This window comes from Rosa chinensis, chromosome 6 (assembly GCF_002994745.2).
Source record: "Rosa chinensis cultivar Old Blush chromosome 6, RchiOBHm-V2, whole genome shotgun sequence".
In the NCBI taxonomy this organism is placed as follows: Eukaryota; Viridiplantae; Streptophyta; class Magnoliopsida; order Rosales; family Rosaceae; genus Rosa; species Rosa chinensis.
Genome location: NC_037093.1, coordinates 10,413,813 through 10,474,760, shown reverse-complemented (window position 1 = coordinate 10,474,760; position 60,948 = coordinate 10,413,813). Strand labels below are relative to the sequence as shown.

The window sequence follows — 60,948 nt, the reverse complement described above, 5'->3', positions numbered from 1 at the left end:
GAATTCGGGTTCGGGACGTCACACTGCTATTATAGTAGCAGGGGGCGACATCAATCAGAATGGAAGAGATTTAATTGTCCAAACAATTAGTGAAAGACTCTCGAATGTTAAAGACTCGGTCGGATATTACGACCCTATGCACGAGAACGGAAGACCTATGTCATGTTGGGATTATTATGCATATATGTTACAGGTTAGTACTTTTTTTTTCAACGTTAGTTCCTATTGCATAACATGAAAAAACATCATACTTAAACACATGCTAAAAACAAAAAAAAAAACAAAAAACTTGATTGTGCAGATGCGCCCAGGTGATGAAAATCCTCTACTTTGAGGCGGACGGCTCTTACAATAGTATATTGTAGATGATTACGTGAAAATTGAATCACAAAAACTTAGATGGCTTCGTAGCAATCAAGATACAATTCGGAAAGAATTTTATCAAGGTCTTCAAGACTCTTTAATTGCTGGGGAAAACAATGCCGGGAAGAATTAATATTTTACTTTCACCTACATTAGATATGTAAGTTTTTCAATTGTACAATTGCAGAAATATTTAATATAAATCCACACTTTCTTAGGTAACGTCAGTCATAGGACAATTCTGCCATCATCATTTGTTGGAAGCCCACGTGATATGTACCAACGGTATCAAGATGCAATGGCTTTGGTTCAAAAGTATGGCAGACCAGATTTGTTTATCACTATGACGTGTAACTCGAATTTGGAAGAAATTAAAAGTGAGCTACTCCCTGGACAAACATCACAAGATCGTCCAGACTTAGAGGTCAGGGTAGTTCAAAACTTGAGCAACTAAAAGAAGACATCATCACCAAAGGGGTATTGAGAAGAGTTATTGCTCATGCATTCGTTGTTGAATTTCAAAAATGGGGCCTGCCACCTGTACACATGCCGGTCATGTTGGATGAAAATGATAAGCTTAATTAAAGATTATGACTGCATTGTTGGAGCCGAAATACCAAATAAAGATGAAGAGCCTCAACTTTATGATTTGGTGTTGAAACATATGATTCATGGTCCATGTGGAACTATAAACCAACAGTCTTCATGTATGAAAAATGGGAGATGTAATAAAAGTTATCTAAAATCATTTGCAAATTTCACTGTGCAAGGGAACAATGCGTATCCTATATATCAAAGATGAGCAGGTCGCTTACCTGTCCCTCTTCGTAGATGTGGAGACACAATGGTGGATAATAGTTGGGTTGTTCCCTATAACCCGTGGTTGTTGCTACGGTATGATTGTCACATCAATGTTGAAATATGTGGAAGCATAAAGAGTGTCAAATACTTATATAAGTATGTCTACAAAGGTCTTGATAGAGTTGCAGTTGAAATGCAATCTAACCCGGAGTTCGTTGAAATAAGACAATTTGTTGATGCAAAGTGGGTTTGTGCACCAAAGGTTTTATGGAGGATATTTAAATTTTAATGAACAAAATATATCCAACGATCGACAGATTACAAATACATCTTCCGAACATGCAACAAGTAAGATTCAATATAGATGAAACTATAGAAGACATTCTAGCAGATGAGCATGCACAGAAGTCTATGCTTACTGAATATTTCACCATGAATCGTATGGATCCAGAAGCGAGAGGATATTTGTATCGAGAATTCCGTCAATACTATAGGTAGGATAGTAGGCACAAAGTTTGGGTAAGAAGAAGGAACAACTATAAGGTCATTGGGAGAATATACAGTGTTTCACCCTCCGAATGAGAGAAGTTTTACCTGTGTGTCCTTCTCAATCATATAAGAGGACAGACATCATTTCGTGATTTGCTTACTATTAATGGGGTTCTGCAACCAACTTTTAAGGAAGCAGCTGAGAAACGAGGTTTGCTAGAAGATGACAACAGCATTCGACAATGTTCGTTAGAGGCTCCTGCAATTAAAATGCCATCAATCATCTTTGAGGAGACTATTCGTCACAATTTTGGTGTATAGTGAACCAACTGGTGTTCAAAGATTGTGGAACAAATTTTATCCTTTCATGGTCGAAGATTATTCTTCTTCAAGTGATATTGTCGATAGGTCTGTCAGGAACAGGCTACTTCAAGATCTAAACAGAATGCTAGAATAATTTAATAAGAACACTAGGGAATTTGATCTGCCTGAAATGACAAGTGAGCCAGAAGATAGTCTACAAATGCCGAGATGTATTGAAGAAAAAATTTCTATACGTGTCCCACAAGAAGATATTGATGCAATTGACCACTTTAACAACGACCAAATGATCGCATTTAACACCATAATGGCCACAGTTGAGGGAAGAGAAAGTGCATTATTTTTTATTGATGGTCCTGGAGGAACTGGGAAGACGTACTTATACCGTGCATTACTGGTAAAGTTGAGAAGAATGAATCATATAGTCTTAGCCACAACATCATCTAGAATAGCTGCAAATATATTGCCTGGCGGGAGGACAGCTCACTCTAGATTCAAGATTTCACTCAATGTAGATGCGTCATCCATGTGTTCCATAAGTAAACAGTCTGCTCTTGCATGACTGATATAAGATTCTACTGCAATTATTTGGGATGAGGCACCTATGACACATCGACATGTCTTTAAAGCGCTTGATCGAACTTTTAGAGACATAATGGATGTCGAATTACCGTTTGGTGGAAAGATAATGATTTTTGGGGGAGAATTACGTCAAGTCCTCCCTATTATTCCTAAAGGAACGAAGTCTGAACTCATTCAAGCCTCCATTGTGAAAGCAACATTTTGGGTACAAACACAGATATTGAGATTGAGACAGAATATGAGATCCATAAATGACCACCAATTTGCAGAATTTCTACTTCGTGTTGGCGATGGAAGTGAACAAGTCGTCAATGACGAAATGATAAATTTACCATAATGCATGGTGGTTCCATGGGAAAGCGACAAATCTATCAATCTAATTATTGATAAAGTTTTCCCCAATTTGGGTGATCATGTAAATGATGCAAGATACATGGTGGACAGAGTATTGATTACTCCTATAAACGACGATGTGGACGTGTTGAATGAAAAGATAATCAATATGTTTCCTGGTGAAGAAATTACATTGTACTCATTTGACTCTGTTGAAGATGACATCAAAAATTTGTACCAACCAGAGTTTCTGAACTCAATGACCGCAGGTGGGCTGCCACCCCACAAGTTAACTTTGAAAGTAGGTGCTCTAATCATGCTTTTAAGGAATATTGACCCTAAATTGGGATTGTGTAACAATACTAGATTGTTGTGTCGTGGTTCGTATCAAAATCTGATTGATGCTGAGATACTAACAGGACAGTTTGCTGGGACTAGAGTTTTTCTACCTAGAATTCCTTTGAAAAGTGCAGAAAATGCTGGGCTACCATTTCAACTAACAAGAAAGCAATTTCCAGTCAAGCTGAGCTTCTGTTTTACCATAAACAAATCTCAAGGCCAGACTATCCCGCATGTAGGTGTTTACCTCCCAGATCATGTTTTTAGTCATGGACAATTATATGTGGCATTGTCGAGAGGAGTATTGGAGTCAATCACAAAAGTTCTGGTTAAAATAAGATCCATAGTTGGTGAAGATGGCGTATTTACAAAGAATGTCGTATTTAAAGAAGTTTTGCTTCATTCAAACACAAATGATAGATAGCCTTCATAGGTACTTCAACATTTTTATTGATTACAAATATACATGTCTGATTGAATTTTTTTTTAGTTTACAACGTGTAACTTTGTGTAATTCTTTCTATTTGTAGGAATAATATGAGATCGTTTCCCTCAACAAAAGATAAAATTTCAAAGAGATGAGGGCTTTAGGAGACATGTTTCCGTATTTTCATGTGGTTGGTGCATGGGAAAATCAGTAAAAATGAACACTGCTTATCTCCTTGAGCTTATTTTGAAATAATGGAACAGAAATAAGCATGCACAATATGTACTCTTAAGCTCTGCTTCTTTTCCTTTAAATATGTTTTTATTTGTGGTAGTTAACCAATTTCAATAAGTACTTTAGGGGAAATTATCATTTGCCCAATTTTGGGGTTAATTAACCCCACTTACCCAAACACTCCAAGAGATTGCCCACTTATTCAAACACTCTAAGAGATCATTTCCCTAATACCCAATCAAGTTTTTTTTTATTCCTTTTTATTTATTTTTGGGACATTTTTGCCCTCTCATTCTTTGTCACTTAGAGAGATAAGTCATCGGAGACCTTGCCGGACTCCGATGACCAGTGGCCGGCCGCGGACTCCGGTGACCGAAATCCAGCAACCCGTCACCGGAATCCTGAATCCGGCTACCAGACTGGTGACCAGATTCCGGCGTCTGATTTTATTACCCCACAATAATACCCAGTAATCATATTATTGCTCCCCAATAACAAGTTTATTGGGGATCAATAATTAGTGAAAAATGAAGATGTTCTTAATTTTGAAAGCTTTCGGAGGTTTATCCAAATAAATAATTTTATTATTGCCCCCCAATAATCTTATTATTGCCCCAATAAACATTTTATTTCCCCTACTAATCTTATTATTGCCTCTCAATAATCTTATTATTGCCTCCCAATAATCTTATTATTGCCAACCAAATCATCTAAAAAAAACAAGTTTGACCATGAGCCTGAGAGAACATTGAGCTTTTCCTCCCTGTTCGGCGGCGGCGAGCCTTTCACCGTCGTCAAATGGGACTTGTTGACTCTGTGTGAGTCTGGTGAGTGGTCGGACTCTTCGATCGTCGTTTTTGTTCATATCGGGGAGATTCCGGTGGTGGTGTGTGCGATGAGGAAGAGGGAGATCGCGGAGGTTGCCGGGTTTGAGTTTGTCCCTTATTGGTCTGGTCGGCGGAGGGGACTGGGGTTGTGCTGTCGGAGGCGGCTCGGGGGTGCCATGGTCATGGTGGCGCAGTCGGGCTCTGCTTGGACGAACCCGATTTGGGTTGGTTTTCTTGGATCCGATCTGGAGAAGGCGTTGTTTGGCTGGGGTGGTGATCCATGGCTTGACGATGGCGAAAGGATGATGAAGGCGGTCTGGCGAAACCGGAGGGGCGATGCAGTCGGCCAGAAGTGGGGAGAGAGAGAGAGAGATCGATGGGTTTCAATTTAATTAATAGGGGCAAAACTATCAATAGATGTTAGATTGGGTAAATGAGGTTAAAAAACTCTTAGTAGAGTAAGGAGATAATTTTTAAGCTGAAATTGGGTAAGTAGTCACGGCCCCTAGACTTAAAGGCGGGATGACCTATCCTCTTACTGAGTCCAACCATTAAAATTATATATATTTGTACATACCAGTGCATATTTTTGTACAGGGTTTTATGTTTTTTTTACTAATGGATTGCTAAATGCATATACAATATTTTATAATATCTGTATGGGGTAAAAAGTTAGGTAATATGCAACACAGAGAATATATTGCACTCATGAGTAACATTTCAAACATGCGTAGCAAGGAAGAAAGGACAACGCGCATGCAGGAAGGCTAGTCATATGTAGGTATGAATTATTAGAAGAAACTCGGTTACACTAAAACGCACTCATTTATTGGAAGTGCAGACAGTTTTAATACATGGACCTTAATACCTTATAAATAATACAAGTAACACCGGGAGATTTCAAACCAGGATTGGTTCACTGATCCTCCGTAAAAGAACAGAAAAAACAGAACAATAATTAACAAGAACTTTCAACAGCAAGAGGAAAGAAAATAAAAGAAAAACAAACAACCTTTTTGTTTTTGATTTTTTTGTTTTTGTTTTTAATGGCAACAACACAATCAACAAGAACACTTAGCGAGACCAAAAAAAAAAAAAGCAGCCAAACATGTTTCTGGAGCGCCGTCTCATCTACCTGCACAATATATGGATGCAAAAGTGATCAATTTGTTTATCCATCATGGACATGCTGTGACTAATCATGCTTAAATAAATTATACTATAATCTAAAGCCGAATGTCTTTAACTGTTCATCCATGTTCATTCAACTGTTCATAAGGATGCGAAATTACGGTATTGCCCTCAGTTTTCTCTGAATTACCATGCTACCATTTCCTCACAATCTATAAATAAGCAAAATCCCTCATTTTTGTCTTCGGGAAGACTCTATCAAGATCGACGTTCCCTGTTTCGCAGCCAGCAACATCAACAACAAAATCGATATTTCTTCTGTTCATCCCTGTTCATAAGTGAAGTGGTGGGTTTGCCCTTCGGAACGCTTTGTTGCTGATTGTTATTACTGAGAGCTTCTATTTTGGAGAGAGAGACTGTGAGAGGAATGAAGAAGTTATCGATCTTTGTTGCCGAAGAGAGAGAGAGAAGTGATTGATCTGGATTTGTTTCAGAAGAGGTATCTGCGTCTGAGTCTGTTTTGGGTCGCAATTTTTTTTAATTTTATTATTATTGTTTTTTTTTTTATCTCTCATCACTGTTGTTGGGTTGTGAATGATGATGGGCGATACGATCTTTGATTGATTGTACTTTTGGCTTTTCCTAATTGGGGCTTTTGGATTTTTTCTCCGATTCTTCTCAAACGGAAAATGAAGGGAGCCTTTTCGATAAAATTTGAGAAACCCAAAACCAAAACGTACGTGATTTGTTGATTTTGGAAATCGGGAATTGAATTTTGTTGCGTTTGGGTTGTGATTTTAGGGCCTTAATTTTGTTTGATTAGCTTTGAGGGTTAGGGTTATTGAATTGGGGGTTTCCTTGGGTGATTGAATTTCATTCTCCAATTTCATAATTTTGATTCCGAGTTTGTTGAAAGTTAAATTCAGTAACTCAGTTTGTTAAATTCAGTAACTCAGTTTGTTAAATTCAGTAACTCAGTTTGTTGTGTTTATGCTTAATTGAAGAGTTGGTTAATATGAATGATTGAAATGAAATTTCCAAATATACTCATGGATTTTTTCAAGGAAAAGGACTGTTGCTTTAGGAAATTGGATAACTGATTTGGGTTTTTGGAGCTAAGGTTCTTGACATAAGTAAACTGGTCTGCTTTTAAGACACAAGGAAGAAGAGTTCTGGAAAAGCAAATTGATTTGGTTTCTTTGCATTCATTGTGAAAGTGTGTTGTTTGATCGAATGTTTCCTCTTTTTCAATGCTTTAAGAAGTTAGAATTAGATTCTTTTAATTGTATTGGAGTTTCAGTCATGCTTGGTGAAAAAAATTTCTGAGTTTGTACAAGAGAAAACTGAGAATTGATTATTGGAGCACAAAATTTCATTCCTTCAATTATTTTGTTTTCATTCTTTTCTGGTATTGTTTTATTAATGTGCCTTTCTACTTGGGATTCTATTAGGAACTGTTTGAAATTGTTGTTTAGTTTGTATGAGTTGTTTAAAATTGTAGTTCTGTGTTTCTAAATTTGGTCTATTTTGTATATTAGCATGTAGGTCAAAGTAATTTGGGTTTGAGTTTGCGTTTGAATGAGTATGTATATATTTGTATGGATGTGTTATATGGAATGAGTGTCTATATATGTGTTATGTCGTGTATATATATCTATTTAGCAATCTGCAAGTAATGATTTGATTGTTTGCAGATTGTTCCTATTTGGTATAGGTTGTGGTATTGGTTTTTTTTTTTTCATTCTAATATTTAGATGATATAGCTTTTTGTGCCATGAGTTGATTTTGTAGTTTTAAAACAAAATTTGTGTTGTGATGTATACATGTACAAATTAAAGCACTGTATTAATTCAGCCTTTTCCCTTGCTCTTGTAGAGATAACTGAGATCTTTAGGTGGGTAACAAGACTTCACAGATTGGTTGGAGCTAATTTCAATTTAACATTGGTTGACTTAGTAACAAATCAATTTCAAGCACCACTTAATTATTCTTTTCCTCCCAATTGTTCATATCAATAGAGCTTTACATACAAAATTATTAACAACAACAAATCCCGCAGCATCGCGCGGGGACTTTTGCTAGTGTACAAAAGAGATGGACCAACATAATCAAAGATTATGAGAGAGAGAGCATGCTGTGACTAATCATGCTTAAATAAATGTACAAAAGAGATGGACTAACATAATCAAAGATTATGAGAGAGAGAGAGAGAGAGTCACACAAATAGCATGGAACTGCGATACTGGGGATCTAGAAAAAAGTGTTGCCAATTTGTAAAACTTCTTATAAAAGAAATAGAATAGAAAAGTCACTTACATTGGGATGTAGCACAAGTCGTCCAGAGAGTGATATACTCCAATTTTTCTATTTCCAAGCTACTTCAAGTTGAGAGCCCAAAACATAAGAGGATTGTCTACGAGAAAATAAAATTCTGTTATTCAGGAATTGTAGACAATAAACAGTGCTGCTTCAGGAACGGGTGATTTTTCATGTGACATAGTAATCCTCAACATAATACACGATCATATAAGGCAACCTAGATTCGCTACGGGAGCACTACTAAAAACAGGAGCACTTCAGGTTCGGACCATCTTTACAACCCAACAGAGTAGACTGATTAGACTCTTTGAGGATAAAATTATCAGAGGGCTGCTAATACCAGCCTTGGGTTTTAAGGAAGAAAAAAAGTTTGTGGTGTCTAACGAGCAAGTGGACAAATAAGTAATATAATCATTAACATATACGAAATCATAAAATTGTAGTACCTGTAATCAAACTCAGAACTGTTCTGCAGATGGGTGGACGGAGATACATTTATGCTCCATGCTAACATCATAGCCGTGGCAAACGTTCCGTTGGAATTTTGTGACCATTAATATGTACATCGAGAATAAATCTGACAGTTTCCCGCATGCTGCCTCCGTCCTCACATTGCCGTCTTGAGATGCCACTTTCTGAAATGTTCAAAGTCACAAGTGAGCTAGGTAGTCCTCTCTCTGGCAATGAGTTAAGCTTGGGGCAATCGAGGATCTCTAATGTTTTAAGCGAAGTTAGGTGACAAATTGAAGATAATTTCCTTAATTGTGGACAAGAACTAAGAACAAGCTTCTCGATCTGACGAGTGGGTGCGTTGGCAGACGGTGGGTTGTCAATCCAGTTTGACAATATTGAGCCACAATAGCCTTTCACTTCCAACTCTTTCAACCTATAATGAGGTTCAAGGCCGCTCATAACTCGTTGATGAAACAAGTTTTTTTCAAGTATTTGATCTCTTGTTTCATCCCATTGCAACTTCACCCTGTGCAGGTATTGCTTTTTACCTAACATAGCATCCTCAGCATTTTTGGCATCCAACACATTCTCGAGATTTTTAATCTCAATGGATCCACGAAGGCAGTTCATGTTCTGAAGCTCCTCAATTCCATATCCTTTTTCACTTTCAACTTCAACCGTTGTCAGGTTTTCGAGACTAGTTAATTTCCCGAAGTTTTTTGGCATGGAACACATTTGACACTGTCTATCAAAATGAAGGTGTCGCAGCTTAACCAACTTCTCAAAGTTCTTAGGCCACTCTTTAAGTTCAGTACATTTCTGGAGCCGAAGTGTTTCTAACGCAAGTAGATTTACTATCTCCTGCGGCAACTTTGCAATCTTAGTATCACTTAGATCGAGGTAGCGAAGGCGCTTCAATTTGCCGATGGGGCCAGACAACTTATGGATGCGACTACCAGTTAACTTCAAAACCCTTAACCATTTGAATATCTCAAAAAACTTTTGAAAGATATCTGACATAGAAAGATTGGTAGCGAGTTGGTTAACATGGGAAAAGAACATAAATGTTCTCAATTTCTGATACCTGTAAAGTTCTTTGAGCTTAGCTGTACACACATCTGATTCATCACTTTGACAAAGCAATGACAAATAGCGCACATTTTGAGACAAGAAGCTGGTAGATCTTGCAGACATGGTATCCTCCAAACGCAAGCATAAATTGGTAGAAACCGACGTTGCCAAGTCATGAATGAAGTCGTTCATTTTAATCTCACCTGACAAAATCTGTATGAAAGACCTCGAACACAATTCTTTCAAGTACTCCATTCCAATGTCTTCAATTCTTCTTGCTCCTTGGGCTCCCGTGAAGCCTTCCGCTGCCCAGATTTGGATCAAATCCTCCACTTTGACCTTTTGACTTTGAGGGATAATAGAAAAGTAAACAAAGCATCTTGTCAAGTAAGCTGGCAAGTGAACATAGCTCGGCTTCAGTACGCGATAGACTTGGTTCTCACCTTCTGGCAAGTGACGCCAGTCCCAAGGAGGACATTTCAACAGCGCATCCCACTCCACCTCTTCTGATTTGAGATGCAAGGCATCTCCAATCACTTTGGCCGCCAAAGGAAGACCTTTACACTTCTCTGCTAACTCCAAGCCAATAGCCTTCAAATCTTCACGATTATGAACTTCTGTTTTCAGGTTTTTCTTTATAATTTCCCAACAATCCTCCTTGGTCAAAGTAGTTAGCGGAAAACAACCAAGATCCCCATCAGTGGTAACAATGGATGAAACAGTCTTCCTTTGAGTGGTTACCAGAACCCTACTTCCAGGTGCCGCAGAGCTGAAAAGCAATTTCAACTCACGCCAATGACTTAGACTCTCATTCCACATATCGTCCAGCACGAGTAAAAACCTCCCCCTCTCCATCATCACCTTTTTCAGTTGCCTTATAATAGAGTCGAGATTTGACAGAGTGCAAACGCTGCTTGTGGCAGCCTCAAGGATTGATTTCGTGATCTGAATCAAATCATACTCCCAAGAAACACATACCCACCATATTCTCTCGTTAAACCACCCAATCACCTCTGGATCATTACAGACAAGTTGAACAAGTGTTGTTTTTCCGATGCCAGCCATACCCACTATTGAAATCACAGTAGTATTCTTGTCATCAGCAGCCAACAACAACTTAATGTTTTTCTTTTTTTCTTCCAATCCAATCACAGACGACGGATCGATGAAGGAGCTACTACCACGAGGGACTTGAGGAGGCCCCGGCTTGGTTACTTCTGAGATGAAGTAACCCTCTAATTCATTGAAGAAATCAGTCACATCTTTAACCGTCAGACCTACCTTATCCCTGGTAAGTATACCCAAGGATGATGGACCGTCTTTCGGCAATTGGTGACAAATCTCATTCAGAAAATCATCCGAATCAAGAAGAACACCCTTGAAATCTTCAATTAAAAGTCGACAAGCCTTTGAGGTAGAGTGCTTTCCTTCCAGCTGATCGATCAGAGATTGAATTTTCAACAGTGTTCTTTCCAATTTTCGGAGCTTGTCGCCGGTATCTTTTGTCCGTTCTATCCGGCTGAAAATATAATTTGCGAGTTTCTGAAAGGGAGGCTGCAAAGCCGACGAGATGAAACCTCCACCAGTTAATTCCAGTGCAGTAGTGACGACAGCGGGCAACGCCATTTTCAGAGGAAGAACGAGCAAACCTTTGGCTTTCTTGGTTTTCAATTCAGTCGAAACTGATCAAGTTTACTTAGACAGTATTTGGGGTAGGGGATTTGATTTCAAAGAATTTCAAGACAAAGGGTTATGACAGAGGGGCGGAGTTATTCAAGGCCTGAAGTGGCCCCGGCACCCCTTAGCTTTGTAGCTGCTATGTGATTTCTAACTATGAGTCTATTGACTTAGAGAAAACTAGAAAGGACCGGATACAGTTCATGCCTACCGCAACGTTGTACTGTTCTAAACTTCTAGTATCGCCCTGTGAAATCCGTGAATCACAATGAATGCCTGTATTTAATTGTTCACAGTCCAGTAACTCTCTTTGGGCCCCTAATGTCACACTCGGGCCCAGATGAAATGATGGCCGGGACATGACACCTGTCCTTATCATCCATCCATGTAGCTCCATCCACAGCCATGCACGGTCCATCTCTTTCTACATCATCATCATCATCATTATCATAATAATCGCTATTCACATCACAATCCAAACCCATTATTCTATTATTTACAAAAATCTTAAAGCACATTGTGGCGTGGCCTTGGCGGACAACGCATTGCCTCGTCAGTATCTCACTGTCCTGCGGGTCCCACTGCCTCTTGTCGCACTAGACTAGACTCGACGAGGTCGTCTATAGTGCTCCCAAGTACACACACATAAGAGCAAGTGCACCCGTAGTCAAGAAAAGGCAAAGTCGAGAAGTCAAAAATTCGACCAGTCAAGTTACTATTCACTGCCACTGGACATAGATTTGCACCCGTTTTTTTCTTGCCCGATCAACACTGTTCACTTTTTACTGTTCACACTTTTTACTGTTCACTTTTTTGTTTTTACTGTTTACTTTTCTGCTTTTTTACTGTTTACTTTCTGCTATTTTACTGTTTCATTTGACTCGTCTGACCCGACCCGCCTGTTTCTCCCTCCTCCGGCGTCCTCCGTCCACGGACCCGGCTCCCCCAAGGTCGCCTCACCTATTCCGGCCACTCCGTGGCGTCAGCCGGCCCGGACGCTGCCCCTAGGCCGAGATCGAAGCAACCCCAGGCCGAGATCGAAGCAACCCCAGGCCGAGATCGAAGCAACCCGAGGTCGCCTCACCTCATCCGGCCACTCCGTGGCGTCAGCCGGCCCAGACGCTGCCCCCAGGTCGAGATGGAAGCAACCCCAGGCCGAGATCGAAGCAATTCCATGGCGTCTGTTTCTCTTCTCTCTCCGCAGCCCCTGTGAGGTCAGCCACGTTCTGTGGTTGGTCGAGCTGGCAGCCGGATGACTTCGGGCAAGAGTTTAGTCATGGGCTTGCCCCTTTTTTTGACCTCAGTCATGGAAAGCCAAAGTTTGGCTGGTCAAGAGTTTGCCGGTGGAAGCTGGTTTCTCTCCATGCCCGGTCACCACATCATCATTCTCTCACTTTGCCCGGGCAAAGTCATACCGGTGGACTTGCTCTAAGGCTGTCAATTCTGTTAGCTAATTATGCTTGCTGGCACCCTGGCACCCCCAACAAATATTGGGTAAACTACTCATGAAGTGAGCAAAAAGCCAAAGGCTGCGTGGCACTAAAATAGCAGTTTGTTTGTATTCAATTCAAGTCTTGCTTTTTTTTAAATGAATGAAATAAAGCATAATAAATGGAAATGTTATTAGGTGGTTTATCTCCATTTTCATAACTAAATCTTATTAGTTTTATAAAAGTTTTATTTATTTAGCTTATCCAGGTATATGTTTTGGGAAAACTTATTTAATCTATATACTCGGCAATTGATCATTTTGTAGAGGATAAACACTCTATTATGTTTTTCAAAGCTCTTACAATGATAAAGATTGATTTTTTTTTTTTTTAGCAACAATGATATAGATTGATGAAAACTAAAGTGCAAGAACAATAAAACTTTTTTTTTGATGAAAATAGGTCAACTCATTATTATATTCAGCAAGCAGTACAAAAAAGAAACACCTGTATGGAGCGACAGAAATAATCGTTCTTTAGGGAACCCTAAACACCTATTCTATAACAAGAACAAGCCCCAGGCCACCCCGAATACACCCACTTTTTAAGGAAAATAACACACCTTTATTTCAAGAGAAAAAAATACAAACAGTACCCAAATTATGGGCCACTAATAACTTTCGTACCTCAACTTCAAAAACTATCATTTTGGTACCTGGACTTTTCACCCCGACCCAAGATTCATACCTGGAATCCACTTTGCCGTTAACGGTGTTAAATTTACAAGGATAAATATGTCATTTCACTGTTCATCTCTCTGACCATGGTACTGTTTTTTTTTTTTTTTTTCCTCTCTCTTCCTGAGGAGAGAAAAAAAATTTTAACATTTTTTTAAAAATGAACAGTACCATGGTAAGAGAGATGAACAGTGAAATGACAGATTTACCCTTGTAAATTTAACACCGTTAACGGCAAAGTGAACAGCATGTATGAATGTTAGGTCGTGTTAGATAATCTGGGTACCATTGTGATAGTTTTTGAAGTTGAGGTACGAAAGTTATTAGTGGCCCGTAATTCAGGTACTGCTTGTAACTTTTTCCCGTTCAAACAAAGATCAAACATCTTCCAAAGTAAATAGTAAAATGAATCCTCAGAGAATGTGATCTTTGCGACCTAACCAAATTTAAGCAATAATGAAAGTAAAGGGTGAGCCCTCACCCTACACCTCCAATTCTAGACCAGCCCAGGCCCTAGAAATTAGAATCCAGCCCACGATCCAAAGATAAACCCAGATGGCCCAAAAGCTGAAATCTGTTATGGGCACCCACTAGCCCTCTCGACAGGATTCCATACCACCACCATCACCAGGCCGCGCCGCTATCAATTGGCTTCTCAGGCCACTGACGGGGAAGCCACCGTGACCATCCCTTCCCACCGATTTGCAAGGGCCAGACAACTCCAGCCAAAGCACAGTGACCGGACTACCTTCAACGACCCCCGACACTCTTAGCTTCGTGACCGCGCAACCCAGACTGAATGGCGTCGTCAATAGCCTCCCTCCAAACTACCAAGACCACGATCATCACCAGCAAATCGATCCTCCCACGACATGACCAGCTTCGCCCATAGTTCCATGACTTCCTTGTGCAAACTCGGCCAGACCAACTCAGTAAAATACCGATCTGGCAGAAGCCAAACCAGATCTAAAGTCAACCATCCACCAGGAGAAATAGCAGGTGAAGCCCACTCTTCCCCAACAGCAAAACGAAGGGTCCCCGACCCATCATACAACACATCGCCTCCATCCCCAAGCGCGGTACTCACAGAGATTAGGACCAAGCCAGCAATAGCGAGATCCATAGGTTTTGAAAGTTTTGTCGAGAACGGAACATCAACGAGAAACCCTAGCAGAGCGGCTAGGTCAGAAGTCTAAGGAACAAGGCACAGAACAATAAAACTTTGGCTATAACAAAAAGAGAATAATAAAACTTCATTTTATAAATGATTCAATTTCTTTACTCAATATTTTTTCTTTTTTTTTTAAGAAAGGTTAAAAATGGAAGCTCAATCACAATCAGCTAATAACACTTGCTATAAAATGAGTGGGGGAGCAATGAAAAAAATAAGAGCAACGGTGATTATTTCCCAATAGGTAAACTATGATGTACATATTTATGTATACTTTCTTATTTCTAGATAACTACAAATTACACTATAGAGATGCAGAATAAAAGAGTTCCATAAATCCATAATAGCACATTTTAATTTGCATATTTATTGTCATTTTGAGTACTGCACATTGTAACAGGAAGCTTATAGAGTTCATTTCAGTCATAGTCATGACTAAACAAATCTAGCTACTACGCTTCTGTGGTAACTTGAGCTAATTAACAAATGATATTTGTTACCATTAGGTCATAATACAATTTAAAAGACCAATTCTTTTTGTTAGAGGTAACACAAAGAATTGGCATTTTGTTCGAGTGGATGTAAACAGTAAGGAATATTTGAATAATACCGTGTATTTGGCTTTATCTGTATGCTCTTAACAAATAATTTCAAGGGACATATGGTGAGGGATATAAGAAAGATGTCTATATAAGAAAATGGCAAAATGGCAAAATGTCATCTCCCCATGTAATCCCTTACTGTTCTTTCAAACAGAAAATCTTGAATTTTTTTTTTCTCTAGAATATTTTAATGGGTTGAGCGAAGGAGTCCTTGTTTTGAATCACGAGAGAGACTTGCGTGGGGCACCTGCACCACGTGGATATAGGGCTGACCAATCAACCCCTAGCATAGGGTCTTTTGGGTATTGCACTTTTAAAAAACAGGGGTAGTTTCGAAACAAAAAAAAAAATTCTGATGTCTGATTAGCTCACCCTATATACATGGGGAAGCCTATACTTAAGAATTTCTCTTGAATCACACAATTCTGAGCTGCAGTGAGTAATAGGTTTGATGTTTTTCGTAGTGGTTAAAAAATTGAAAACATATGAAGGAACATATAAAGTATTTTTATAAAATGGAGTGTCACCAGCTCTGAGATTTCAATGACGTTTTCAACTTTTTACTGATGACGTACGTTTCCACCACTTGTGCCGCGATTGAGGAAAATCTCAGAGCTTTATGTCTCATTACTGTGGGTTTGTGGAATATTTCACACGAGATATAGTGTTGAACTAAAATGTCCCTGGTAAGCATTTATCTTCTTTTTCATAGCTATGATGGCCCAAAACTCCAAATACAATTATTTGTGTACTAGAGGGGACAGCAATTTCATTATTGGAATCCGGCAAGCACTTTTCACCTCTCTCTCTCTCTCTCTCTCTCTCTCTCTCTCTCTCTCTCTCTCTCTCTCTCTCTCTCTCTCTCTCTCTCTCTCTCTCTCTCTCTCTCTCTCTCTCTCTCTCTCTCTCTCTCTCTCTCTCTCTCTCTCTCCATCTCTGTGTGTGAAAGGAGATCTAGTGTTGAACCAAAATGTCTGGCAATTTTCTTCTTTGTGTACTGGAGGGGACAGCAATTTCATTATTGGAATTAGTGTTCTAAAAAACAGCCGCCTAGGCGCTGGGCGGCAAGAGACCGAGGCGAGTAAGGGGTAATCGGCAGCCTTAGGCGGAGAGAATTTAGGCGGCCTGGGCGCTCGTCTGGGCGATCTGGGCGGTTCGGGCGGTTCGGGCGTCTAGGCGGTTTTCCCTAAACACCGAAAGCATTCGATCCCCGCAGCTTTCGCTCTGCTTCACTCCTCCACCGCAGCTCTTCTCCACGCTTCCACCGCAGCTCCCCCGAGCCACCGAAGCTCCATTGCGCCCTTCCTCAGACTTCCTTTACTCTCCCCACCGCTCCTCTGCTCCACGTTTCCACTGCAGCTTCCCCACAAGCCACCTCCAGCTTCCCCCAAAATGAAGATCTTGAAATCTAAGAAATATGAGAGATTGTGGAGGGTGGTGGCTATTGGTTTTGCGCAAGAGAGGAAGAAAAGATCATAATGAACACTGCTATTTGTTGAGAGAGAGAGAGAGAGAGAGACATAGCTGCTGTTTGTCGAGAGAGAGAGACGATGGAAGGGCAAGTGGCTGCATACGTTTAACTCTCTAAGCATAATTGAATATGTTAGGCGTGTAGTTCCAAAAATATATATATATATATAATTATATATATATATATATATGTTAGGTGTGTCATACACGCATACCCAAGGCTTCCATGTTTCCTATATTAATTATATAAACATAAAATATTCAATGAGCTGTTGGAGATTGGAGATAGAGAGGGAGAGGGGAGGAGAGCGGGGGAAGTGAGGAACATAGATAACTTTATTTTTTTTGTCTTTCACGTTTCCTCTTTTTTTTTGTCTTCCATTCTTCCCAATGTTTCCCTTTTAGTTCATTGGTTATAAGAAATTAAAAAAAATCCTATATAACTATATTTTATTTTTTATTAGTTATAATAAGTCTTCATATATTCATTTAAAGGGCTATATATACTCTTATATACATTTTTATATGATATAAAAATTAGTAAAAATTAAAAAATACAAAACCGCCTAGGCACCCGCCCAGCCGCCTGGGCGCTCCTCCCCAACCCACCGCCCTACTAACGCCTAGCGATTTTTCGAACCTTGATTGGAATCCTCTGACAGTCGGACTCAGCCTTCCACTATGGACGGTCCAAATACAATTGCTTGTGTACTAGTTTATGCTTTACACATCCCACGAGAACTTTAGCCAAAATGAAACTATAGAACTGACTAAATGCCCTAAGAGCAAGTCCAGCCGTAGTCAAGAAATATTAAGGTTGAAAAGTCAAGAAATCGACCAATCAAGTTAATGTTCACTGCCACTGGGTATGAGTTTCCACCGGTTCTGTTTCTTGACCAGTCAATACTGTTCATTTTTTCACTATTTCATTAATTTTTTACTGTTCATTTCTACTGTCCAGTGAACGTTACTATTCCTTTTGACTGTTCATTGATTTTTTCACTGTTTATTTTTTTTTTTTAAATATATTTGATGTAAATAGATGATAATAATGGAGATTTATGGATAATTAATGTCATAATTATGCTATTTACCATTTTTCTAATATTTTCAGTTGACAAATTATGAGCAACCTACAGCTACCGACAATTTATTTTGAAATGAGTGAAGGCACGAAAGACAATTTATTTTGAAATGAGTGAAGGCACCACCGATAATTTTTCTTGAAATGAGTGAAGGCACCACCGACATCTTTGAACGGACCAGATCATTTGCATAGTATTCAATCTAACGGTTATTGTTGATGTAATCTTATCTAAGATTTAGGATCAGATTACGTCGAATCAGGAGTGGGCACGTGTCCTTATCAGCTGATCACATTTTATGTGAAAATTGTAAATAAATAGAGCAAGAGGCAGCACATCATTCACACACAATCTGAAATTGGCAAATCTCCTTCTTTTTCATATATCTAGATTCAACACATTTTCTTTCCTTCCCTCATTTCAATGAAGAGATTGTGGGCTAAGTATCGACAATCTCGAGCTGAAGATCATGAAGAGATGTGTAGGACTAATGCTCTTGTGGTAGCAGCAGTCGCTGAAGGTGAAGCTTCCTCTCAAACATGACGAGGGGGTTCTCGACCGGGGCGTGCACCGAATGAGGAGCGATTTAGGGAATCAAGAGGGAAAAACATGATGCAAGATTACTTTGTGGAGCGTCCAGTTTTCAGTGAAGAGGAATTCCGGACAAGGTACATGATGAGTCACAAAGTTTTCAACCGCATCTCCACTGACCTTTGTGGCTATGACCGGTACTGGCTCCAGAAATCAGATGCTGCTAAGAAAGTCAGACAACTTCCCTAGCAGAAGCTGACATGTTCCTTAAGAATGCTTGCTTACGGTGCTGGGGCAGATCAATGCACGGAGTATTGTCGGATGCCGAAATCTACCGCCATCGAGGCTCTGAAACGATTCATGGATCGATACGATGTCATTAGAAATGCAAACAGTCACTCAAACCTTCAAGAAGATCTGATCGAGCATTTCTGGAACATGGACATCTAGATCTGGCAACATTAATTGTGCTAATGTCTATGTTTTTTATGTCAATATGATTTTAATTTGGTTTGTATTATGTGTGCTTTATGTGCTTTGATTTTGAATATAAGGTGTGTGCTTTAATAAGAGGCGATTTCAAATACAACTTTTATTTCATAAAATTTATGCTTACATAAATGAAAAACTAAGAATAAGTACAATACAATTACACAACATGCATGATGACCTAATTATTCAAATCATAATCCTCATCCTCTCTAGGAATCCAATTTGTGTTTGAAGGGTCTTCATTAGGGTTAGGATTGGTGGAATCACCCATAGAGAAAGGTGAAAATTGTGGTTGTATAGAATATCCCCCGGGGTAAGATGGTTGCGGATAGTATCCACCGGGGTAAGGGGGTTGTGGGAATCCCCCGGTGAAGGGAGGTTGTGGAAATCCATCAGGGTAAGGTGGTAGTGTATATGCACCGAGGTAAGGAGGTTGTGGGTAAGCACCACCAAAATTTGGTTGTGGCAATGCACCACCAAAATTTGGTTGTGGCAATCCACCCGTAGAAGGTGGCGTCTGCTGGCCAAGATTTTCTTTCTCCGCTATCTTCTTTTGCTTTCTTGACCAATAACGCTTTTTAGTTGGCGTCATATGACTTGAATCAATCTCCATAATACGCTTTTCCCTCTCTTTAATTCGCTTCTCCCTCTCTTGTAATAGGAATGCCTCTTTTTGCATATCCATTTGCAAACGGATACAAGCTCATTGATTTTCCTCTTGCAGACTTCGAGCAAATTCCTCATCGAGTTTTTTCTTGTCAGCGGTTGCCTCTTTTTGGTTGTTCGCTATACTCTCGACAGCGCTTGACAAAGGACTTTGATCTTTCGCTGCCTTCTTTCCTTTCCGAATTGCTTCTTTCGCAGCCTTCCTTCCTTGAGGCCTCACATTAAGATCTGCAGTTTCACCTGCAATTACCTCATCTATATCCATGTCTAAGTTGATGGGAGAATTTCCAGCAATTGGTTGTGTGAGCGTATGTTGATTTCCTTCATTTGATGTTCCTCCGGATGTATGGCTAGGGATGTCTTTAAATTGTGCAAAGCCCTCCACAACAATGTAACTATCAAAACTCTTAAAATTGTGTCTTTTGGTCTTCCCTCTTCTCTTCATCCCGACATGTCACAATTTATGTGCTTCATCTTGCTACGTAATTAAAAAAAAACAATAAAAAATGCAATTAGTACAAATATAAACGCTATTATGAAGGGTCATCTATTATAAAGGTCATAATTTTAATAAGAAATTATCTCACCGTTTTACAATAAAAATCAATAAGTACAAATATAAATGATTTTGTAATTACATCATTATTTATCAACTAATTATTTTAATTATAACAAAAAGAAATTACTACAATTAAAACAATATTATAATTACTACAATTAAAACAATATTATAATTACTACAATTATAACAATATTATTTTATTTTAATTATAACAAAAACCAATTACTACAATTGAAACAATATTATAATTACTACAATTATAACAATATTATAATTACTACAATTAAAACAATGTTATAATTACTACATTATTTATCAAGTAATATTTTACTATAATGTATCCACAAATTAAATGATTTATCAACAAATACATACCTCATCAACTGCATTCGAACCGCTCTTGTACCAATTTTTCGCTTGCCTTAATGCACAATGTCACTCAAAGAGTTCAACCTTCAAAATTTTCCACCTTCCCTGCAAAGAGGAAGATGATCGGCCGAATGGCCAATTTGCGACAAAGTGTCGCTTCATACGCTTCCATAGGTCGTTTCTTTTCTGATTTGTGCCCACAACAGGATCTTGGCTTACAACTTTCCAAGACTTGCACAATTGAACATCTTCCTCATCCGTCCATCTCCTTTTGTCTTGGGTATTATCATCTGAACTTTGATCTCCCTCTTGTTTGGCCACTGGACGTGTGTTTCTCCTTTGTTCGGCCATATTGGAAATATTTAAAATTTGGAATATAAGAGCATTAGGAAGAGGAGAAAGCACAAAATTGGGTTACTATGAAAAATAATTTTTTGGGTGTGAGATGTAAAATAAATGGTAGGTATTTATAGAGAAATGTTTAGAATTTTTTAATTTTTTTTTTGTTACTGTTTATTAACGTTACAAATATATATATACATGTTAATTGTATACCGTCAGATTGGCTATTTAATTGAAACGAAGGGCTGGGATTGATTGACCATTAGGCCCAGTTTTCAAATAGGACCTACGAATCTCTTCCACGTGGCTTGGCCGGCCCCCTTCACTGTCGCTACACGACAAGCGACTGGCTTTCAGCCGTTCTGCTTTGCGGCACCGCGCGTCGTCACAGTGTCGTCCACTTCCCTCCCTCGGCGCATCTTCGTCTGCTGCTGTAGTGCTCATGTCAGCCACGTTCCAGGCTGGGCCTTGCTAGCATGCGAGCTTGGTTGGTCATGGAAATAGTCATGGACTTGACTATTTTCTTAGCTGTAGTCAAGATGGGGTGGGTTTTGCCCGGTCATCAACCCACCTGTAGATACCTCTCGTAGCAAGCTAGTTTTGCTACTTCACCAAGCATAAGTAACTCTCTCTTACCGGGCCCACAAGCCATGGTGGGGCCCAACCGAGACATACACCTTGTAGCCCTATGTTCAAGCTACGCCACGGTATCCGGAAGTGGCAAATACGTCGCCGGGAAGCCACATTCCCGGCCTTGCCAAGTTGCCTCCATAATAGGCCTTTCTAAGACTAGAATAGTGGTTTTACACCCCACATCTAAGAAAATGGAAAGGAGATAGCTTCCTTCACCTATAAAAGGAATGCCTCCTCCCATAACTCAAACCACTCCATTACACACTTTGTAATCCCAAACACACATAGTACAATATTCAAGTGGACGTAGTCTCCCACTAAGGCGGGAGACGAACCACTATACTTCTCGTGTGTCTCTCTCTCTCTCTCTCTTTATTTATCGTTAATTAGATCCCCACGGATCCAAGCATTAACACCACCGTTGGAGGAGCTTTTCTCCCACCGTCGGTCACCACATCATCTTTGCCTTGTTGGTGCCCGGTCAAGACTCCACCGGTGGAGTTGCTCTAACAAACTTTCGGGTCTTCGCAAAGGAGGGTGTCGGCATGTCGCACGCTATCATATAAAGGTATGTCTAATGATTAAAATATTTATATTTGCATATCTATTTGAACTTTAAAAAATAGAGATATCAAAAATATCTAGAATATATGAGAAAATATATCATTTTTTAAAAAGTCAATTTAATAAAATTACATATAAATACATATGAATGTCAACCTCATCTACATCTAAAAAGAGACTCTAGATGGTTAAAAAGCCGCTCGCTAGTCTACAAAATTGCAATAATCAAATCAAGACATATGACCTATATAGTACAAATTGTTGTGATGAACATGATAGTTATAGATCTCTTTAGAGCTGCCGACCATTTCCCCTATAAGGGGATAATAAGGATGAATCTAACTGAATAACTGATCATATACTTCTCCGTATTAATTATATCTATAAGCGTTATAGCCAAATTAATTGTTGCTTTTGTAAGATTCATTTGAGGTCTCACTGCGCTCTATGCCTAAACTGATAGAGTCAAAATTTAAGGCAATTAAAGAAATTACCTTCACAGGTAAATTGGGTTCTAACCCCGTGATCTTCATCTTGGGCAGTATGATCAAAATTACCTTCACAGGTAAATTGGTTTATACTGTTCATTTAAATACTACACATTAGCTTCATTATTCCTCACTTCTTCAAGATACATAGTATGTACTCTGTTAACATCATGTCATCTATATATGGGTCCTTCTGCAAAGTAATTTGGCCTCATTTGAATAATTTATTTTCTTTCTATTATTCAACTACATAGTACATATTACACAGAGTCACAGAGTATACAGTACCAAATGATTCATATAATTGCACCACATTTTTTACACTCTTTAGTCTAAGACTTTAATATAATTGAGGCCAATCCTATATAACTGAGAAAGATGAAGTGAATGAGTTACTATTTGAAATTGTTTCATCATGAATTCTCATTGTCCAGATTCAACTTCAGGAAATTTATCATCACTTGGATTCCACTCTTCACTCGGATTTCCCTCGAAGGGAATACTCCTCACCCAAATTCATTTTGAAGAGATTTCTCCTCATCTATATTCGCTTTGAGGAGATCTCTCCTTACACAGATTTGCATTTAGAGAATTACTTCTCATACAAAATCACCTTGAGACACAGATTTGCATTTAGAGAATTACTTATCATATAGAATCACCTTGAGGGTATTTCTCCTCACCTGGATTGGCCTTGAGGGGATTTCTACTCACCCAGATTTCCCTTGAGGAGAATCTTTCTTCGCACAGATTTGCATTTAAAGAATTACTGAGTTTTTTCTTCTTCTTTTTTTCATCGGATTTTATAGATATTTTTTCACTTTATCGGGAATATCCAAAATACCTAATATATCAGGGATATTTAACGATGTATGAGAAATTTTGGGGAAAATAGTAGAAGATAAGATATTAACCCTTAAGATATATCGGTCCATCGAAAAAGGGAGATAATAGAAGATATATCAGAAATATCACGGATATTTCAATCCTTAGGTATGTCTATTCTGCAGCTGTGCAGAATGCACTGTAGCACATGTGATACTTTCATTATCCTGCAGCCGCAATAGGTGAAGAAGTAAAAAGCACACGTGTGAACCCAGCTCGAGAGTTTTGAGATTTATATGCAAACTCTCATTGACCTAGGAGACTTTGGCATCGAATGCCTGCAATCTCTAGTTTTGAAAATATAATTTTTATGAGAGTTATTAATAAGGATCTCATAATAAGAATTAAGTGAGGATCTTATAATAAGAATCAAATGAGAATTTTTGAATGAATGGTTAGATAAGGTGCATGTTGAAATTTTTAATTATTAATTAAAGCTTAAAGCACTCATCTAACTATTTATTCAAAACCCTTAACTTGGTTCTTATTATAATTTATAGGGATATTGACCATTTACACAATTTAAGCCTAAAAATTGCTCACTCACTCCACCAATAAATTTTTAATCTCATTTACCCAATTTAAAAATCAATGACAGTTTTACCCCCATTTTAATTAACAAACTACACTCCTCTCTCTCTCTCTCCCTCTCTCTCCCTCCCTCCCCATGTCTATAGATCTGGAATTCTGGATCGGATGCACACCTACAGTCCCTCCCTCCCTCCCTCCCCATGTCTATGAATCTGGAATTCTGGATCGGATGCACACCTACAGTCACGATGCAAACCTCTCTCGCTCTCTCTCTCCCCCCACCCCCGAGACGGATTTCGAACCTGACATCTCCAACCCCAACTCACTCCACGAAGGAGGCTCTGGTGAGCTCGCGACTGCGCTGCAGGTCGTCGTTCGTCTGGACTGAGCGAGGCGGAGCTCTGAAGCACCAACGATCTGATCTCGAAAGACGAACCAACGTTCGAACCCGACATCTCCGAACCCAGCTCACTGCACGACTGGGGCTCCGGTGAGCTCGCGACGACGCTACAGGTCATCGTTCATCTGGGCTGAGCTAGGCGGAGCTCCGAAGCACCGGTGATCTGATCTCTTTCAACAAACCAATGTTGACAGGAGGTTTGAAGGAGGAGAAGGATCTTCTCCGACAGGTGCCAGAGCCTTTTTTTTTTTTTTTTGGGTAAACTGTGGGCAGAAGAAGGAAAGTAAAAAAGAAAAAAAATGGAAAGTTGTGACTGGGCTTAGAAAAAAAAATATTGGAGTCGAGTCGCCGGAAGAATGGGTGCATTTTTATTGCCCCAATAATATGTTTATTGGAGGGCAATAATATTATTATTGGGGAGCAATAATATGACTATTGAGGGTAATAATATGATTACTGGGGGGCAATAATATGATTATTGGGGGCCATAATATGGTTATTAGGGGCAATAATATGGTTACTGGGTATTATTAGGGGGCAATAAATTCAGACGCCGGAATCCGATCATTAGTCCTGTCATCGGATTCGGGATTCCGATCACCGATAGCTGGATTTCAGTCACCGGAGTCCGGCAAGGTCTCCGATAACTTCTCTCTCTAAGTGAGAAAGAAGGAGAGGGCAAAAAAATCCCAAAAATAAATAAAAAAGAATTAATTAGGTATTAGAGAAATAATCTCTTAGAGTGTTTGGGTAAGTGGGCAATCTCTTAGAGTATTGGGGTAAGTGGGCAATTTTTATCCTAAAATTGTGTAAATTGTCATTATCCCTAATTTATAAAGTCTTCATTAAAAACTCACCCATAGAAATTATATTTTCAAAACACTCATCTAAGTTGCATACCGTTGAGGACCAATTCACATGTTTTCAATAATCGGGAAATACGAATGATGGGTTTCTAATGGTGAAGTTTAATTTCAAGAAGTCAGTCTCGTATCGGTGTATCTCCATTAATATTAGTTTCAACTGAAAGAGTATGTATGGTATTCCAAGTGGCAAAGTAGTGGGTGAGTTTAGTGTCGACACAAGTAAGTTGTCTAGTTTAGAGTTCTTACTTGCTGGACGAGAGGTGAGATGTTAAGGATTCACTGCTTCTGCGCTTTTGTCTGTCATACAGTTTTGTCTTTGCCTTTTGTTGTAGTGCAAGTTAAGTCTGTAGTTGAGTCAGGGCCTTGTTGGCTCCGTTAGTCAGTCATTTTGGAGTTCCAGTGTAAAGTCCAGTGGCCATTTCTGTGTATGAGATGATGCCAAAACTCATTGTATCCAGTTCATTATTAATGAAGTTTCTTCTTGATAAAAATATATATATATATATATATATATATATATATATATATATATAGTGGTATCAAAATCAAAGATGGGTTCCTTAATCAGTTGATCCAGTTAGTTTGATTCAATTGAGTAAGAAAGTTTTTGAAGTTGATTTTTTTTTTGTTCAATTATCCATCTACTTGCCGCACACATAAGAATTCTCAGCCACTTATTAAAAGGAAGAGATGAGAGGGCTGAGGGTTGTGCAGGTCATTAATTGTGCACCATTCATTCAATTACTTCTCCTATCGAGTGGTTCATGTTGCATGTCATCCATAATATTTCTATCACGTGTAATATACGTGACTTCCCACTCAACATGCCTAATTAATCTGACCATGTTGCAACAGGTCACCGACATCTATTTATATATTATTAGCTTAACTTGATAATTATGTTATGTTAGGGTATTATGGCCATTTCAAAATTTTGTGAAGCTCGTTGACACTAAAATAGTGCCTCCATTTATAATAACTAGCGTTATACTTGTGCGCGGCCTAAAGTAATACCATAGAAACTTGTTGCATTTTTGTCTCAAATTTCAGCAACTACAGATAGTAGAAGTTAAGAAACTGCTCGCAACAATTTTTGGATTGATTATGTTTTTGACCCACTTCTTTTTTCCTCTTTTCTAATTTTCTTTTATTTGATTTTAGTATTTTACCATAATGATATTTTGTATATTTTTTTAATACGTATAATGATATTTGTTGCATTTTTGTCTCAAATTTCAGCTACTAAAGATAATAGAAGTTAAGAAACTGCTCCATTTATAATATTTTACCATCTCTTGAGAGACTTGCGTCAAAAAAGGTGGTGTTGGAAACACAGGTGTGTGTTCTTTGCTCTTCTGCATTGGAGTCCACGTTACATTTATGTCGGGATTGCTCATTCACAAAACAACTGCTTCTAACCAATGGGGTATTATCTCAGGCGTGTTACAATCCTCATGCTGCTCACTTGGATATTCTTGGTTGGTTGAGTTTTTGTGTTGATGCATTGTCAGTTAAAGATTTGGGTGATTTGTGGAGAATTTGGAAGGAGAGGAACTGTCAGATTTGGGATAATAAGAGTGTCACAACTTCTTATGTCCATGACTAGGCTGCATGCCTTTAGATTTCATAATTCAAAACCTCATATTGGAGGTACTGTGAGGATGTCACGTTGGTCTTCTCCTCCTCTGGGATGGTACAAGATTAATGTGGATGGATCCTATAATTATACTACAAAATATGGAGGAGTGGGTTTTGTAGTCAGGGATAGCTTGGGCAACTTTCTTGCTGGGGGAGGTAGGCCATTGCAGGGATTATTATGCCCGGAGCATGCTGAGGTGTTGGGTTGTAGATTGGCAACGAACTTTGCTGTGGAGCAGGGGTTTGTTCCTGCTTGATTGGAGCTCGATGCAAAGGTGGTACAGCGGCAATTGTTGCAGGGAAGTGACCCTAATACTTCGGTGTTGGGGCGAATTTATGATGATCTAAGGTTATTTCTTGAGAGTCATCTAAACTTGAGGTTTATATACGCGAATAGGAGTGCAAACAAAGTGGCTCATCTTATGGCAGCACAAGCTAGTTCTGAAGCTCAGGAACATTATTACTTTTCTTCCCCTCCTTCCTTTTTGATTTTTGCATTAGCAGCAGATGCTACTTCTATGTAATTTTTCCAAAGTTCAATAAAATTTCTGACCTCCTTTCTCTCAAAAAAAAAACTGCTCGCAACAATTTTTGGATTGATTGTGTTTTTGACCCACTTCTTTTTTCCTCTTTTATAATTTTTTTTATTTGATTTTAGTGTTTTACCATAATGATATTTTATATATTTTTTATACGTATTACATCTATACTATTTTTTTTTTTAAAAGGACATCTATACTATTATTAAGAGAAGAGGGTTTGTTAGCCAAAATCCAAAATTGTCACGCCCCAATTTTTAAACCAACTAAAAATCAATATAATCTCATAATTATATATGCAGGAATGGTTCAGCCATCAATCCGAAATACCAGGAAAACTTTTTCCTTTTAAACCAAGTACATACTGATGCCTTGAAGCCACAATGTCAATACAGACTCGCTTTGTAGAGTCATATATTACATAAGTTTATGAATTAAATTGCCACAACAAAATAATAAGTAAATGCTCCTCAGAGCTTACTACAAAACAGAAGTCTTAACAACGGTAAAGTCACAAATTGACTTCCTACCGTAAAGCTGCAACTATCGGATCTCAGCTTCAGCCACAATTATCCTAACCTGTAGAATAAACCCGTACACTATGGAATGGTGCACCGGATTGCAACAGACAAACCCGGTAAGCTTATGAAAGCTTGTATGAGCAAACTCAACACAACAATCGAAACAACTCACACCAATCATAAGAAAACCCACCCGTTCCATTTAAGGAAACAACTTACACAAATCATGGGAAAACTCATCCTTTCCATTTAAGGAAACACGTGTCACATCGTGACAAAATCATATTAATTGAAACCCCCACAATTAAATATGGAAAACCCTGTCCATCATGGACAATAAAAGAAAGAATACTCTCGAGTCTCCCTTTCAAATCTGTACTTATGAGTCCCAAGTAACTTCAACTATTACCCCCATAAGATACAACAAAACCTGTACTTATGATTCTCAAGTAATCTCAACTATTACCCCCATAAGATACAATTAAAACCCGTACTTATGAGTCCCATGTAATCTCAACTATTACCCCCATAAGATACAATTAAAATCTCGGCAGACAGACTAGAGCTTTAACTGATCGTAACCACTAACCCAGCCAAGGTGTGGTTCCCGATAACATGTCATGGTCACATTCGTGACCCTCGGTCCTCAACCCTCAGGTATTTGGATCCCCGGTATAAATACCAAAACATTAAGCAAGTTGCAATGGACCCAAAATATAACCCGAATCTACAACAAAAGATTTCCCGTAATTGAACCCACCAATATCTCCCGGTACAAAGACCAAAACATTAAGCAAGTCAAAATGGACCCAAAATGTTACCCGAATCTAAAATAAAAGATTCCCCGTAATTGATCCTACATCAATTACTCCCGGTACAAAGACCTAACACTTAAATAAGTCACCCGTGACCTAAAAATGTTCACAATTCTCAACACTTTTCAAAACAATAGAAATCAACCATTTTCACAATATATTGTTTCCCGAAAAGTAAACCCGAAAACAATAAAATGAACCCTTTTCACAAATATTGCTTTCAACACAACAAAACCACCAACACATATATTTCACGTAAAAATATAAATACGTGGTCATTCACTCAGGAATGCCACTAATACCAACTACAGTTTGCAGTTAAATAAATAACTCACAAAACGATAAGGTAAACCCGTTCGTAAATGAACATTGTGAGATTACTCACCTCTGAATCCCACTGCGTCTTCATACACAAACCGAGAGAATCACTAATCGCCGCAATCCACTCAACACACTTTCCACGTACCTAATCACATCAATGTCACATCTTAATACCACTTGTGGTACGAAAGCATCTAATTTCAAAGCAAGCGATTAAAGTTCGAATTCCCAAATCGAACTACAACCCAAAAGTGACGCCAATCGAGGCGGAACTTCATCTAAAACCACCTAAAGTCTCCGGAATACTTCTATTATTGATATGTCAAACTTACAAGTTGATCAAACAGTCGGATCCTCACGGATCGAAAACTGAGCAAATCGAAATCACTAAAAACCCTAACAAATTCATACGATCTCCAAAAATTGCGTATTATATATCGAAATGCTCGTATCGACGAGTAGATGATATATAAAACCAGAAACTGCCACTGACATAGCCGGAACGCCGCCAAGTGCCGTCGACAGTGGCGGCGCACCGCCGCAAGATCAACTTCAAAATCTCAACAATCAAACTATCCAACATGTTCATATTGAAGAGAGGACCAACTTTCATACCTGGAGCTAAGTCCGGATCGGCCTAGATCAGAAAATATCACGACCACAAGCCGGAGAATCTCCACCATTGAGCTTCAATCCTTGATCTTTTCCTCCACACATTGAATTGTCCTTCAAGGCTAGTATGGGTGTGATCTGGAGGAAAAGACGATTCCAGAACCGGGAGGATCAGCCGAGATGACGCCGAAATTAGAATTTTCGGTCGGGTCCGACGGTCTCAACTTTGGATGCTCATATCGCCAGTTTCCGGTCGTTGTTGTCGACGACGAGCACCAGAGGGAGGACAGCGACATTAGTCTAAGTTCAACGCCGGACGTGGCGGGGCCGTTGGTGGTCGGAGGTGGAAGATCTAGTTGGGTCGGAACGCCAGATACGGGTGGGGTAACACGGTTTGGAGGAGATAGAACTGAGCGAATCCGAGGAGGAGAAAATGGAAAAAAGGAAAATTTGGGGTTTTATGAAAAAATCCCAGATTTTAACCTATTTATTGAAATTTCCCAAATTTCCAAACACCCATAACTTTCTCATACAAACTCCGATTTATCCACAAACTCGTATCGACGCGCTCTACGACTTTTGTGAAGGAAGCTCTCAGAGAAACCCAACATATAAAAAGCCAAACTTCGTGACCCCCCTAAAACTTTGTGTTTCGAATATCATTCGTCCAAAAATAATTCCACTCCATTCCCGAACCACGAAATCGTCACAACAATCACTGAATAAATTCTGGAAAAATCCTCAGAAAATAATAACAAATTTCTGGGGTATTACAAAAATTTTGACGGAAATGTAATAAACTTTGATAATTAATTAAATCACAAGGAAAATCATGACATTTATAAAATATATTTTTATTTAAAAAAAAAAACAAAAAAAAGAAGCGACAACTCACTTTTCTCTCCCATTATCTTTTCTCTACAGTAACTGTTTTCTTTTTTATTTTTCAAAAAAAAAAAACAAAAGCCTTGCACATGCAGAGAGCATGTGTGGAGAATGGCTAGTTTATTTTATTCAAAAGGCATATGGGAAAATCTAAAATTGGTGAAACTTTTGACACCAAATTTTGGCTTCTCTTTATAATAGTAGAGATAGAGATTACTTTATAAATAAATTATAAACACATAAGAAAATAAATGAACAAAAACATATCGCAGTTGACTTGACTTGCAAATTATGTAGTTATATTACATTTGTTTTAATTTTTTGAGTTGAAAAAGTCATCCATTATGCAATTCAGCAAGCAGTATAATAATGACTTGTCCAGAGGGCTGTCAGAAATAGCCATTACATAGAGCACACTATACTAGCACACCTCTCACACAGGCATACTTCTCAGCACACCCACAGTTTTTGGTTAAGTGCAAAAACAAGAAACATAGCCACCCCAAGAAACAATCAAATTAACCTATAAGAACAAAGTTTTCCGATCAGAAAAGAAAAATTGATTGAATTTGGGAATCTATCTTTCTTAAATTCTCCTCCTGTTATTCAGTGTTTACACCTATCTACCAAATTTCTCTTGCTCTTGTATAACTACTTTGTCAATTCCCTAGCATTTCATTGATCCAAACGATGAACCCACCAACCCCACCGCTAGCAATGTCTGGAGGCCAGGATCCATCCCCTTCCCTTCTCAAACTCGGATTTGTGAAATCCGGACCAAAGAGCTTCAAAATTGATGTTTTTCCGATGCCAGTCATACCCACTATTGAAATCACATTAGTATTCTTGTCATCAGCAACCAGCAACAACTTAATATTTTTCTTTTTTTCTTCCAATCCAATCACAGACGACGGATCGACGAAGGAGCTACTACCATGAGGGACTTGAGGAGACCCTGGCTTGGTTACTTATGAGATGAAGTAACCCTCTAATTCATTGAAGAAATTAGTCACATCTTCAACCGTCAGACCTACCTTCTCCCTAGTAAGTATACCCAAGGACGATGGCGTCACACCCCGAATTTCGAATAAAGATATTCGAATCCTAAACGCGACAACATAATCAACTTCTCTAAATTACATAGAAGCTTTTTCAATTTAATCTAAGCAATAACAATAATCCAGAAGCATATTTACAAGAGTGACTCAATCATTTGAGCCGAACGTTATCAACAAGTGTTTACAAAACTCGAGATAACTAATATGCTAATGTACACGCTCGCTAGGAGCATACCAAAAACAGCAATAATCTAACAAAAATAGGTTGTGAAACTAACATTGCTGCACTCCTTGCCTCGATCTCAGCCCTAGTGGTCTTGACCTGTAGGAAGAACTGCTACACCATGGAATAGTACACCGGGATTGCAAACAACAACCCGGTAAGCTTGTGAAGCTCATATGAGTAAACTCAATTAAAATGACACAACCCCACATGCTTGACAATTTCACAACCCAAGAGTAATTAAAACAATCCAAAACCAATTCCATATCAATAAGAAACCCAAGTCCCTCAAATGGACAATAAAAGAGAAAACCCACAAGAACTCTCTTTAAAAACATGTATTCAAAGGCCTCATGTAACCCCCGTGTTACTCCCATTAAATACAATTTAAAACGTGTATTCAAAGGCCTCATGTAACCCACGTGTTACTCCCCTGAAATACAATGGCAGACAGACTAGAGCTCTAACTGGATCGTAGCCTGTCACCTCGGCCAAGGTTCAAACCTACTATAATAATTGCCTCTGTTACCTAAGTACAATACGATCTTAACTTAGTCCACGAATCGAAAATGATTATATTTCGAACTCTCATTTGCCCTAAAATTCCGAAAGTAATCCCGATTGAGACGAAACTTCATCCGAGACCACTCGAGGTCTCCGGAATACTTATACGATCAACATATCAAAACTACAAGTCAATCGGACGGCTGAATCCACACGGATCAAAAATCGATTGAACCGAAAACTCTAAAACTTTGAAAATTCATAACTTGCACAAACGATTTCCAAAAATTAAGTATTGCACATCGATGCATTCGTATCGATATTTATGTTAAAAAGATGAATAGAAATTGTTCCTGCTGTGGCCGAAAGTGGCTGAAAATGGCCAGAAATGGCCGCCACAGACGGCGGCAAAGCCACTGTCAACCACCACTAATGGTTGTGCAACCAGGTTGCACCCCTTTGTTTCATCGAGTTGAACAACTTTCACAATTAGCTCGAAGTTAGAAAATGAACGGAAGTGATCTAAAAGTACCTTGGAAGCTTAGGGTTTGCCGTAATTTTCCTAGTTTCCGACGAGCTTGAGCTTTCCTGTCAAAGCTTCACTTCAAGTCCGATCCTTCTTAGAGTTTGTTCAACATCTTGAGGCTAGTTCAAGGAGCTAAGGATCTCGAGCTTTGGTGGCCGGAGTTGGAAGAAAATGGCGTTGACTAGAAATGGAGCTCGGATCGGGTTTTACTTGGTTCTCCGTGTAGCGGCAGAGATAGGCCGCAAGGCCACCACGAGTAGCTGTGCAGGGAAGAGGCAAAGCTAACCCAAAGTTCTCACGTCCAACGGCGATCAGAGGAGAGAGATACGGCCAAAAGAAGAAAGAAGGCAGTTTTCCGTCGAAAGAGATGAGAGAGAATGGAGGATTTCAAATTTCCCAAAATAGAAATTTAGGGTTTTTTTATTTTTTTTTTCCGGATATTTTGCTATTTAACAAAAATGGAAACTTTTCCCAATGGCAACAACTTCTTCATACAAACTCCGATTTTTGTGTTCCACATGTTCACGAACTCGTATCGACGTGCTCTACAACTTTCTTGAAGGAAGTTTTCACAAAATCTTAACGTATAAAAAGTCAAACTTCATAACCCCCCTAAAAACATGTATTTTGAATAATTAATCGTCTGAAACTATTTCGCTCTATCTCAAACCACGAAATCATACTAACGAACACTTCATTAATTCTAGGAAATTCTGAGAAATTAATACCAAATTTTTGGGGTATTGTAGATGGACCATCTTTCGACGATTGGTGACGAATCTCATTCAGAAAATCATCCGAATCAAGAAGAACACCCTTGAAATCTTCAATTGAAAGTCGACAAGCCTTTGAGGTAGAGTGCTTTCCTTCCAGCTGATCGATCAGAGATTGAATTTTCAATAGTGTTCTTTCCAATTCTCGAAGCTTGCGCCGGTATCTTTTGTCCGTTCTATCCTGCTGAAAATATAATTTGCGAGTTTCTAAAAGGGAGGCTGCAAAGCCGACGAGATGACACCTCCACCAGTTAATTCCAGTGCAGTAGTGATGACAGCGGGCAACGCCATTTTTAGTGGAAGAACGAGAAAAGCTTTGGCTTTCTTGGTTTTCAATTCAATCGAAACTGATCAAGTTTACTTGGGCAGTGTTTGGGGTAGGGGATTTGATTTCAAAGAATTTCAAGACAAAGGGTTATGATAGAGGGGCGGAGCTATTCAAGGGCCTGAAGTGGCCCTGGCACCCCTTAGCTTTGTAGCTGCTATGTGATTTCTAACAATGAGTCTATTGATTTAGAGAAAACTTCTAGCTAATTATACTTGCTGCACCCCAACAAATATTGGGTAAACTACTCATGAAGTGAGCAAAGAGCCAAAGGCTGCGTGGCACTAAAATAGCAGTTTGTTTGTATTCAATTCAAGTCTTGCTTTTTTTTAAATGAATGAAATAAAGCATAATAAATGGAAATGTTATTAGGTGGTTTATCTCCATTTTCATAACTAAATTTTATTAGTTTTATAAAAGTTTTATTTATTTACCTTATCTAGGTATATGATTTAGGAAAACTTCTCTAATTTATATACTCAACAATTGATCATTTTGTAGAGGATAAACACCCTATTATGTTTTTCAAAGCTCTTACAGTGATAAACTGTCACTCCCCTGATTTTTAACACAATTTAAAAATCGATATACAATCTCATAATTATATATACGTGATCGTCCAGCCATCAATACCAAATCCCTGGAAAACTTTTTCCCTTATACAACATACATATTGATGCCCTGAACCCACTATGTCAATATTGACCCGCCCACAGAGTCATATATTACATAAGCTTACGAATTAAATTGTCAAACAAAATAAAACGTAAATGCTCCTCAGAGCTTACTACAACTGAAGTCCAAATAACGGTAAAGTCACAAAATTGGTTTCCTACCGTTAAGCTGCAAGTATGCTATCCCAACTTCAGCCACGATTATCCTAACTTGCAGGATTAACCCCTACACCATTGAATAGTGCACCGGTTGTCACACAACAAACCCTGTTAGCTTGTGAAAGCTCGTATGAGTAACTCAAAACAATCAACATAACTCACACCAGAAATAAGGAAAACAACTCACGCTTTGATTCCTTAAAACATGAAATAAAGGAGAATAGCTCACACTTTAATTTCCTTTCAAATCGAAATAAAAGAAAGCAACATACACCTTGGTTCCTTTTAAAACGAAACATAGAAAACAACTCACACTTGAATTCTATCGATATAACATAGACAGCAACTCACTCCTTGATTTCTATCAATTGTACCATAATCGTACCATAGAAAACAACACATACTTTGAATTCTATCAATATAACATAGAAAGCAACTCACTCCTTGATTTCTATCAATTGTACCATAATCGTACCATAGAAAACAACACATACCTTGAATTCTATCAAATCGTTAATAAGGAAACAACTTGCACATTGTCCCCCTAAAAACTGTTAATAAGGGAGCAACTCACACTTGGTTCCCTAAAAACATGTAATGTCATGAGTTATCAATAACCAGTTCTCGTTACCCCATGAATCACCTATAAGGCAGACAGACTAGAGCTCTAACTGAATTTGTAACCACTCATCCGGCCAAGACGTGATTACCTGATATTCTGCCCAAGGTCATAGACCTTCGTTCCTCGAACTTTTCAGTCCCATGGAGCAAAACATTAAAGCAGTCGCACAGGACTCAAAAATGCTACACAAATCTCAACGCTTTCAAAACAATCAAAATCAACATTTCCATAATCTTTGTTTTCCGAAAAGTCATAACACAAAACAATAAAAAGCATCATTTCATGCATATTGTTCTCATCAATCCACAATCCACCAAAATATATATATATATATATATATATACACACACACACGTAGTCATCTGCTCAGGAATGCCTACTAATACCAACTATAGTTCACAATCGAAAACTCAGAAAATCATAGTTATACTTAAACTCATTTTCCTAGCTGTGAACCGCAGTCCTATGAACCGTAGTCGATCAAGTTCATATCATTTCAAACAAATATCCTTTTCAAAACATTTCACATGCGATTTATATATTAACTCTAAATAATAAATAAATCCGTTCATAAATGAACCTTGTGAGATTACTCACCTCGAAACTCCCGCTGCGTCTTCAATACAGAACAAAGTAGCCAAATCACAAATAGTCGTCCAAAGAATACTTCGTCAAGTACCTAAGGAAGTACAGCTCTGATTCAGTTAAAAATCACAATTAAATAAAATTCGAATCCCCAAATTGAACCAAAATCTCAAAGTAACGCCAAATTAAGGTGAAACCAATTCCAAACCATCGATGTGTCCAAACCATTAGTCGATCCGATGCTCAAATCCTCACGGATTGAATAAATCCACCGGTATGAAACGGAAAAAACCACAATAAATCCATACGAACTCCAAAATTTGCATATTATATATCGAAATGCTAGTATCAACGAGTAGAACATATATAATACTAGAAACAGTTCCCTACATGGCTGGAATGCCGCCACAAGCGGTGGCGCACCGCCGCCGGCTAAAACTCATTATTTCCCAAAACTCTCAACATCAAAGTTGTTCATCTAAGCATGCTTGACATTTTTCATAACTAGCTCGAAGTTAGAAAACAAGCATAAATGATCGAAAACTACCTCACAAGCTTTGAATTTTTGCTCAATCGGAGTTGAACCGATTTCCACGTAAATCGATCCAAACAAACACCATAAATCAATCTAGGAGGCTCCCACTAACCCAAAGAAGGAAACTTGAAGCTGTGTCGTCGCCGGAGCAAGGATTTCCGGCCTCGTCTGAAAACCTCAAACTTTGCCGACTTGCAGCGCCGCCGTGGAGGAGAATCGCTACTAGAGGACACCAGAGGGAGGAGTAGAAGGTTGAGGCGAGCTGATCTGAAAAATTTCACGGCCAGAGACCGCCGGAAACCGCCGGAAAAGCCAGGTAGGGTCGACCGGTTCCTGGTCTAGTCAGACGGAAAATCTCGATACTGAAGGAGTCGACCGAGAGAGAAGAGAGAGAGAAATGGCCTTCCGGTAATGGAAAGTGAAATAATGAAAATGATTTTCTAATTTTCCATATTTATACTAAAACGGAAACTTCTTCTGATAGCCATAACTTTCTCATACGAACTCTGATTGACGCATTTCGCATGTCTACGAACTCGTATCGACACGTTCTACAACTTTCTTGAAGGAAGTTCCGAGAATCCTAACATAAAAAAGACAAACTTCACACGACCCCCTAAACTGTGAAATTCGAATAATTATATGTACGAAAACCATTTCACTTCACATACAACCCACGAATAAAGTACAATAACAATTATTTGTACAACTAGTCCATTATTAATTACCAAAATTAAATAATGAAAATCCAGGTCATCACAGTCTACCCTCCTTAAAGGAATTTAGTCCTGAAATTCACAATCACTGATCAACAAACAACTATGGATATTTCGCTCTCATCTCTGACTCCAGCTCCCAAGAAGCATCACCCTCATCATGGTGACTCCACAATACCTTGACTAAGTCAACTTCCTTCCTTCGAAGTTGCTTTGTTGACCTATCCAGAATACGAGAATGTTCAACAACAAAGGTCGTATCCTCATGTACCTCAATCGTGCCATAATCGATTACATGTGACTCATCCTAGACATACTTCCTCAACATGGAACACATTATGCACACCAGACATACTAGGAGGTAAGGCAAGCTTATAAGCCAATTCTCCTACTCTTTCCAGCATTTCAAAAGGTCTGACAAACCTTGGTGATAACTTCCCTTTCTTGCCAAATCTCACCACACCTTTCATGGGTGAGACCTTCAAGAACACATGATCACCCTCTTTAAACTCGATCTGTCTCCTTTTTAGATTCGCATAACTCTTTTGTCTACTCTGTGCTGTCCCAATTCTGTCCCTGATAACTGAAATCTTGTCAGTAGTCTCCCGAACAATCTCAGGACCTAATAATATCTTATCTCCTACTTCTGCCCAGCAGATAGGAGACCTACATGGCCTACCATACAGGGCCTCATATGGTGCCATGCCAATACTGGAGTGATAACTATTGTTGTAGGAGAATTCAATCAACGGTAGATGATCCTCCCAACTTCCCTTGAAGTCCAACACACAGGCTCTCAACATATCCTCCATCACTTGGTTCACTCGCTCAGTCTGCCCATCAGTCTGAGGGTGAAATGTCGTACTCATATCCAAATCCGTTCCCATGGCCTTTTGGAAACCGCTCCAAAATTTTGAAGTAAACCGAGCATCACGATTAGAAACAATCGACACAGGCACTCCATGAAGTCTCACGATCACCTCGATGTAAAGCTCGCACAACCTGTCAACCGAATACATCATTGACACAGGAAGAAAGTGCGCCGACTTCGTCAAACGGTCCACGATCACCCACACTGCATCGTGATTCCGTTTGGACCTAGGCAGTCCAGTAATAAAATCCATTGAGATCTGCTCCGATTTCCACACTGGAATAGGTAATGGCTTCAACATACCTGCAGGTCTCTGATGCTCAGCCTTCACACGTTGGCAAGTAAGACACTTGGAAACATAGTCTGCCACATCCTTTTTCATTCCATTCCACCAGAATTACCTTCTCAAATCCTGATACATCTTAGTGCTTTCAGGATGCACAGTATATCGCGATCGATGTCCCTCACAAAGAATCTCTCCCTTGAGGTCAACACGATCTAGAACATAACAATCTATGGTTCATCCTCAAACCGCCATCCATTCCCACCGTCCACTCCGATGGAACATCAATGGGTAAATCCGCAGCTAACTCTACCAACTTCGCACTCGAGAACTCATCCTCTGTTTGACCCTGAATAATCCTAGAAATCAGGGTAGGCTATACCGTGATACTTCCAAGGAAACTCCCATTCTCAACTCCTGCTTGTACAAGGCCAAACTCATATGCAGTCTCCAACATAAGCTACTCCTGAACCATAACAGAAGCAACTATACCCCTGGGTTTCCTGCTCAAAGCATCCGCCACAACATTGGCCTTTCCGGGGTGATATTCCAAGGTGAAATCATAGTCCTTTATGAGCTTCATCCACCTTCTTTGTCTCATGTTCAACTCTTTCTAAGAGAACAAATACTTAAAAATCTTATGATCCGAAAAGAGTTCGAACTTTTCCCCATACAAGTAATGCCTCCAAATTTTCAAGGCAAAAACAACCGCAGCCAACTCCAAATCAGGAGTGGGGTAATTACGCTCATGCACCTTCAACTGTCTAGAGCCATAATCAAAAACGCTGCCATGCTGCATCAACACACATCCCAGTCCCTGATGAGACGCATCACTATAGATGACTAAACCTCCACCACTCATGGGAATAGTCAACATTAGGGCTGTGGTCAATCTTCTCTTCAACTCATTGAATGCCCGCTCGCATTCTTCCATCCATACAAACTGGACCTCCTTTCTAGTTAACTTGGTCAAAGCCGAAGCTATACTAGCAAACCCTTCGATGAATCTCCAATAGTAGCCTGCCAAACCCAGAAAACTACGTACCTCAATAACTGTAGTGGGTTGACCCCAGTTCACCACAGCTTGCACTTTAGAAGGATCCACAGAGACTCCATCCTTTGAAACTACATGACCAAGGAATTTAACCTCCTTTTGCCAAAATTCACACTTCTCGAATTTTGCAAACAACTTCTTTTCTCTCAAAATCTGTAGCACAATCTGCAGATGCTTATCATGATCTTCCAACGACTTGGAATAAACCAAAATATCATCCACGAACTTATCCAAGTACAGACTAAACATACGGTTCATTAAGTCCACAAATGCAGCAGGTGCATTAGTTAAGCCAAAAGGCATGACAACAAACTCAAAGTGTCCATACCTCGTCCTAAAAGTAGTTTTAGGAACATCATGTTCCTTCACCCTCAACTAGAGATATCCATATCTCAAATCGATCTTCGAGAATACAGTAGCTTCCTTAAGGGTACCTATTCTTGATCGTCACCTTGTTCAACTGCCGATAATCCACACACAACCTTAGTGAACCATCCTTCTTTCTCGCAAACACCACAGGTGCACCCCAAGGAGAAGTACTAGGTCTAATAAACCCTTGTTCAAGTAAACCATCAATTTGATCCTTCAACTCTTTAAGTTCAGTTGGTGCCATCCGAAAAGGTGTCATGGATACAGGTGCAGTACCTGGTATCACATCAATAGCAAACTCCACTACCCTCCTTATTAGTAACCCTAGTATCTCTTGGAATACATCACTATACTCGGAAACCACATCTATCTCTGCCATAGTCGCAGCACAACTCACCGATTCCACATGAGCTAAGAATCCTCCCCTCAAAGCAGTATCTGACCTAAGACACCGATAACGAAACACCGGCTGTCCAGGTATATGAAATGACACTACCATTTCAAACCAATCAATTACAGCATGATTTGGCCTCAGCCAATCAATACCCATAATAACATCATATGAATGATCTGCTAACACAATCAATGTAAATCACAAACACAGGACTAAAAAACACACGCCCAATCAGAACTAAATTGATAGGAAATTAATAGAAAAATTAGGTGGCGCGAGGGGGGAGGCGGAGGAGATCACAGCAGTCGGATTCATGGTGGTTGTTGTGGCGACGATTGTAAATTCGATTAGGCGGAGAGAGGGAGTCGAAGCCTAGATCGTTGTCGAACTGAACCGACAGGAGATGCAGGCAACGTTCTGGGCAGAGGGCGGCGACGTGGTGCTGTTGTAGATGCAGATGAAGCCGAGATCTTGGAGGTGGTGCTGTTGTTGACGGAGATGAAGGCAAGGTTCTGGGTCGAGGGCAGCGAGGCGATATATATATATATATATATATATATATATATATGTAATTACTATTAACGGTTTAGATCAAAAGATGCAAAGTATACGGTCCAGATCGCACCTCTTCAAAATTATTTTCTAATATTTGAGAATATAATACATAAATAACTTTTAAAATTCCAAAACTTCTAAAAATTGTAATAAATAGCTCTGGAGTGGGCAAAAATTCTCACAAACTCGGCGTGACGTGTACTTTAATAATGTGTCTCAAACTTTGTATTATTTAACGGTCTAGCCATTTGAAATGCGACTTAAAAAAAATAAGAAAAAACACTTAATCGGTTGACCGAGTAGAACAACAACATATCTATTAAGGAGTTTTATGAATTTTTAATCGGTTGACCTAGCCGATCGACATCCTATCGATGATGGATATTGCCGAATTATGGACAGGAATCCTAAAATATTATACTTGGGACATGTGAAGGAAGGATTCTCAAGTGGACGATTCGATGACGACCTTGCCCTTTGAATGTTGTATAGGGAAAAAATTGGGTTATTAACCCCTATTCGTTTGACCTAGCCCATCGACATCGTATCGATGATGGATTTTGTCAAATTTTTAACCTAAAGACTACAATAATGTACTTTCCACATCTGACGGAATGATTCTCAAGTGGACGATCCGATGACGACCTTACCCTTTGAATGTTGTATAGGGAAAAAAATTGGGTTATTAACCCCTAGTCTTTTGACCTAGCTCAACGATATCCTATCGATGATGGATATTGCCGAATTTTGGACAGGAATCCTAATATATTGTACTTGGGATATCTGACGAAAAGATTCTCAAGTGGACCATCCGATGACGACCTTGCCCTTTGAATGTTGTATAGGGAAAAAATTGGGTTATTAACCCCTAGTCGTTTGACCTAGCCCATCAACATCGTATCGATGATGGATTTTTTCAAATTTTTAACCTAAAGACTAAAATAATGTACTTTCCACATCTGACGGAACGATTCTCAAGTGGACGATCCGATGATGACCTTACCCTTTGAATGTTGTATAGGGAAAAAAATTGGGTTATTAACCCCTAGTCAGTTGACCTAGCCCATTGACATCCTTTCGATGATAGATTTTGCCGAATTTTTAACATTAAGCCTAATATAATGTCCATGCCACATCTGACGGAAGGATTCTCAAGTGGATTATCCTGTAATGACCTTGCGCTTTGAAGGTTGTACAGAGAAAAAATTGGGTTATTAACACCTAGTCTTTTAACCTAAACGATCAATATCCTATCGATGATGGATATTGCTTAATTTTGGACAAGAATCCTAAAATATGGTACTGGAACATCTGACGGAAGGATTCTCAAGTGGACGACTCGATGACGACCTTGCCCTTTGAATGTTGTATAGTGAAAAAATTGGGTTATTAACCCCTAGTAGTTTGACCTAGCCGATCAACATTCTATCGATGATGGATATTGCCGAATTTTGGACAGGAATCCTAAAATGTTGTACTTAGGACATCTAACAGAAGGATTCTCAAGTGGACAATCCGATGACGATCTTGCCTTTTGAATGTTGTATAGGGAAAAAAATTGGGTTATTAACGCCTAGTCGTTTGACCTATCCCATCGACATCCTATCGATGATAGATATTACTGAATTTTGGACTGGAATCCTATAATATTATACTTGAGATATCTGACAGAAAGATTCTCAAGTGGACGATCCGATGACAACCTTGCCCTTTGAATATTGTATAGGGAAAAAATTGGGTTATTAACCCCTAGTCGTTTGACCTAGCCCATCGACATCCTATCGATGATGGATTTTGCCAAATTTTTAACCTGAAGCGTAATATAATCTACTTACCACATCTGATGGAATAAATCTTAAGTGGATGATCCGAAGACGACCTTGCCCAATGAAGGTTATATAGGGAAAAAATTGGGTTATTAATCCCAAGTCGTTTTACCTAACCGATCAACATCCTATCGATGATGGATATTGCCGAATTTTGGATAAAAATCCTAAAATATAGTACTTGGGTTATCTGACGGTAGGATTCTGAAGTGGACGATTCGATGATGACCTTTCCCTTTAAATGTTGTATAGGGAAAAAATTGGTTTATTAAGCCCTAGTCGTTTGACCTAGCCGATCAACATCCTATCGATGATGGATATTGACGACTTTTGGACAGGAATCCTAAAATATTATACTTGGAGCATCTGACAGAATGATTCTCAAGTGGACGATCCGTTGAATACCTTGCCCTTCGAAGGTTTCATGGGGAAAAAATTAGGTTATTAACCCCTAGTGGTTTGACCTAGCCGATTGACATCCTATCGATGATGGACATTCCCGACTTTTGGATAGGAATCCTAAAATATTATACTTGGGACATCTGACGAAAGGATTCTCAAGTGGATGATCCGATGACGACCTTGCCCTTTGAAGGTTGTATAGGGAAAAAATTGGGTTATTAACCCCTAGTAGTTTGGCCTTCGCTATCGACATCCTATCGATGATGGATATTGCCGAAATTAGGACAGCAATCCTATAATATTATACTTGGGACATCTGACGAAAGGATTCTCAAACGGACGATCCGATGATGACCTTGCCCTTTGAATGTTGTATAGGGAAAAAATTGGGTTATTAACCCCTAGTCGTTTGACCAAGCCTATCGACATCCTATCGATGATGGATTATGCCAAATTTTGAATTTTCAGCCTAAAATAATGTACTTGCCACATCTGACCGAAGGATTCTCAAGTGGACGATCCGATGATGACCTTACCCTTTGAAGGTTGTATAGGGAAAAAATCTGGTTATTAAACCTAGTTGTTTGACGTAGCCGATCCACATCCTATCGTTGATGGATATTGCCGAATTTTGGATAGAAATCTTAAAATATTTTACTTGGGACATGTGAAGGAAGGATTCTCAAGTGGATGATTCGATGACGACCTTGTCCTTTGAATATTGTATAGGGAAAAAATTGGGTTATTAACCCCTACTCGTTTGACCGAGCACATCGACATCCTATCGATGATGGATATTGCCGAATTTTGAATAACAATCCTAAAATATTGTACTTGGGACATCTGACGAAAGGATTCTCAAGTGGACGATCCCTTGATGAACTTTACCTTTGAATGTTGTATTGGGAAAAAATTGGGTTATTAACCCCTAGTCGTTTGACCTAGGCTATCGACATCCTATCGATGATGGATATTTCCGACTTTTGGAAAGGAATCCTATAATATTAAACTTAGGACATTTGACGGAAGGATTCTCAAGTGGACGATTCGATGATGACATTGCCCTTTGAATGTTGTATAGGGAAAAAATTGGGTTATTAACCCCTAGTCGTTTGACCTAGCCTATCGACATCCTATCGATGATGGATTATACCAAATTTTGAATTTTAAGCCTAAAATAATGTACTTGCAGCATCTGACCGAAGGATTCTCAAGTGGAAGATCCGATGATGACCTTACCCTTTGAAGGTTGTATAGGGAAAAAATCTGGTTATTAACCCCTAGTTGTTTGACCTAGCCGATCGACATCCTATCGATGATGGATATTGCCAAATTTTGGACATGAATCCTAAAATATTATACTTGGGATATATGAAGGAAGGATTCTCAAGTGGACGATTCGATGACGACCTTGCCCTTTGAATGTTGTATATGGAAAAAATTGGGTTTTTAACCCCTAGTTGTTTGACCTAGCTCATCGATATCCTATCGATGATGGATATTGCCGAATTTTGGACAGGAATCCGAAAATATTGTACTTGGGACATCTGACAGAAAGATTCTCAAGTGGACCATCCGATGACGACCTTGCCCTTTGAATGTTGTATAGGGAAAAAATTGGGTTATTAACCCCTAGTCGTTTGACCTAGCCCATCGATATCCTATCGATGATGGATTTTGTCAAATTTTTAACCTAAAGCCTAAAATAATGTACTTGCCACATCTGACGGAACGATTCTCAAGTGGACGATCCGATGACGACCTTACCCTTTGAATGATTATAGAGAAAAAATTGGGTTATTAACCCCTAGTCGTTTAACCTAACCGATCAACATCCTATCGATGATGGATATTGCTGAATTTTGGATAAGAATCCTAAAATATTATACTTGGAGCATCTGACAGAAGGATTCTTAATTGGACAATCCGACGATGACGTTTCCCTTTGAAGGTTGTATAGGGAAAAAATTGGTTTATTAACCCCTAGTCGTTTGACCTAACCCATCGACATCCTATCGATGATAGATATTGCCGACTTTTGGACAGGAATCCTAAATTATTGCACTTGGGACATCAGACGGAAGGATTCTCAAGTACACGATCCGATGACGGCCTTGCCCTTGGAATGTTGTTTAGTGAAAGTGGAGTTATTAAGCCTTAGTCATTTGACTGAGCCGATCGACATCCTATGGAAGATGGATTTTTCTGAATTTTGAAATTTAAGTCTAAAATAATGTGCGCGCGACATCTGACGGAAGGATTCTCAAGTGTATGATCCAATGACACCCTTGCCCTTTGGAGCTTGTAGTGAAAAAAAAATGGTTATTAACGCCTAATCCTTTGACCAGGCTGATGGACATCCTATCAATGATGGATATTGTCGACATTGGGACAGAAATCCTAAAATATTATACTTGGGACATCTGACGGAAGGATTCTCAAGTGGACGATCTGATAACAACCTTACCCCTCGAATGTTATATAAGGAAAAAATTGGGTTATTAACCCTTAGTCATTTGACCTGGCCCATCGACATCCTATCGATGATGGATTTTACCGAATTTTTAACATTAAGCCTAAAATAATGTCCATTCCACATCTGACGGAGGGATTCTGAAGTGGACGATCCGATGATGAACTTGCCTGTTGAAGGTTGTATAGGGAAAAAATTGGGTTATTAACCCCTAGTGTTTTAACCTAACCGATCAACATCCTATCGATGATCGATATCGCTTAATTTTGGACAAGAATCCTAAAATATGGTACTTAGGACATCTGATGGAAGGATTCTCAAGTGGACGATTGCATGACGACCTTGCCCTTTGAAGGTTTCATAGGGAAAAAATTGGGTTATTAACCCCTACTCGTTTGACCTAGCCCATCGACATCCTATCGATGATGGATATTGCCGACTTTTGGACAAGAATCCTAAAATATTATATTAGGGACATCTGACGGAAGGATTCTCAAGTAGACAATCCGATGATGACCTTGACCTTTGAATGTTGTATAGGGAAAAAATTGGGTTATTAATCCCAAGTGGTTTGGCCTAGCCGATCAACATCCTATCGATGATGGATTTTGCCGACTTTTGGACAGGAATCCTAAAATATTATACTTAGGACATCTGATGGAATGATTCTCAAGTGGACGATCCGATAACGACCTTGCCCTTTGAAGGTTGTATAGGGAAAAAATTGGGTTATTAACCACTAGTCGTTTGACCTATCCGATCGACATCTTATCAATGATGGATATTGCCGAATTTTGGACAGGAATCCTAAAATATTATACTTGAGATATCTGACAGAAGGATTCTAAAGTGGAAGATCCGATGACGACCTAGCCCTTTGAAGGTTGTATAGGGAAAAAATTGGGTTATTAACCCCTACTAGATTGACCTAGCCCATCGACATCCTATCGATGATGGATATTACCGACTTTTGGAGAGGAATCCTAAAATATTATACTTGGAATATCTAGCTAAAGGATTCTCAAGTTGACGATCCGATAATGACCTTACCCTTTGAATGTTGTATAGGGAAAAATTGGGTTACTAACCCCTAGTCGTTTGACCTAGCCCATCGACATCTTATCGATGATGGATTTTGCCGAATTTTTAACAAAAAGCCTAAAATAATATCCATTCCACATCTGACGAAAAGATTCTCAAGTGGACGATCCGATGACGACCTTCCCCTTTGAAGGTTATATAGGGAAAAAATTGGGTTATTAACCCCTAGTCGTTTGACCAAGCCGAACGAGATCCTATCGATGATAGATATTGCCGAATTTTGGACAGGAATCCTAAATTATTATACTGGGGACATCTGACAGAATGATTCTCAAGTGGACGATCCGATGACGATCTTGCACTTTGAAGGTTGTATAGGGAAAAAATTGGGTTATTAACCCCTAGTGGTTTGTCCTAGCCGATCAACATCCTATCAATGATGGATATTGCTGACTTTTGGACAAGAATCCTAAAATATTATACTTAGGACATCTGATGGAAGGATTCTCAAGTGGACGATCCGATAACGACCTTGCCCTTTGAAGGTTTTATAGGGGAAAAATTGGGTTATTAACCCTAGTCGTTTGACCTATCCAATCGACATCCTATCAATGATGGATATTGCCGAATTTTGGATAGGAATCCTAAAATATTATACTTGAGATATCTGATAGAAGGATTCTCAAGTGGAAGATCCGATGAAGACCTAGCCCTTTGAAGATTGTATAGGGAAAAAATTGGGTTATTAACCCCTACTTGTTTGACCTAGTCGATCGACATCCTATCGATGATGGATATTGCCGAATTTTGGACAGGAATCCGAAAATATTATACTTGGGAAATCTGACGGAAGGATTCTCAAGTGAACGATCCGATGATGACCTTACCTTTTGAATGTTGTATAGGGTAAAAATTGGATTATTAACCCCTAGTCGTTTGACCTAGCCCATCGACATCCTATCGATGATGGATTTTGCCGAATTTTTAACAAGAAGCCTAAAATAATGTCCATGCCACATCTGATGGAAGGGTTTTCAAGTGGACGATCCGATGACGACGTTTCCCTTTGAAGGTTGTATAGGGAAAAAATTTTGTTATTAACCCCTAGTCGTTTGACCTTGCCGAACGACATCCTATCGATGATGGATATTGCCGAATTTTGGACAGGAATCCAAAAATATTGTACTTGGGACATCTGATAGAACGATTCTCAGGCGGACAATCTGAGGACGACCTTGCCCTTTGAATGTTGTATAGGGAAAAATTTGGGTTATTAACCCCTAGTCGTTTGTCCTAGCCGATCAACATCCTATCGATGATGGATATTATCGACTTTTAGATTGGAATCTAAAATTATTATACTTGGGACATCTGACGGAATGATTCTCAAGTGGATGATCCCATGACGACCTTGCCCTTTGAAGGTTGTATAGGGAAAAAAATGAGTTTTTAACCCCTAGTAGTTTGACCTAGCCCATCGACATCCTATCGATGATGGATATTACCCAATTTTGGAAAGGAATCCTAAAATATTATAATTGGGACATCTAACGGAAGGATTCTCAAATTGATGATCCGATGACGACTTTGCCATTTGAAGATTGTATAGGGAAAAAATTGGGTTATTAACCCCTAGTCGTTTGACCTAGCCGATCAACATTCTATCGATGATGGATATTGCCGACTTTTGGACAAATATCCTAAAATATTATACTTGGCACATCTGACGAAAGGGTTCTCAAGTGGATGATCTGATGACGACCTTGCCCTTTGAAGGTTGTATAGGGAAAAAATTTGGTTATTAGCCCCTAGTCGTTTAACCTAGCTCATCGACATTCTATCGATGATTGATTTTTCCGAATTTTTAACCTTAAAACTAAAATGATGTATTTGCCACATCTGACGGAAGGATTCTCAAGTATACGATCCGATGATGGCCTTGCCCTTGGAATGTTGTATAGAGAAAATAGAGTTATTATGCCTTAGTCGTTTGACTAAGCCGATCGACATCTTTCGGACTACGTATTTTTCTGAATTTTGAAATCGAAATCTAAAATAATGTGCGTGCCACATCTGACGGAAGGATTCTCAAGTGTATGATCCAATGACACCCTTGCCCTTTGGAGCTAGTAGTGAAAAAAAAAAGGGTTATTAATCCCTATTCCTTTGACTAAGCTGATTGACATGCTATTGATGAAGGATATTGCCGAATTTTTGACTTTAAACTTAAATGAATGTACTTACCACATCTGACGAATGGATTCTTAAGTGGACGGTTAGATTACGACCTTGCCCTTTAAAGGTTGTGTAGCAAAATTTAGGGTTATTAATCCCTAGTCGTTTGACTTAGCCGATGGACCAACTATCAATGACGGATTTTGCTGAATTTTTTACTGGAATCCTAAAATATTGTGCTTCGGACATCTGACAGAAGGATTCTCAAGTGGATGATCCAGTGATGACATTTCCCTTTGAAGGTTGAATAGAGAAAAAAGAGGGTTATTAAGCCTTAGTCGTTTGACCTAGCCAATCGACATCCTATCGATGATAGATTTTACCGAATTTTGTACTGGAATCATAAAATATTGTACTTGAGACATTTGACGGAAAGATTCTGAAGTGGACAATCTGGTGATGACCTTGCCCTTTGAAGGTTGTAAAGGGAAAAAATTGGGTTATTAACCCCTAGTCGTTTGACCTAGCCCATCGACATCCTATTGATGATGGATTTTACCGAATTTTGTACTGGAATCCTAAAATATTGTACTTGGGATATCTGACGGAAGGATTCTCAAGTGGACAATCCGGTGATGACCTTGCCCTTTGAAGGTTGTATAGATAAAAAATAGGGTCATTAAGTCTCAGACGTTTGACCTAGCCGATCAACATCCTATCGATGATGGATTTTGCCGAATTTTTGACTGGAATCCTAAAATATTGTGCTTGGGACGTCTGACGGAATGATTCTCAAGTGGAATATCCGATGACGACCTTGCCCTTCGGAGGCTGTATAGGGAAAAAATTGGGTTATTAACCCCTAGTCATTTGACCTATCCCATAGACATCCCATTGATGATGGATTTTGCTGAATTTTTGACTGGAATCCCAAAATATTGTACTTGAGACATCTAACCGAAAGATTCTCAAGTGGACGATCCGGGTGGAAAATTTTTTTTTTAAATTAATTGACTTGGTCCAAGTCATATTTGAACGAAAGTGAAATCGATCACGTACAACTTAAGATTGCCTGTGGTAAGATTGAAAATATTCCTATTTACAGCCAGGGGAGGTCCAGAGGATGTTCCGGGGGTGCTGTTGCACAAGGTTTTGGTTTTCAGAGGTCTTTGGGTTCTAAAGATTTTTATATCTTGTTAATGCATGTGCAAAAATGGTTGGTCTATTCAAACCTCCTAATTTGCTATTGGGATCTCCTCTAATTTTTGTAAAAATTTAATCTGATTTTACTTCTCTAATTGAAAATACAAATTTTTGTCCTCCATTTATCCAAAAACAAACAAAAAATATAAGTGCAATTCCAAATACCATATGTTTACACTTTTTATTTATAGATCCCATATGTCTTCTCCTTCCCCCCTCTCTCACTCACACTCTGTCAAACTTATGGAATTATAAATTAATTTATATTTAATTTAACCAACAACGACTATAACAAAGGCAATCCAATGAGGTATTTAGAAATAGATCTGATGAGCAACAGAGGCAGCGAAGATCAAGATTCTACAATCATTTATTAACTAAAGAAATATAATTAGTCTTTAAATTTCACTTTCTATTCTCATTATCCTTTGCTCTGCAACCAAACAATTAACTCAAACCAGTTTCTTTCTTTTCTATGCTCATATTTGTTTATGGGCCAATTGACATCAGAAACACTATGGCTACCGAAGCTCTACGGTGAACCTTGGTATCATCCAACCAACTCGAGCTCTGAAGATATATGGATGGAATGGGTGCTTCATAAAATGAAATTCTAATATGTAAAATAAAAATAAGGGTAAATTAAGAAATTTGATGGACAAAAATAAGAGAGTTGTGAAAAGTAAATTGGGAGATATGAATAAAATCACACGTATAGATTAAAAAAACTACTGCGTGTGAAAAGAATACCTCCAAAGAAATAATTTAGTAATTAACGGTTATTGATGACCGGCAACAATGAAAATTATTTTGCAAGCTAAGCTAGTGAGCTAGCTAATAAAGTAATAACTTAAACGAGTCTTCGCATATGTATCTTTATCTAGAATGAAAACATGAACAAATCTGTCCGTCACATCTTTTTACAAGTCAAGTCAATTGATCTTGATCGATCATATGTTGAAATTTCAAACCAAATTGTAAAGTCTTCTCTAAGTAGACGTAGGCGTCGACCTAACTAGATATTACTCGATCATCATCGATCCATGCCATGCATATTCCCCCTATAAATACCCAATTCCATCATCTTAGTTCTACACCCAACTCTATACACATCTATAGAGATCGAGAGACCGAAACAAGATGGCTTTCCAAATTGCTGTTGCTCAAAACGTGGCAGATATCGTTACAGCGGACTTCTTCAACGGGATTATTAACCAAGCTGCCGCTGATTGTGCCGGCAAGAGCTTCTACACCAGAGAGGCTTTTCTCGATGCCGTAGGCTCTTACCCCAATTTCGGTACCTCCGGTTCCGCTGATGAGAATAAACGGGAAATTGCAGCTTTCTTTGCTCATGTCACTCATGAGACTGGCCGTAAGTACCTCCTCATTTCTCATCGTCCATCTAGAAGGGGCATCATATACACACACACGTACATATTACAGTTGTACATAGAGGAAAGTGAAATGTACTGATACTAATATGCACTCACAAATCACCACCCATAATTCCCTACGTTGGACTTGGTATTAGTTAGAGTTTTTTTGTAAACTGATGCATGGATGCAGATTTTTGCTACATTGAAGAGATAAATAAGGACACCTACTGCGACGCGAGCAGCACAGACTACCCATGCAACCCCAGCAAGCAGTACTACGGGCGTGGACCACTCCAGCTCTCCTGGAACTACAATTACGGAGCTGCCGGAAATGCCATTGGCTTTGACGGCTTGAACTCCCCCGAAACGGTGGCTCAAGACCCCGTGATAGCATTCAAGACAGGCTTGTGGTATTGGATGACCAATGTTCACTCCGTTATAGGCCAAGGATTCGGAGCCACAACTCGAGCCATCAACGGTGCAGTGGAATGTGATGGCAAATCCCCCGCCACAGTTCAAGCTCGCATCGACTATTACACTAAGTACTGCACCCAATTTAATGTTGCTCCCGGTGACAATCTCTCTTGCTAGACATATTTATATTTTTACATGTTTACTGATTGGAATAAATTAATAAAAGTGCAGCTTGCCATCTCTCTCAAACATGATATTTTGTCGAAATATCCTGCATGTTAAATCCATGAAAAGAGAGGACTACCTCCTATTGTGTAGTCCACTCATCAAATAATTAAATAAAGAGCTTGAAATTTTTACGAGCTTGGTTAGTTGAATTTGGAAGTTTATTCTTTCATTCTTCAATGATAATTTTATTTTGATTGCCAATTTTACAATTTAAATGTCCTATACATTTCTTGATTTGTGTCTATCTGGAACGGACTCGTCCAGCTGCTGCTCGACTTGAAAAATTGAATTGGTTGGGATTTTGAATATGTTATTTCCATGAATCCTCCAAGGGAACTTTCATTGGGAGTCTTGATTTGAGGAAGTTTAATTGAATTGCTCCTGTTATGGATATAATATGCTATCGTTATTAAAGATACAAATCAAATGAGCTAGGTTGAGAAGCCAAAGGAAAGTAAATAAACAGACTGAGGTATATATGTATTTTTTTGTTTTTTTTGTTTAGTGAAATGGGGCCAAAGTCCTAAGAGTGATTCTATTCAAACCTCTTAAATTGCTATTTGGACCCCTCTCTTAATTTAAACCATTGAACTTCTTATTCTGCCCCAGCCTTGTATTTGTCTTCATTAAAACTTAATTAATGTATTTTAGTTTTTTAAATATATTTCTCAAAATAAATCAAATAAATATATCTAGAGTACGGCGTACTAGTACGTTAAGTAATTAAGTAAATGACGTACCGCTTACGCGTACCTCTCTTGCACCATTTTCCTTGATCTTTCTACGAAACAAGTAGCTAGACAGTACCTTTGCATATTAGTAGTTGAAAATTATTAAATAGCAAGAACGCAGAGAAACAATTATATTATGATCATATAACTAGGACTGCAGATCAATCTGCTTATATAATAAAAATGTTCTAATGAAACAAGAGTAAGTGTGCCTTACTATCCTGCAATACCACTTGGCGCAAAGATCCTAAGTGATTTGATCGTTCATGGCAAAAAAACGAGGAACTCAAAGCCTGATCACAATCTTGGCAAATCTTGCGACCTAGTCTTAGAAATTTCACACTGCCGAGAAACTCTTTGGGATTGGGTTTTCAATTTAGGGCTCTCTCCGGGCTACCCATTAGGTTTTCTTCCCTTCGCTATTTCCCATATCGAATAACCTAGCTAGAGGCAAAGATGGTTTTAGTCGATACTTGTCGGAAGGGGGGGGGGGGGGGGGGGGGGGGGGGGCAGAGAGATTGAGAGAGAGAGAGAGCCTAAACTTCGCTATTTCCTATACAACCTTCAAAGGGCAAGGTCATCACCGGATTGTCCACTTCAGAATCTTTCCGTCAAATGTCTCAAGTACAATATTTTATTATTCCAGTACAAATTTCGGTAAAATCTATCATCGATAGGATGTCGATCGGCTAGGTCAAACGATTAAGGCTTAATAACCCTCTTTTTTCTCTATCCTTCAAAGGGAAATGTCATCACCGGATCATCCACTTGAAAATCCTTCTGTCAGATGTCCGAAGCACAATATTTTAGAACTCCAGAAAAAAATTCAGCAATATCCGTCATTGATAGTTGGTCCATCGGCTAAGTCAAACGACTAGGGATTAATAACCCTAAATTTTGCTACACAACCTTTCAAGGGCAAGGTCGTAATCTAATCGTCCACTTAAGAATCCATTCGTCAGATGTGGCAAGTACATTCTTTTAAGTTTAAAGTCAAAAATTCGGCAATACCATTCATCAATAGCATGTCGATCAGCTTGGTCAAAGGATTAGGGGTTAATAACTCTCTTTTTTTTCACTACAAGATCCAAAGGGAAGGGTGCCATTGGATCATACACTTGAGAATCCTTCCGTCGGATGTGGCACGCACATTATTTTAGAATTTGATTTCAAAATTCAGAAAAATCCGTCATCCATAGGATATCGATTGGCTCAGTCAAACGACTAAGGCATAATAACTCTATTTTCTCTACACAACATTCCAAGGGCAAGGCCGTCATCAGATCGTACACTTGAGAATCCTTCCGTCAGATGTGGCAAGTACATCATTTTAGTCTTCAGGTTAAAGATTGGGAAAAATCTATCATCGATAGGATGTCGATGGGTTAGGTCAAACGACTAGGGGCTAATAACCCAATTTTTTCCCTATACAACCTTCAAAGGGCAAGGTCGTCACCAGATCGTCTACTTGAGAACCCTTCCGTCAGATGTGCCAAGTATAATATTTTAGAATTCTTGTCCAAAAGTCGGCAAAATCCATCATCGATAGGATGTCGATTGGCTAGGTCAAACGACTAGGGGTTAATAACCCAATTTTTTCCCTATATAACCTTCAAAGGGCAAGGTCGTCATCGGATCATCCACTTGAGAATCCTTCCGTCAGATGTCCCAAGCATAATATTTTAGGATTCCTGTCCAAAAGTCAGCAATATCCATCATTGATAGGATGTTGATCGGCTAGGTCAAACGACTAGGGGTTAATAACCCAATTTTTCCCAATAAAACATTCAAAGGGCAAGGTCGTCATCGGATCGTCAACTTGAGAATCCTTCCTTCGGATCTCTCAAGTACAATATTTTAGGATTCCTGTCAAAAATATGGCAATATCCATCATCAATAGGATGTCGATGGGCTAGGTCAAACGACTAGGGGTTAATAACCCAATTTTTTCCCTATACAACCTTCAAAGGGTAAGGTCGTCATTAGATCGTCCACTTTAGAATCCTTCCTTCAGATATGGCAAGCACATTATTTTATGCTTTAGGCTAAAAATTCGTCTAAATCCATCTCCTATAGAATGTCGAAGGGCTAGGTCAAACGTCTAGGTGTTAATAACCCAATTTTTTCCCTATACAACATTCAAAGGCCAAGGTCGTCATCGGATCGTCCACTTGAGAATCCTTCCGTCAAATATCCCAAATATAATATTTTAGGATTCCTGTCCAAAAGTCGGCAATATCCATCATTGATAGGATGTCGATGGGCTAGGTCAAACGACGAGGGGTTAATAACCCAATTTTTTCCCTATGCAACCCTCAAAGAGCAAGGTCGTCATCAGATCGTCCACTTGAAAATCCTTCTGTCAGATGTCCCAAGTATAATATTTTCGGATTCCTGTTCAAAAGTCGGCAATATCCATCAGCGATATGATGTCGATTGGCTAGGTCAAACAACTAGGGGTTAATAACCCAATTTTTTCCCTATACAACCTACAAAGGACAAGGTCATCATCGGATCGTCCACTTTAGATTCCTTCCGTCAGATGTCTCAAGTATAATATTTTAGGATTCTTGTCCAAAAGTTGGCAATATCCATCATCGATAGGATGTTGATCGGCTAGGTCAAACTACTAGGAGTTAATAACCCAATTTTTTCCCTATCAAACATTCAAAGGGCAAGGTCGTCATCGGATCGTCCACTTGAGAATCATTCCGTCAGATATACCAAGTATAATATTTTAGGATTCCTGTCCAAAAGTCGGCAATATCCATCACCGATAGGATGTTGATCGCCTCGGTCATAAAACTAGGGGTTAATAACCCAATTTTTTCCCCATACAACATTCAAAGGGCAAGGTCGTCATCGGATCATCCACTTGAGAATCCTTACGTCCGATGTCCCAAGTACAATATTTTAGGATTCTTGTCCAAAAGTCCGCAATATCCATCATCGATAGGATGTTGATCGGCAAGGTCAAACGACTAGGGGTTAATAACCCAATGTTTTCCCTATACAACCTTCAATGGGCAAGGTCATCCTCGGATTATCCACATGAGAATCCTTCTGTCAATGTTGCAATGACATTATTTTAGGCTTCATGCTAAAAATTAAGCAAAATCCAGCATCGATAGGATGTGATGGGCCAGATCAAACGACTAGGGGTTAATAACCCAATTTTTTCCCTATACACCATTCAATGGGCAAGGTCGTCATCGGAATGTCCACTTGAGAATCCTTCTGTCAGATGTCCCAAGGATAATATTTTAGGATTTCTATCCAAAAGTTGGCAATATCCATCATCGATAGGATGTCGATGGGCTAGGTCAAATGACTAGGGGTTAATAACCCAATTTTTTCCCTATATAACCTTCAAAGGGCAAGGTCGTCATCGGATAGTCCACTTTAGAATCCTTCCATCAGATGTCCCAAGTATAATAATTTTGGATTCCAGTCCAAAAGTCGATAATATCCATCATCAATAGGATGTTGATCGGCTAGGACAAACGACTAGGGGTTAATAACCCAAATTTTTCCCTATACAACATTCAAAGGGCAAGGTCGTCCTCGGATTGTCCACTTGAGAATCGTTCTATCAGATGTCCCAAGTACAATATTTTGGATTCCTGTCCAAAATTTGGCAATATCAATCATCGATAGGATGTCGTTCGGCAAGGTCAAACGACTAGGGGTTAATAACAAAATTTTTTCCCTATACAACCTTCAAAGGGAAACGTCGTCATCGGATCGTCCACTTGAAAACCCTTCCATCAGATGTGGCATGGACATTATTTTAGGCTTCTTGTTAAAAATTCGGCAAAATCCATCATCGATAGGATGTCGATGGGCTAGGTCAAACGACTAGGGGTTAATAATCCAATTTTTACCCTATACAACATTCAATAGGTAAGGTCATCATCGGATCGTTCACTTGAGAATCCTTTCGTCAGATTTCCCAAGTATAATATTTTCGGATTCCTGTCCAAAATTCGGCAATATCCATCATCGATAGGATGTCGATCGACTAGGTCAAACTAGTAGGGCTTAATAACCCAATTTTTTCCCTATACAATCTTCAAAGGGCTAGGTCTTCATCGGATCTTCCACTTGAGAATCCTTCTATCAGATATCTCAAGTATAATATTTTAGGATTTCTGTCCAAAATTCGGCAATATCCATCATTGATAGGATGTCGATTGGATAGGTCAAACGACTAGGGTTAATAACCTAATTTTTTCCCTATAAAACCTTCAAAGGTAAAGGTCGTTATCTGATCGTCCACTTGAGAATCCTTCCATCAGATGTCCTAAGTATAATATTTTAGGATTCTTGTCCAAAAGTCGGCAATATCCATCATTGATAGGATGTTGATCGGCTAGGACAAACCACTAGGGTTAATAACCCAATTTTTTCCTTATACAACATTCAAAGGGCAAGGTCATCATCGGATCGTCTACTTGAGAATCATTCCGTCAGATGTCCCAAGTATAATATTTTAGGATTCCTGTCTAAAAGTCAGCAATATCCATCATCGATAGGATGTTGATGAGATAGGTCAAACGACTAGGGGTTAATAACCCAATTTTTTCCCTATACAACCTTCAAAGGGAAAGGTCGTCATCGGATCGTCCACTTGAGAATCCTTCCGTTAGATGTTTCAAGTATAATATTTTAGGATTCTTGTCCAAAATTCAGCAATATCCATCATTGATAGGATGTTGATTGGATAGGTCAAACGACTAGGGGTTAAGAACCCAATTTTTTCCCTATAAAACCTTCAAAGGGCAAGGTCGTTATCGGATCGTCCACTTGAGAATCCTTCCATCAGATGGCCTAAGTATAATATTTTAGGATTCCTGTCCAAAAGTCGGCAATATCCATCATTGATAGGATGTTGATCGGCTAGGACAAACCACTAGGGGTTAATAACCCAATTTTTTCCTTATAAAACATTCAAAGGGCAAGGTCATCATCGGATAGTCTACTTGAGAATACTTCCATCAGATGTCCCAAGTATAATATTTTAGGATTCCTGTCCAAAAGTCGGTAATATGCATCATCGATAGGATGTTGATGGGCCAGGTCAAACGACTAGGGGTTAATAACCCAATTTTTTCCCTATACAACCTTCAAAGGGCAAGGTCGTCATCGGATCATCCACTTGAGAATCCTTCCGTTAGATGTCCCAAGTATAATATTTTAGTATTCCTGTCCAAAATTGGGTAATATCCATCATCGATAGGATGTCGATGGGCTAGGTCAAACGACTAGGGGTTAATAACCCAATTTTTCCCTGTACAACCTTCAAATGACAAGGTTGTCATCGAATCGTCCACTTGAGAATCGTTCCGGTAGATGTCTCAAGTATAATATTTTAGGATTCCTGTCCAAAAGTCGGCAATATCCATCATCGATAGGATGTTGATCGGCTAGGTCAAACGACTAGGGGTTAATAACCCAATTTTTTCCATATACAACATTCAAAGGGGAAGGTCGATCGTCATCGGATAGTCCACTTGAGAATCCTTCTGTCAATTGTCCGAAGTACAATATTTTAGGATTCCTGTCCAAAATTCGGCAATATCCATCATCGATAGGATGTCGATCGGCTAGGTCAAACGACTAGGGGTTAATAAGCGTATTTTTTCCCTATACAACCTTCAAAGGGCAAGGTCGTCATCGGATCGTCCACTTGAGAATCCTTCCGTCAGATGTCCTAAGTACAATATTTTAGGATTCTTATCCAAAAGTCGGCAATATCCATCATCGGTTGAATGTTGATCGGCTAGGTCAAACGACTTGGGGTTAATAGCCCAATGTTTTTCCCTATACAACCTTCCAAGGGCAAGGCAGTCATCGGATCATCCACTTGAGAATCTTTCCATCAGATGTGGCAATGACATTATTTTTGGCTTCAGGTTAAAAATTCATAAAATTCCTTAATAGATATGATGTTGATCTACTCGGTCAACCGACTAAGTTTTTTTTCTTATTTTTATTAAGTCGCACTTCAAATGGTTAGACCGTTAAATAATACAAAGTTTGTGACACATTATTAAAGTACACGTCACGTCGAGTTTGTGAGAATTTTTGCTGACTCCAGAGCTATTTATTACAATTTTTAGAAGTTTTGGAATTTTAAAAGTTATTTATGTATTATATTCTCAAATATTAGAAAATAATTTTGAAGAGGTGCGATCTGGACAGTATACTTTGCATCTTTTGATCTGAACCGTTAATAGTAATTACATATATATATATATATATATATTTATCGCCTCGCCGCCCTCGGCCCAGAACCTCGCCTTCGTCTCCGTCAACAACAGCACCACCTCCAAGATCTCGGCTTCATCTGCGTCTACAACAGCACCACGTCGCCGCCCTCTGCCCAGAACGTCGCCTGCATCTCCTGTCGGTTCAGTACGACAACGATCTCGGCTTCGACTCCCTCTCTCCACCTTACCGAACTTACAATCGTCGCCACCACAACCACCATGAATCCGACTGCTGTAATCTCCTCCGCCTCCCCCCCTAGCGCCACCGCCGCCACCTAATTTTTCTATTAATTTCCGATCAATTTAGTTCTGATTGGGTGTGTGTTGTTTTGTCCTGTGTTTGTGATTTACATGGAAAGTCGGTCTGGGTTGTTGATTTACATGGATTGCACATTTGATAATAGAGAAGATCATCACCTTTGTTTATGGTTTTGAAATCAAACAGCTGCTGGTTTAATGGAAGAGGATGGAAGAAGATGGAATTTGAGACTGATTCAGACGCCTTTACTGAAGCAATGGGACCCACGACGTCAGATTTCTTCATATCAATGTTTCACTCGCCAGATAATTGCGTGTGGTCTGCATGCTCCCATTATAATCGCGGTCCACCTAGACCATGGTCCATATTAGAATTTTTGCTTTTTCATAGCTATGATGACCCAAAACTCCAAAAATACAATTATTTGTATGCTAGAGGGGACAACAATTACATTATTGGAATCCGGCAAGCACTTTTCTCCTCTCTCTCTCTCTTTCCCTCTCTGTGTGTGAAAGGAGATCTAGTGTTGAACCAAAATGTCTGGCATTTTTCTTCTTTGTGTACTGGAGGGGACATCAATTTCATTATTGGAATCCTCTGACAGTCGTACTCAGCCTTCCACTATGGACGGTCCAAATACAATTGCTTGTGTACTTTAGCGAAAATGAAACTATAGAACTGACTAAAATACTAAATGCCCTAACAAGTTTTCGGGTCTTCGCGAAGGAGGGTGTCGGCGTGTCGCACGCTATTATATCTATTATATAAAGGTATGTCGGCAATTTCTGGAATGCGCCCTGCGTATGGTGCGCCCCAGACGGACGTCAACGGAGGGGCAAAATGGTCATTAAATCTTTTGCAAACGACAAGGTTGTTGCAGCGGGTAAAAAGCTCTTTACTGTGGCGCCATCCCTCTCAATGGAGGGGTGAAATGGTCATTAACGTGCCAATCAGTCGTGGTCTGCCTAATCGAAGAGGCAGGCACTGCGTGCAGACTGACACCCGCACATCGATTGAAGTTGAATGAGAACTCGGAGGTGAGAGAACAGTCGGTGGAGGAATGACAAACCCAAAAGCTATGTGTCTGATTCTTGGACGGATAGCTCTAAAGGTTATTACCGTATTGCCTCAATCACCTCATGACTCATCTTCCTCCGAACCTTCGACCATACTCTGAAACTTTGGCCGCTTTCATGTGTCTTCTCCCTCTGTTCTCATTTCCAAACTTAACGAATCTGTGTTTCTGAATTCAACCAAATATCAACACACACAACTCACAGCACAAATCAAAATTAAGGAAGTAAACGAATTCTATGTTTATGAATTCAACCAAATATCAATACACAAGTTGTGTTACACAACTCACAGCACAAATCAAAATTAAGAAAACCAATGAAGATCGAAACTGCCACCACGACAGCGGCACCGCGACTGTAGAACTTACCCAAGATCATCAACTCAGCTCGGCCAACCATCTGGTTGGACCTATCATTCTTCCGAGTTCTAGCACCAGGATATATAGCTACCGGAAAAGAGTCAGAAGTCCGGAATTGCTGCAGGAAACCGCAATCACAGTAAAAATCTGAAACACCCAAAATACAATTTCTCCAAAACTTAATCGAATCGAAGCACTACTTGCATAGACGTGTAGAGCACGACGAGTAGACCAACTTCCGTACAACGTGCAAGCTGCACCGCTACCGGAGTCTCCGGAAATTGCTAGAAAGCTAGCGGAGTTGCAGCGGCTTCTTGACGTCGTACCGTCGCCGATTGGATGATCTGAGGTCACTGCTCTCACCA

The 60,948-nt window shown here is 39.2% G+C and overlaps 2 protein-coding genes across 2 annotated transcripts; one reads left to right on the top strand and one right to left on the bottom strand.

The window, feature by feature from the left end:
• Positions 1-5,522: 5,522 nt before the first annotated feature.
• LOC112169246 (putative disease resistance RPP13-like protein 1) lies at positions 5,523-11,600 on the bottom strand. The gene is made up of 3 exons (XM_024306254.2): positions 8,613-11,600; positions 8,164-8,260; positions 5,523-5,851 (listed from the first exon to the last, which is right to left on the bottom strand). Exon 1 carries the CDS (start codon positions 11,314-11,316, stop codon positions 8,680-8,682), a length of 2,637 nt encoding a protein of 878 aa, XP_024162022.1. The 5' UTR covers positions 11,317-11,600; the 3' UTR covers positions 5,523-5,851; positions 8,164-8,260; positions 8,613-8,679.
• A 39,380-nt stretch (positions 11,601-50,980) lies between these two features.
• LOC112172499 (endochitinase EP3) lies at positions 50,981-51,895 on the top strand. Its single transcript, XM_024309866.1, has 2 exons — positions 50,981-51,240; positions 51,435-51,895. The coding sequence occupies exons 1-2, from the start codon at positions 51,009-51,011 to the stop codon at positions 51,833-51,835; spliced, it is 633 nt and encodes a 210-aa protein (XP_024165634.1). The 5' UTR covers positions 50,981-51,008; the 3' UTR covers positions 51,836-51,895.
• Positions 51,896-60,948: the final 9,053 nt, after the last annotated feature.

Bases quoted from the DNA above. Each gene is read 5' to 3' on its own strand.
- LOC112169246 (XM_024306254.2), bottom strand. From the start codon at position 11,316: ATGGCGTTGCCCGCTGTCGTCACTACTGCACTGGAATTAACTGGTGGA.
- LOC112172499 (XM_024309866.1), top strand. From the start codon at position 51,009: ATGGCTTTCCAAATTGCTGTTGCTCAAAACGTGGCAGATATCGTTACA. The intron at 51,241-51,434 runs GTAAGTACCTCC...GCATGGATGCAG, and splicing joins TGTCACTCATGAGACTGGCC to ATTTTTGCTACATTGAAGAG.